Source organism: Peromyscus californicus, unplaced genomic scaffold, assembly GCF_007827085.1.
Source record: "Peromyscus californicus insignis strain IS unplaced genomic scaffold, ASM782708v3 Scaffold_14__1_contigs__length_90479793_seg_2, whole genome shotgun sequence".
NCBI lineage: Eukaryota > Metazoa > Chordata > Mammalia > Rodentia > Cricetidae > Peromyscus > Peromyscus californicus.
In genome coordinates this window covers 30,763,889-30,835,977 of record NW_026294436.1, presented here as the reverse complement: position 1 = coordinate 30,835,977, position 72,089 = coordinate 30,763,889, and the positions used below count along the sequence as shown (strand labels likewise).

The 72,089-nt window shown below is 35.5% G+C and overlaps 1 protein-coding gene across 2 annotated transcripts; it reads left to right on the top strand.

Moving 5' to 3' along the window:
- Nucleotides 1–32,637: 32,637 nt before the first annotated feature.
- On the top strand, nucleotides 32,638–57,075 carry Rgs18 (regulator of G protein signaling 18). Of its 2 annotated transcripts, none has more exons than XM_052737126.1 (5): nucleotides 32,638–32,938; nucleotides 33,398–33,499; nucleotides 34,638–34,699; nucleotides 53,527–53,693; nucleotides 55,589–57,075. In XM_052737126.1, exons 1-5 carry the CDS (start codon nucleotides 32,820–32,822, stop codon nucleotides 55,844–55,846), a joined length of 708 nt encoding a protein of 235 aa, XP_052593086.1. In that variant the 5' UTR covers nucleotides 32,638–32,819; the 3' UTR covers nucleotides 55,847–57,075. The 2 variants fall into 2 exon arrangements, with proteins under 2 accessions (XP_052593086.1, XP_052593084.1); XM_052737124.1 differs by having other exon boundaries at nucleotides 33,398–33,520.
- Nucleotides 57,076–72,089: the final 15,014 nt, after the last annotated feature.

Below are 72,089 nucleotides of genomic sequence, written 5' to 3'. Positions count from 1 at the left end.
TCTATGTCTTTGTAGCTAATGTCATCAGCAAAAGTTAACACAAGAAGTAAAAATTACCCACTATCACGTTTTAAAATCGTCAAGTTCTTGAAACGAGCTATTCAGGTGTTCTAGATGTATAATGGCTCACAATCCATATCATAAAATTATCCAAAAATATAGCATGTACATTAGAAATATTTGAGTCAAATAATTCCATTTTTATAAGCAAAAAGAAGATACTAAAAGAAGACAAGATATTTATGATGCACTATAGAGTTATAAATTTCAAAGGTCAAGTTAAGACAAAATTAATTGAGGGAAAATCTTAAGTGTTTTTGTTTTACTGTTTTTAACAGAAAATTTAGAAGGTAATATCAAGCCATATGATGAATGATAAATTCAGATTCAGATGCAGAATCAGACTGTGGAGATAACATCTTTGTTCCTAAGGTATTTATGACCCTACTTTATTCCCTGTGAGTGAAATGCTGCTGAGTTCAGATCTTCATTTCTGAATTATCAAGGGGTTTCTCAGAGCAATCATTCCCTGACAGCTCTGAAATGTCGAGGTTCTTCTGTTTTTGCATCTTCATCCACTGGCTTCATCCTCACTTCATTTATTTCAACAGAATGCTGACATTTGTCTAATATTACTTCTAGGTTATTCCTCCCAGGCTTTTGACCTTTATCCTCCAATCTCAAATGTCCTTTTCATAGGTCATCCCTTTTATAATAGAAAATGTCCATCCTGTAGAATCCTCCCTTCCCCACACTTTCTTCAGGAGGACAGTGGAACTTTAGTATTCTCTGTGAGTTTACCAACTCACTGGATAATGTGTCTGCATGTAAATAAAAATTCACCTTTATGGTTAGAGAGTTTTAGAGAATGTTGAAGAAAAATTATTCCTGTGCTTGTCAACAGTGTAAAGAATGTGGTATTAAAATGTCAAGCATAAGATAACCAAGACAACCAAGATTACAACAGGAGAGAGAGACAGAGCTGCATTATAACAGGAAGTGGAGATTTATAGCTAGTAAGCAGAATAAGTAAGTTAGTGGGAGGAAAGTTACTTAGAATGGAAGCCAATGACAGAAGGAGTTAAGTTAGTCAGGCCAGTGCTCAGGACACTTCCTACAGGGAACCAGATATGAAGGGTAAGTGAGCTCTCACTAACTCAAGAAAGCAAGTTTCATAAAACACAGCCAGTCTGGTGAAAGACAGGTCCAAAGATGAAGCCCAGCTAAAAGTGAGTTGAAAGACAACTGACAAAGTTAGGGGAAAGAAAAGTCTTTGTCAGTAATCTCTACTCTCCCTTTTCTCTGAACTCTTGATTTGTCAATTATATCATCAGTTCTTTTGTGGAAACCCTTTTTCACCTAATGCAAAGTGAAATTAGTAATATTAAATTGAAATCTTATCCAAGTAGCTGATGACAATTTCAGATTCAACCTTTACAAATTTGTTTGGAACTAGTTTTCCACTTCTATGTCCTCCTGCCTGCCAAAATAGGTGCAAATTGTTCATGGTCGCTTGTCCCTTTTTCTTGAATTTTAGTGGTTCACATCTGAACATTGTTTCATTTAACTCTCCATGCAGATTCTCTGGCATATACTTATATATCATAGTGCCTCACATACAGTGAAATTCATAGCTGATCCTTTTCATCGTCAGCTGATGCCTTATACACAGTGATATGACTTTGCTTATGGAGTGTGCCCTTAAATTCAATAGCTAGATATTGTGCTGGCAGCCCATCTTCAAACTTCTTGCTGTTTAAAATAGTTTCCTTGTTACTTTCTCTCTAAATATAGCAAATAGTCTTTATGCATAACCTAGTTGTTTTTTTCGAGCACTTTCCTCCCAGCAAATGATATTTTATATAATTAAAAGAAAAATGGTTTACTTGACCAAAAGCACATACTCTCTACAAAATCAGAAAAAAAATAAGCTTACTTTATGTCCTTATTATGCTCTTCAAATTAGCAAAAAAGAAATTTGTAATTTTCTATCTCTTTGTGCTATGCTACTGGGCTTAGTAAATCCTGACCTGTAATACTCCTGTTAAGGTATGTAGCAGAAATTTTATAAACATTTTCTAAATAAATGTTGAATAATGTCAGAGACTACAGTTTGATGGCCTTCCTTTCCTATTATAAAATGCCACTGTTAACACATTTTGCATCACTCTGTTGGTTTTTTGCTTCTTCTGCCTATAAATCACTAAAATCAGTAGGAAACATTTTTCAAAACCCCTAAAATATTTTGTTTATAAACAAGCCCATTAGATGAAGAAGCCTCCCCCATTTTTTTCTTTAAAATCTTGTAAGAGTGTGTACCTCCCCATCGGAAGCCTTACATTCTTTTAGGAAGGAATGGGGAGTGGGTTGGGAGGGGAAGGCTGGAGAGGCGAGAGGAGGAAAGAGGGGGATCTTTAATTGGTATGTAAAATGAATAAATTTTTTTTCTTAATAAAAAACAAACAGGCAAACAAACAAACAAAAAAGAGTGATTGCTCAATTCTCCTTAGTCTGCTAATACAAGTGTTTCTTCACCTACACATTTCCTTTAGCTATTGTGACCCAGTTTTCCACTAACATCCAGGAACCATGAAAAAGTTGTTTTTCATTTCCATTCGCATTAGAATAATTGTTAAATACTGGAGCCACTAAAACAACAAACAATTAAATATAAATGTTCAATCCTTATTAAATGCAAAAAAAATCTGAAATAATTTGATAAAAAATTATGTGGGACCAAGACTATGTTGTCAGAAATCTACAGCTCAGCAAAGTGTTTAAGTTAGCTTTCCCCTCAGATCTTTTTAGTGTTGGGGGATATGCTTTCTTAAAAACCTGTTGAGTACCTCTTCAGCAGCTCTTTGTGAGGGCTGGGTAATATGTTTTGATTCTGAAATCTGTACTCACAATCTCAGACCTTCCCACTGCCCCTAATCCTGGAATTGCACTTGCAACGCTTGTTTCAACTCCAGACTCTTGAATCATTTGCTTCAGTACTTCTTAGTGTCCTGTGAACACCAGAAACTCATCACTGTTTCTCCATACCACCCAATAGGATGTAAGAATCTGTGAAGCTGTCCTTGGCACAACTATTTTCTTCAGCAATTGCTACTCCATTACTTCCTTGAACACAGTGCCATAACAAATGTGAAAATCTTCTAAGAAGAGAGATTGTGAGAGTTTGTAAAAGAATATGAATGGAAAAGGGGAGGAAGGGGGGAAAGAGAGAGAGGTGGAAGGATGGATAAAGAAAAGACAGGAGTGAGGGGACTGAAGAAAAAGAAGGAAGGAGGAAGAAAGAAGGAAGGGAGAAAGAAAAGGTGAATTGGCCATAAACTACTATATATAGATTACAGTTAATCTAATAGGAGTCCTCTTTACACTTTCACCACAGAGTTTTTGCAAAAGAAAAACACATATGAGTATAAATCTTCCATTCATTACCTCCTTCTACACAATTAATGGAATATTCCCAATTATCTACCCTGAGAAAATCCCTCCCAAAATCCTGGGTAAGATGCTACATCTGGCATGGAGTTATCTGAGGGGAAAGAATCTACATACACCATGCTCTTTGTCCATTTACTTTATTCCTCTACGACAAAATTCTGTCAGTACAGCTTCAGCTCTGTCCTCACACTCAGATCCTTTCTGTGCTTACTTTTTCTGTCCTCATGGTTTTGGTAAGCTCCTATGCTTTTGATCTCATCTTTGTCCCCTGTTCCTTTGTCCTGCATCTTTCTTTCCTTGCTCCTTGCCCCTGGCTCTGAGAAAGCTCTACAAGAGATTGACCTTACCTTCTACAGAATCTCTGACATTCTCTCTTCTCTCTGGCCATGCAGCTCTGTCTACCATTTACAGAAAAACTGCCTTGTTTTTCTTCTCCTCACCATATGACTCTCTGCCTGCCTCTGGAATTCTATTCCAGTCCTTACTGCACCTAGTTATGCAAAAAGTCCTGTTGTCCTCAGTCAATTGTTCTGGAATGTCACTAGGCCTGAAGGCAAGCAGTGGTCTGAGTTTCATTTGTATAAGAAGCAAAGCTTTGCATCTACAGCCTGCTTGTCTCCTAGGCTCTGTGGGGGGAGTTAGTTACCTAGAAGATCAGTGTCTGAGAAGCTTACACTGTTTGACAATATGGTCGAGTAGTATATGGGACCACAAGAATTTCATAGCAGAAGACAGCTGAAATATTAAAAGCTAAATAATACCAAATATTCCATGATAAATGGCTTCCTCAAGAAAAATACCTTGAAATTTCTAGGTATAACTTTAATACACAGCTGAATCTCTATAATATACTCTTGTGGCCTGCAAGATCCAGTGTTCTCCATCTTACTCATTCTTTGCTTCATTCATTCCCTTATTCCTACCTCAGCCCATTTAGAGTTTTCTTCTGTAACCTATTCTGAAATGCTCTTTGTTCTGTGATTAAATGCATTTACAAGTAAGAGTCAAAGTATCATTCACTTGCTTATCAAAACTTGAGTCCTTATCAGATGGGTAACCAGTAGGTCTTATTGAATATATAAGTAGTAATATCATAGCAGGAATTTCTCCAAAATCTAGAGAAATAGGTGATTGTTTAGACATAGGGAACATCTAAAATACTAAATCTACAAGCCCAGAAAGAGCTTGCAATATTATGTTATAATTAAAGCATTGAGGATGCAGAAAAATAAAGAATATTGAAATCTATGCATTACTTATGAACACAAGTCTATTAAAATCAAATATTTGTCAACAGAAAAATGAACACCCCAAACTGGACAAGAAAAAACACACAAGACCTCAACCTGACACAAGAACTATAGACAACTGATTAAAACTTGGAGTGGGAGAAGTCAGAATCCCCAGGGAAGTGTATACCAATTTAGATGCCTCTATAAGAATAGGCTGTAGGATATTTTCTAAATTAGTGATTAATGGGGGAAGGCCCAGCACATTGTGATTGGTGCTGTCGCTGGGGCAGTGTTCCTAGGTTCTATAAGAAGGCAAGTTTAGCATGCCATGGTAAGCAAACCAGTAAACATCATTCTTTCACGTCCTTTCCATCAGCTCCTGCCTCTAGGTTCCTACCTTATTTGAGTTCCTTACCTGACTTCTTTCAATGATGAACTATGATATAGAAGTGTAAGCCAAGTAAACACTTTTCTCCCCAATTTATTTTTTAGTCATGGTATTTTATCATGGCATTACTAACCCTAATTAAGACAAAACTGAAATTATGGCAGCATTTTAAGGTCTACTTTTTTTGTTGTTCTTTGATTATATTGGAAAAGGGCACTGATAATGTGACTTCCTTAGAGGTTATTCAGTTTTTAATATCTTCATGAAATTAGGAACTTAGCAGTCAGAAAAAAACTCACAAATGCTGTTAATTAAGAATTGTTGCTCTTTTGCCAATGTAATTCTTTCAAAGTGATAGATTCAAATCTATTTAATTATAGCCAGCCCCATGGACCATTAGTTAAACTCAAATTTGATAGTGAAATCTACCTCTTTCTTAGTTCAACTACAATACTCCTGGATTAGGAAAGGGTTTACATTCCAGTAATCTCATAAGAACCTGAACATATTATGAATAGAAAGACATTTTAATTATTTTTCTTGTTTCATTTCTGTTGATGTGATAAAATATTCTCACAAAAGGCAACGTAAGAAGAAATTGGTTTATTTCCATGTAGAAATCCATATTACAGTCCATTACTGAGGGTAAGTTACAGTAGCAGGAGTTTGAGAAAGCTGGTCACATCATGTCCACAGTCAAGAGCAAAGAGAGAAAAATGTATGCAGGCTTTGTATTCAGGGAGCCTGTGCTCATCTCAATTTCTTCAGTTATACAGTTCACGACCCCCTGCTTATAGAATGGTGCCACTTACAGTTGTCTGGGTCTTCCCACATCAATTAACTTAATTTAAAATACATGCTGTAGTCACTGATTCTCCATTTAGACTGTCTTCCCAAGATTTTCTAAGTTATGTGTAGTTGAAAATTAAAGCTACAACCATTAATTCTACTAAACACAAAAGCTTGTGGATACGGTTCACCAATATTTGTTGTTTCTCTTTATAATTGTAGGGGTGACTGGCAACCACTTCTCTTTACTGCTGACCATGGCACATGAGTAAATATAAAACAGGTTATATAGCTTTTCTAAGGTTAAAAAAAATTAAATACAGCTCTCACTGAACAGTTTTTTTTTACACCATAGTAACATGAAAACATTTTTACATCAATCATCAGAAATCAGAAAATAGCAATTTAATTGTCTTGATATTTCAGGTTTAATGAAAGATCTGTATTCTTCAACTTCTAATCCCCCTTACCTCAACATCTTTGTTCATTCAAATGCATCTACCTCTTATCACTGGAACTAAAGGACAATTTTCATGACCATTGTATCTGTTATGTGATCAGTGATATTGATACTACAAACATAATTGTTTGGATTCAGCACAAGCAATATATATATATATATACACACACACACACACACATATATATATATATATATATATATATATATATATATATATATATATATATATAATACTAAACTTTACTGGAAAACGTATTAGACTGTTCATCCACTTAGGTGCTCTTTCATCCCTTTATTGCCCTTTGGGCCACCTTAGTTCTTGAGACGCAATAATGATATAGAAATAGAAAAGATAGCAACCATGAAATGGTCTCTAAGTATTCATATGGAAAGAAGAATCACACATATCTCATGTTAAATCAAAAGTTGTCAACAGTTAGGCATTATGTTGAAGGCATGTCAAAGCTAGGATAGTAAGAAGCAGAGATCTTGGATACCAAACAGCAAGTTATGAATGCAATAAGAAACCTCCTGGAAGAAATTAAGAGTCTTACTCCATTCAATGCACAAATTGTAAGAAAATTAAAACAGACTTGTTGATGATACAAAGAAACATTCAGTATTCTGGCTAGATGATCAAAGCAGTCTCAGAATTTTGATTGAATAAAAATATAATAAAAAGCAAATTGTTAACAATTTAAATTTCTGTAAAATTGGGAAATATGAAGACACCTAAGAAAAAAATTAAAACTAGACAGAGGTGAATTATACTGAAGGGGTTTCCTCCCCATGTTTAGAAATGAAAACAGATTTAACATAGTTTATGTACTTATTTTATAAAATATCAGTGGAAATTAAGAGTATAGACACCAAATTTAAAAGAAGCCCTGCTGTGAATGAAATGCTACTGTGTTACATGCTATCACGTGAAGAAAACATTCATAAAGGGTCCATGAACTGATGCAGAAACCTTCATTGTCATCTCATCCTAAAAGCTTGCTGTAGGTCCACCATCCAGTTTCATAAGTCACTACCTGATAGTCTATAGCAATAAATATGGACACTTGGAACTTTAACTGACAAAGATTAGGACTCACTAAAGTACCAGGTGACAGTTAGAAATACAGTGCAAAATTGACTCTAACTGTTGTACTTGGAAACTTTATTACACAGCAGCATAATGTATCCACCATCCCAATGTCTCAGTTTCTTAGCCTTCTCAGCCTCAACAATCACGCTTTCTGCTTGAGTTCTATGAGCTACCATATGTCTGTCTTAATTTGCTTCAAGGGTCTGTTTCTTAAGCTTATTGGCATAAATTTGCACATTAAATATCACCTTGCTTCCTCCTAGCAGTTTTCTCTCAAATTATAGCTTTAAATAGTGAGGTCTTTGTGCTTTTTACTATTCTCTCTATGTATGTACTTGGCCACTGATAAATCCACAGCTAATTTTCTCTTAGCTCAAATATCTCTTAAGAGAAGTATCTCCTGCCCATCTTTCAGATTAAGTTTCTAGCAGTTTTCAAACTCTAAATTATTTGTGTATTTCACATTTGTCTCCTATAAAGAATGGAATTTTTTACTGTCATCTATTTTCACTATCACCTATAAAAGCAGAGAACAATGTATCTTAAGCAAAAACTGATAAACACATCAAGTAAATATACTATTGCATGATTATTAATGTAATCACAGAAAAATGCTTGGTAGAGTTATTAAAATCAATTAATCATCCAAGTAAGCATGAAAGTATACAGAAGATGAAAACACTGTTTTCTGAAAAGTTATACAAAATTTCCATATGTATTTATTGATAAAACTCAATAAAACAAACTACTAAATGGAAGATATCTATTTAACAAATATTTTTATCAATATAGTTTTCTTTTTAATTCACCACCCAATGTCTTCTCTGAATTTTATATACCCAGGAGTATTTTTATTTTTAAAATAAAATCACATAACATTATCAAATTCCATATTGTACACATTTGAGGCATAATGGAGTATAATAGAAAATTGTTCAGAATTCACCTGTGACTTGAAGCAATACTAAGGATAGATTATCATCATACATAGAGAACATAATGAAGTACAGTGCCATGAAATTTATGCCAGATGACATACACACAAGTCATTTGATGGTGGTAGAGAGCTCTGCAGAGAATAAGGGGAGACATATTCAAAATGTTGCCAGTATAAGAGGTTCTTGTATTTGCTGAATGAGGGATTTAGAATAAGAAGACTCAGAAAGTTGAAACAAAGAAATAGAACAATGGTTTCAAGGATAAGTTTCAAATCCAAAAGCACAGGAGCAGACTCTATGAATCACATGTATTACTCTAATTTTATTCTTCTATAGTTGGCCTTCACAGGATGAACAGCATTATGGGGGTTCATAACAGCTGATGGTGGTCCAGAGCCTCAGAGAGTAGCTAAGATTAAAGTTTCAAAAAATCATCGTGTGATCATAAAAGTCCTCATTTTATGTGTACTAATGTGATCTTTTAAGGTCCTACCATTGAGTGAGCACACATCAGTCTGGGACATTGCAACAAGAGCAGGGACACGGGACAGAAGTGCAAACAGGACTGAGTCTCAGTTGAGGAAACTGCAGAACAGGCATGAGGAAAATATATCACCACAGCTAAAAAGAGAGTGAAACGCAGAATCCATGCAATGGCTTTCATACAAACTAAATGATGGAGAAGACGCAATGCTGGAGCTGGAGACTAGACTATAGAGTTCCTTAGTCAGAAAGATCAAAGGTTCATGATGTCATTGGTTTTTGCAGATGGGTAACACTTCTGTGTAAATGTATCATATTTCCTTTATCCATTCAGTTGAGGGGCATCTAGGTTGTTTCCAGGCTCTAGCTTTTATGAATAATGCTGCTATGAACATAGTTAAGCAAGTGTCCTTGTGCATCCTTCAAGTATATGCCCAAGAGTGGTGTTGCTGGGTCTAGAGTAAATTGATTCCCAGTTCTCTGAAGCATTAAAAAGATACAGCTATCTATGAAACTTTCTTACTATCAATATGTTATGAATGTTGTTCTTGGTCAATATAATAGTTTCTTATAACTTTAACACCTGAATGATGATTCATTATACATTTATATAATACAGAAAATAATGACCTTGATTTCCATCTATCCCTGTCCTTTTTTCTTTTCTTTCTTGCTTGCTTTTTTTTTTTGTAATCTTTCTGACCAAAGAACTCTTTAGTCTTGTATCTGCTTCTATTAGTTACTGGATGAAGGCTCTGTGATGGCAGTTAGGGTGGTTGAGCTGGAGCAGTGACAGAATGGGAGAGCATTGAAAAAGAAGCCATGATAGATGGAGACATCATGACGATAGGGAGAAACCTGGTGCTAGGGAAGTTCCCAGGCATCCACAAGGATGACCACAGCTTAGAAATTTGCAGTCATATGGATGAAACTAGAAAAAAAAACATCCTGAATGAGGTAACCCAGACCCAGAAAGACAAACACAGAACGTACTCGTTCAAAAGTGGGTATTAGATGTAAAGCAAAGGATAACCAGGCTACAATCCACAACCTCAGAGAAGCTAGTTAGCAAGGAAGCCACTAAGAGGAACATGCATGGACTGCCCTATGAAGGGGAAAGAGATAAGATCTCCTGGGTAAATTGGGAGGGAGGAAGAAAACTCAAGGAAATGGGATAACTTGGGGGAAGGACAGAGGGAGAACAAAGGAAGAGATATCTTGATAGAAGTAACCATTATAGAGTTAGGAAGAAACCTGGTGCTAGGCAAATTCCCAGAAATCCACAAGAAGGACCCTGCTAAGACTCCAAGCAATAGTGGAGAGGGTGCCTGAACTGGCCTTCTCCTGTAATCAGATTGGTGAATACCCTGTCGTCATAGAACTTTCATACGGTAACTGATGGAAGCAGATGCAGAGATCTACAGCTGAGCACTGGGCTTAACTCTTGGAGTCCAGTCGAAAAGAGGGAGGAGGGATTTTTAATGCCATAGGAAAACATGTAAGAAGATATCCCAATATTAAAACTTAGCATTTCAGAGTAGTAAATATGCTATTTTAATCTTTTTCATGCTTAATTTTTTATTTTACTTTTTACTAAGCATTCTAAACATAAAATTCTAATAATCATGCATAAGAACACCTAGTTTGGAATAAATCATATGCGTGTGTATATATATATGTGTGTGTGTGTGTGTGTGTGTGTGTGTGTGTGTGTGTGTGTGTGTGTGTGTGTATCCAGACAAATGAGTAATAGATATTGATGTACAAGAATGAGATAAGCAAAGATCATGAGTCATAATACTGCACTGAACGTGTTGGTACAAGTCTATAATCTCAGATGTGGGAGGAGAGGCAAGTATATTCCCAGTTTGTGGCAGTCATCCTGGCTACAGAAAGACGACTCAGTCTCACAAAGAAACAAGCAAATACAGTGAAACAGTATGCTCATTGTAATAAACTTACATGTCATAGAATTATACTTTATATCAACTTAATACTTGCTTATTAATAAATAGGACTGAGAGTGAAACTGTCTAGGGGTAGTGGCTTGTTTTGATTTCAGTTTTGTTTGTTGTGTTGTATTTTTGGGACAGAGCATCATGTTGCCTGGTTCTGCATGAACTGACAATGTAGATGAGGACAGCCTTGAAATCTTAATCCTTACACTCAACCTCCTATTTCAGGAACTATGAATATGTGCCACCATGCCTGGCTTGAACACTAGCTTCTGTGTGTCTGTTCACTTTTTACAAAACAAGTATATATATATATATATATATATATATATGTGTGTGTGTGTGTGTGTGTGTGTGTGTGTGTGTGTGTGTGTATCCAAATACGCATGACAGGGGCTAATGTAGATGTTATTTGGAAAGATACTGAAAATTTAAGTGAACATTATACTTTGTATACATTGGCATATCAAATTATATATATAAACTTCAAAGACATTCTAATGATTATTTCAATAATTTCCTCAAATAAAAGAACTGGGCAGGATAACGATATTGCTTTGTATCATGATTTGAGTCCATCAAAACCTGACCAATACAGGCATCTTCACAATCTTAGAATGATAGCAAGGAGTAATTTTACAATTTTATACATATTTGCTACAAATAAGGTCTCCACAGTACTGTGTGTATTTCTTCAGGGTTTTTTACAAAGCCTTTGGAAAAGCCTTGCTTTAAGTAAATTTGTTTTTCATCATCTTCTTTTTTTTTGGTTTTTTGAGACAGGGTTTCTCTGTGTAGCTTTGCGCCTTTCCTGGAACTCTCTTAGTAGACCAGGCTGGCCTCGAATTCACAGAGATCCGCCTGCCTCTGCCTCCCAAGTGCTGGGATTAAAGGCGTGTACCACCACCGCCTGACGTTTTTCTTCTTTTTATGTAAGGAGGTAAGGGAGAAAAGATTTTCCTTTTCTTATAAAAGCAGACCTTAGCATGCTAAATATGATACCTTCTCATAAGTCTATGAAGAACCATGAGTTTATGCAATTTAAAAATACTGCAGGAAATGTTCATGAATATCTTAACTCTGAACCACTTAACTTGTATTTAAACATGCTAGCTCTGCAAAATCATATTGGAAATTTCATTGGTACAGATGAAATAGAATTGAATAGTATGAGGTTTGGGAAAAAGAAGAAAAATTAAAATTATTGCTGTTAGGAAAAAAAGACACTTTTTTAATTTATATTTTTAATTTTATAATTTGATTTAATTTTATATATCAGCCACGGATTCCGCTGTCCTCCCTCTTCCCACACCCCATACCACCATCCCTCCCCCCAGCCCACCCTCCATCCCCATCTCCACCAGGGCAAGGACTCCCCTGGGGATTCACCTCAACCTGGTAGATTCAGTCCAGGCAGGTCCAGTCCCCTCCTCCCAGGCTGAACAAAGTGTCCCAGCTTAGGCCCCAGGTTCCAAACAGCCAGCTCATGCACTAAGGACAGGTCCTGGTCCCACTGCCTGGATGCCTCCCGACCAGTTCAAGCTAATCAACTGTCTCACTTATTCAGAAGGCCTGATCCAGTTAGGGGCTCCTCAGCTATTGGTTCATAGTTCATGTGTTTCAACTAGTTTGGCTATTTGTCCCTGTGCTTTTTCCAATCTTGGTCTCAACAATTCTCGCTCATACAATCCTTCCTCTTTCTTGCCGATTGGATTCCTGGAGCTCCACTGTGGGCTTGGCTGTGGATCTCTGAGTCAGCTTCCATCAGTCATTGGATGAGATTTCTAGCACGATAGTTAGGGTGTTTGGCCATCCTATCACCAGAGTAGGTCAGTTCGGGCTTTCTCTCAACCATTGCCTGTAGTCTATTGTGAAGGTATCTTTGTGGATTTCTGGGGACCTCTCTAGCACTTTGCTTCTTCCTATTCCCATGGGGTTTTCATTTATCATGGTATCTTTTTCCTTGTTCTCCCTCTCTGTTCTTGATTCAGCTAGCAGCATTGTTTGTAATAGCCAGAACCTGGAAACAACCTAGATACCCTTCAACTGAAGAATGGATAAATAAAATTTGGTACATATACACAATGGAGTACTACTCAGCAGAGAAAAACAATGACATCATGAGGTTTGCAGACAAATGGATGGATCAAAAAAAAAAATCATCCTGAGTGAGGTAACCCAGACTCAGAAAGACAAACATGGTATGTACTCACTCATAGGAGGATACTAGATGTAAAACAAAGGAAGACTAGACTGCTACTCACAACTCCAGGGAGGCTACATAGAAAACAGGACGCTAAGAAAGACACAGGAATCACCCAATGACAGAGAAATGGATGAGATCTACATGAGCAAACTGGATGTGAGTGGAGGTAATGAAGGGTAAAGGTCTAGGGAAAGAGAGCTTAGGGGAGTGGGAGATCCCAGCTGGATCAAAAGACACTTTTACAACATAAGAAATTTACGTGGGCTTAAGTTTACCAAGCGCCTCCCTTTTAAGAACCAAAATCAAAGAATTAGCAAAAAAAAAAAAAAAAAAAAAAAAAACTTAAGCTATGCTTAAGAGCAGTCTAAGGACTTCCCCATATCCTTTACTCAGTAGCTGAACTAATGTCAGTCGCATAGCCTGTCCTGGCAGCACCTTGCTCAACTGCATACCAAGATGCACATCCCGTTGTTCCTTACTGTTGTTTGTAGCTTAAACACAGAAACTTATTTGGAGTGATTGGCATCTTGTCTATGCACAACAGAAGCTACTCGCCCTCCTTGATATCTGTTGTCAATCTGAAACTACTGTGCACAATATTATGTATGCAAATAGCTATCAATTAGCTCATTCATTTTGTTTTGTTTTGTAATTTTGCAGCTAATGTGAGAGGTAGCCTGGATACCCATTTCTGTCTTTTCTGCTCTCCTGAACAAAGGATAAATACAACTTTGTGAAACTTTCCCCAGGATCTGGCTTCTTACTTTGTGGGCCTCTGGCTTAATTATGGAAAGCACAAAGCAGGAGTTTATTCCAGGTGGGTAAAAGAAAAAATAGTAACTTTTCTAAGTCCAGTCTTAAAGTGACATAATTATAAAGTAAGCATGTCTCACCTTGCATTACATGAGTACATAGCTCTTGCTTCCCATTTATCAAACTACCAAGAAGCTGTCTTCTATACCACTAGTTTGACTGGGTTGTGGCTATGAGAATATATGAGAATAGCATAATCCTGTGTTCACTAATTATAGAAATTAAATATAGTACTGAAGATAGATTTGTAACTGTAGAACATTTTCTATGTACAGGAGCTACTTAAAATGCAGGTCATGATGGTAGAGATGAAGTTTGTCACATACATACACACACACACACACACACACACACACACACACACACACACACACAAACACACACACGCACAATGAGCAGAATTCATCAGCCTGTATAAAATTAGCATATCTTTGCAATGCTACATTCAACGATTTGTTTGAAGATTGCTGTTTGAGTTATTGACTTAAATTTCTTTTAAAAATTGTTAAATGAATTTTGGCTTGGGATTAGGAAAGAAATTACAGTAATTTCTAAAATGGTCTTAAGCATACTTCTGGCACTTTGTAATATGCATTTATGTAAAGCAGTATTCTCAGCAAAGATGATTAAAAAATTAAAATATCAATCCACTCTGAAAAACATTGAATATACCCTACAGCATTATGAAGTAGCCAATAGTCAGCCAAGATATAATACTTCATGTAAAAATAAATAAACACATCATCTCATTGTTATGCAAATTTGTTTTTTTCTCTTTAATCAGGGTAAAATTATATGTAGTTCAAAGAATTGTTCTAAAACACATTTCTTTACAGTTTATCATTAATTTGACTACCCATTATATATAATATATTTTATATTACACAAACTATATTATATATATATATATATATATATATAGATAGATATAGATATATAAAATCTTGGGATCTTTAAAAACTTTCTCAAGTGAAACAGGATCATGAGTGAAAAATTTCAAAAGCCCTGAGCGCTGTCTTATATAATTAGTTACAATGCATAATATATCCTAAACATGTAGTGAATAAACGGTTTTTCTGAATGATTTGGATCCAAGTCACAGCAAAAGTATACTCCACACCGGTTGTTTTCAAACATTCTCAACCTGCCACCAAAAGTACAAATGACCTGTACTAGAATATTTTATTCACAAAAGCAATGTTTCTTGAAAAACTGAGTGGAAAACCTTTGTGCTTAAGAACCAACAGCAATGGAAAAGAATCATAGCTTATGTTGTAGTTTTCCTCTGTGCATCAAAGCAATTAACTTAACTAAATAATATAATGAAGAATAATCCTGTTCTGAATGAGGTTCTTGGTTACCTAATAATGACAGAGGAAGAATATTTAAAAACCACTGGCACAGTTTCAAGTAAGTCTTTCTCCTTTTGTTTATTCTCAGATCAATATAACTCAGATAATAAATTTTTATTTAAATTTATTTTTTTTATTGAAAATAGGCTTTTCTCTCATGCAGTTTATTCTGACTATGGTTCCTCCTCTTCCAACTCCTCCAAGATCATCCCCACTCATCCAAATCAACATCCTTTCTTGGTCTCTCACATTAAAAACAAAACCGGCATCTCAAAAAAAAAAAGGAAGAAAAGAAAGAAGGAAACAAAGGAAGGAAGAGAGGGAGGGGGAAGGGAGGAAGGGATGGAGAGAGGGAGGAAGGAAGGAAGGAAGGAAGGAAGGAAAGAAGGAAGGAAGGAAGGAGAAAAGAAAAAGTAATATTAAAATAAAAACAGAACAAACCTAAATATTTGCATCTGTGTGTCTTTATTTTGCTTTTCCTTTGGCCCTTTGCTTTTCTGTCAATTTGTTTGTTCTGTCATATTCAGATCATAAATCCTATGATTTGGAAAGGCTAGAACTCTTTTAAACAATCAAACTTTAAAGTCATGAAGATCCTATCATTGCAATCTTCAATGTCTCTGGATTGTTTCTATTGCAAAGACCTTGATGCTTATTTATACATCCATGATAAATAATATTATATTTTTATACAGAACAATATTTGAATATTATATGGAGAAGTATTCTTTAAACTTGGCTTATGTGGCCAACCCCAGTAATGAATACGAAAGAAGAATATTTATTAAGAACCTCCTTTTGGTTTTTGTGGGAGTCACACAGAAGTTACTACATGCCAAATTACCAAGTGGCAACAGCGTAGCAGCTCTTCTCCCTACATTTTGGTAACATACAGTGACACTCATGAGTTGACATTCCCAGGCAGCGGCTTCTTCATCCAGAATACAGGATTGTAGAAAATGTATAACACTACTTGCCCAAACCTAGTACATAAATGTCTCTAAATATTGTCCAGTGAAAATAATATGTTTAGAACTTAAAAGGAATTTATGACAAAAAGCCAAAAGTAGTTGTCTTCTAAATAATAATACTAGTAATGCCATCTAGTTAACACTAATGTATATCTTTGTACACATACATGTGCAAAAAAACTCCAAGATATATAAGCACATTGTACAACATGTACATGAGTATTTAAGAGAAATGAAAGCATTTCTAGTAATTTGACAATAACTGTAAATATTAAATATAATACAAACATTAACTGGTCTTATATAACTAAATGTATTTGAATGTTCAGTTTTATTTTTGTTGATTTATGTATGAATTCCTGGTTTAAATTGTTTCTACTCAAAGAAATTATTAAATATGCTTAATGTGCATATTACTAAATGTCAGGGAGAAATAAAGAAAGGGAGAGTGATCTCCTTTATTAAAGGATTTGCAAATAAGGTTAGAAACTGCACGCTGATTTTCTTTATAAATTACTCAGAAAATGGAAAGGACCATTAAAGAGATTTATCTCCAAAATATATAAAGAACTCAAAAAGCTAGACTTCAAAATACTGAACAATCCAATTAAAAAATGGGCTACAGAGCTTAACAGAGAATTCTCAACAGAAGAATCTCAAATGACTGAAAGGCATTTAAGGAATTGCTCAACATGCTTAGTCATCAGGGAAATGCAAATCAAAACAACTCTGAGATACCATCTTACACCTGTCAGAATGGCTAAGATCAAAAACACTGAAGATAGCTTTTGTTGGAGAGAATGTGGAGCAAGGGGAACTCTCCTCCACTGCTGGTGGGAATGCAAACTTGTACTGCCACTCTGGAAATCAGTATGGTGGCTTCTCATAAAATTGGGAATAAGTCTTCCTCAAGACACAGTTATACCACTCTTGGCCATATACCCAAGGAATGCTCAATCTTACCATAAGGACACATGCTCAACTATGTTCATATCAGCATTATTCGTAATAGCCAGAACCTGGAAACAACCTAGATGCCCCTCAACTGAAAAATGGATAAAGAAAATTTGGCACGTATACACAATGGAGTACTACTCAACAAGTAAAAAACAATGGTATCATGAAATTTGCAGGCAAATGGATGGAGATTGTCAGTAGAAGTTTAAAATACAGAGTTAAAGTGACTTGCTCATTCATATTGTTTGCAAATTCCTTTGTTTGAAAATAATTATCAGAGCAATTATTCCTTCACTTCATCTACAATTTGTCTACAAATTATCATGTAAATCCCTTATGATACTGAGTTGTGGGATATTTGTATACTGTGTGAAGTTGCATTTCTGAGATTGGTGTAATAAAAAGCTGAATGGCCAATAGCTAAGCAGGGAGCATAGGTGGGATTTCCAGGGAGAGAAAGAGAGAGGAGGAGATACATAGACACAAGGGAGATGCCAGGAGACATGGGCAGGAAACAGGGGTTGCAAGATTGAAAAGATGTAACGCCACTCAATAGCATGTAGATTAGTATAAATGGATTAATTTAAGTTATAAGAGCTAGCTAGGAACAAGCCTAAAGTATAGGCCGAGCTTTCATAATTAATAAGAAGTCCCTGTGTCATTATTTGGGAGCTGGCAGTTGGGACAGAATAAGACTCAATACACTGAGTAGAAATCAGTAATTTGTATTGTGTCTCTTTAATTCCTCTGGAATGTTTCAAGTGACTGAAGACTAATAGAAATACAGCTAAGTTAAATATTATGTAGCTGTCTTAGCCTAGTGATCATATCATCAATAACATACAGTTATAATAAAAATTTAAAAGTTTAGTTGTTTACTCAAGATACTATGTGAAACATAAAAGCCTAAATGCATCCACTCATTAATACAATTTTTATCCTGTATATAATTCATAATTCATACTGATAAAAAGTCCATAATGACTAAATTTTAATCTATGATTAGCTTACTCTTCTAACCTATTTAAAACATGTTAAAAATAATTCTAGGTCTACCAAAATTATTCAGAATCCATATTTCTAAATCTAGATCTCCATGTGTTGGCCAAGATCCATTTTTAAGTCAGTTTCAGTCAAATATCTAAGTAGAAATGTATATAATTTTCCAGTTAACAATATGTTTGCAATCTAAGAAAATGATCCAAAATGCAAATGCATACATTTTACATTCTCTTGAGACCAATTTAAAGGTTTCTCTTCGGAATATAAAATAAATTGCAGGCATTGCCTGGTTTGGGAGAGACACAAATGGTCTGCCTTCTCCCTGATTCTCTTTACTTACCTCAAATGCCCAGTCATCTCTTTTCTTTTTCCTCATACTGGAGTCAGGCATATCTAATGTCCTTGGACCACAAAGAACTAATATAAATGTGTGATCACAGGTGGCCCTTACCACTCTAGTTGCTAAGTCCAATTTTTACTTCACCCACTTCTTGGGAAAAAAAAAGTTTTCTGGAAACCTTACATCTCTCCATCCAATGGAAAAATGAACTCCAGCACAATGTGAGCATGCTGGTTACAGACAGTTGCCACCACAATGTGACCATGCTGGCTACTGACAGCTGCCACTACAGGTTTTGGTGATATATTATGTACCCTAATTAACTTGCTTGAGGATCAGAGGACAGAACCAGCCACTAGATTAGACATACAGGTCAGGCAGTAGTGGCACATACCCTTAATCCTATCACTTGGGCGGCAGAGATCTGTCTGGACCTCTGTGAGTTCAAGGCCACACTGGAAATAGCTAGGCAGTGGTGGTGCACACCTTTAATCCCAGTACTGGGAAGCACACAAGCCTTTAATCCCAGGAAATGATTTCTTGGCAGACAAAGGTACATAAGGAAACAGAAACTCAATCTCTTTAGGCTGAAGATTTCATAGAGTTAAGAACTAATGGCTGGCTGCTCTGCTTCTCTGATCTTTCAGCTTTCACCTCAATTATCTGACTATGTGTTTTTTATTAAAAGACCATTTAAGATTCAAACAACAGTTCTCACAAGAGAAAGCCTTGGAGTCCACTTCAGGCCACAGTGGTTGTGTCACAAGTACAAACTGATGATCTTACCTAGTCTCTCCAGTTTTCCATGGAACAATCCAGGTATTTATTCTACATGACTCTTCATAAGGTCTCCAGGAGAATGGAGGCCCCCTTGTCCAAAATAAAAATAAAATCCACTTACAAACATAGACTTTATTTCTATTTTTCTCCTTCCTAGTTTTTTGGTTTTTGGGGGTTTTTTTGAGATTTATTTTATTATGTCTAGGATGTTCTGCCTGCATGCCTGAAGAGGGCACCAGATCTCATAGACAGTTGTAAGCCACCATGTGGTTGCTAGGAATTGAACTCAGGACCTCTGGAAGAGCAGCCAGTGCTCTTAACCTCTGAGCCATCTCTCCAGCCCTGATCCTTCCTAGTTCTTTTCCAGTACTTTTTCATGTGTGTTCTCTCTGATCACCATAAAGATCCCCTCTCCAAGTCTCCACTCCCTACTTGCTTATCTTAGAAGATCAGGTATATGCTGAATGGCACTGGAGTAGGTAAAAGCTTTATTGACATTAGGCAAAACAATGGCTGGAGAAATGGAAGGCTGCCTCCCTGTTTATAGCTTTCTGAAATGGAAGTGCTAAAAGTTCCAGACACACATACATTCTTGCATGCCTCTTTCTTCATGAGTTATTTTCTAACTGAAACACTCTTCTCCAGATTCCTCACTTGGATGACATCTTATCTTCAAAAAACAGCTCACATACACTCCCACTGGATGCTTTCAACCTCAAAGCCAAGCTTCTCCCCTAACGCCCAGCACAGATGCCGTGTCCTGACCCTCAACACACAGCCATTTTGCCATATTATGAGTTATTTTAGGAGAAAACACATAACTTACTTGCCCTTGAGATTCTAGGAAAGTTTAATGTTTGGAATGGACCAGGCATTTAAAACAATAAATGAGTTAATACTTTCTTCTCCCCCCAAAAAGCACTTAGAAGATACCAGGCAAAGTTTTAATGGTTATAGCTATATTACCTCCTTCAATCCTCATGACAGCTCATGGAGCTGGCTATTATTATGATCATTTTAAAACTGGGGAAACTAAGGTGAAATGAGGCCAAGTGACCTCAGTCAGAGAGCTGTCAAATGAGGAGGCCAAGACCTATCAAGGCTAGGATGTGTGTCCTCATTACCATCTGTCATTGCGTTTCTTGAATTAAATATTAAACAACAGTATTGGCTGGCTTAAAACACAAACTATACTTTATACTTTACTTTGATATTCATCATATGGGCTAAATTCTAAATAGTTTCAAAGAAATAAAAATTCTCAAACATACAGCATCATTTTCCTGACACTGGCATTAATTATAAAACTAAATGACTCAGGGTTTGCAAGCAACCAATGCAGATTTGTTTTCTGATATATTAGAAAATCAGTCTAAAAGTCTAGCTAACCCACAAAAAAGGAAGCCCCAACTGATTGTTAATAGATTTCAGAAATTAATATTCTTTGATAAATACTAGTTATTATTTATGAAAGATATATGGTAAATGTTAAACTCTCAGTATATTGTTTGACTATATAAATAAAACCAGAATGTAAGGTTCCTAATGTATATCCAGTTAATGGCAGTGAAATTGGTAAATTAAATGGAACAAGCTTCCAGTGATGCTACAATCCATGTTCCACACTCTGTGTATCACACTGTCTCCTGTTGACACTGGCTATAATAAGCACGAACTAAAATTTACGCACTATTTAATCTGTAAATGTTCTGTATTCTTAGCCCTTAGCAATGGAAATATGTTGGCACATTTATCTTATATAATCCCTCTTCCCTCTCATAATAGTTAAATAGATAAATTTAACTATTATGAAAGTGTAAATTGTTCACATCATTGTTGGGGTTACAATAATTTCATATCTACCTAAAGGAATCAAATCTTATTATAATTATCTCATCAAAAAAGCCTCCAGAACACACCTAAGATATAGTTAAGCACAAGAAGACTTGATCTCATCTTCTACATAAACTTGGAGACTAACTTTAAATGTAGAAACATCAGGCCAAAACTTAGTTGCAAGACAAAGCACCTAGAGCAATTAGTGAAGAGGATGGTGAAAAGAGATTGGGTTTCTTAGTCAAACTGCTTCATGTGCTGTTTACTTTGGAAATTTAGATTGGTTACATGGTTTGCTTTCTATACTGTCATGTTCTAAGTGAAATTTTAACGTGCCAACAGATTATAATTTTTAATTATAGTTTCCCTTGATGTTTTTCCTAGATCCTAGTCCATAGATTTAGCAAAACATGAAAATCTGAAGAAAAACTCATACTCAAGAAATACTGGGATAAAAAGTAGACCATTTGGCCAAGTGAGTGTTGTGACCATGTGACTCCCTTCAAACGTGCTCTTTCTAAGGCTCTTTTCCTACTAAGTCTCCACAAGCTGCACCTTTCTCACTAGTGCAGAGAGCTTGGCGAGACAGTTCTTCAGGACTCAGGGGTCAGTATAGCGTCAGAGATGCTTAGCAATTGATTTTCCCTCCCCCAAGAAGTTGAGTTTACCAAAAGTGAGCAAATAACATCTTCAAGGCTTAAATCAGAACAATTTTGTTTATTAAAACATATTTACATTTATTTAGTTAGTTAGTAAGTGTATGTATGTATGCATGTGTGTGAGCTGCTGTTCATGTAAGTGCAGGTATGTGCATGCCATGGAATTCATATGGAGGTCACAGGACAAGTAGTGAGAGTCACATGTCTCCTTCCACTGTGTACTTTCTAGGGATCAAACTCAGGTTGTCATGGATGGCAGTACATACCTTCACCCACAAAGCCATCTCTCTGAAAAAAAAAATTAATGAGAATTTTACAAAATGAACACTTTGAAAAATTTTGTCAAGAGAACTGAAGCTACATTATTGAGTGATTTTAATGAGTATACTTTATTTCTATAATTTAAATTAATTTAATCTATATCTTTTTGCTGAAGATATAGATTATCTAAAGACATTTCTAACTGCTAGAGAATAATATAGAACCTAAATTTACTTTCATATTTCCTTAGACTTTTATATGTAGATTTTAAGAAATTTAGATTTTTTTTCCTCTTCAGCTTAAGTATCAAAAAATTAAGAAACAGCATTTAAAAACATTAGTTATTCCAAATAATTATTGATAGGAATTAGAAGACAGATTTGAAAGGGTTATAATTTTAAGAAGATAGCTTAAAATCTGATTTATTATAATTTTTTTCAATTCAGTATTATTACAAAGGTTTATGTATCTGAATTTCTTTGTCTACAAAGACATGAACATAAATAAATATATCCTATTGTATCATGCATTAATATACTCTTGTGTCTGAAACATATGTATGTGCCATGATGAATAATGTACATACTTACTTAAAACCATTATTGAAATCACTGCAGTTTTCTCCCAACGTATTTCTCACTCAGTGGATGATGCAACTACCACAGCTAAAATGGTATAAAAGCATATTTATTCTCAAGACAAATTGTGTTCAAAACATGAGCAATACATTGCTGTGGAGGGCCTGCTGCTGATGTGAAAATTATTCATATTCTCCAGTTCTGAGTATTTATCACCCATTTAGCTGTGACTGGTAAACTATCTTCAATGCATCACCATATTACAAAAATAATCATCTTTTGCATGAATTGGGAAGACAAAAGAAATAAATGGATTTGAAAACCCAAAATATCCCATTCAATACATAATCACATTTTCATTAGCAGTTCAAATTTAATGTGGAAGTATCTCTCAGAGACACCAGGCAGAAATGTATCTGAACAGTAAAATACATATGGACACAAATTCACCCTTAACACTGACAGGAAGGACTGTCATTGAGCCAAACTCCAAATGTCAGGATGATTTTATTTCTCACCAACTGGTTATCTATGTTTTTCCTGTTATGGTATATGTTTGGTAGAAAAATAACCTCCCAAGGAAATTCAGGTTCCAATCTCTAGAATATTTTGATGTTATACTTTGCATAGTAAAATAGAATTAAAGCAACAAATGGGAAAGAAATAGCTAGTCAGTTGACTGTAGAAAGAGGGTATCAACTTGTGTTAGCCAGGTGGGGCCAACATAATCACAAAGGTTACAAATATAAAGCAGAAAGGCCAAAAGAAAAATAAAAACAATGAAGAAAAAGAAAGGAAAACTCAGACACTGGTGGTCATAGAGTGAATCAAGGGATTCAGACAACCAGTACCAATGGGATGTGGAAAAAAAAAAAAAAAAAAAAAAAAAAAATATATATATATATATATATATATATATATCACTGTTGACAGTTTGATTTTTTTGATTTCCCATTGATGAGGCACATCTTCAGATTCCAGCTTCTAGAAACGTCACATAATTAATCTGTAAATTTACGTTGTGGTCATCGATTTTTAACATATAAGAGTGTTTTGCCTGCATGTGTGTATGTGCACTTCATGCATGCCTGGGTCCCATGGAGGTCATAAGAGAATCAGATATCCTGAAACTGGACTTAAAGATGGTTGTAACCTGACATGTTGATGGGGGAAGTTGAGCCTTGGTCCTCTGCAAGAGCAGTAAGTGGTCTTTTCTGCTTGTCTACATTTTCTGCCCAAAGTCATGGCCATTTTTAAAGCATACACAGGAAAATAATACAGTATGCAAAGGTACATGCACCCCATGAGTATCACAAACATGCATTTGCATGAAAACTGAATGAATTAAAGGGAGATAATGAATTATACTTGCCTCCTCTTTCTTAGTTGCTGAACATACAACTTGTATTGTGGAATCCAGTGTATTATAATGAATCTCATCCCTGCTTTCCCCTAAGAGAACACTGTATGCAGTAGAAATGAGCAGACATCTGAATCAGTCAGGTTGATGGTACAGAGCACTCTAACAAAAGGTCTCAATGACAGCCATTTCAGGACCACTTAGTGTTTGAATTACTCATCACAACAATGATTCCCTACAGGGATGGGAAGAATAACTTTGCAGAATTCATGATCCTTACACGTATGAGTAATTTGTGGAAGAACTTAGTCATCTTTGAGGAAAAAAATCCTGAAAGAAAACGATAAAGCTAGAAAATAAATTATGACTTTGAAATGCAGTAGACACCCAATAACTACAGTTTTATTAGCACTAAGTCTCCACCCTTAAGTGTAGAAAGGGTTAATGGTTCACTCTCATTTGGTGTTATCTCTCTGTGAACTGATGATAAATTGGAGAATGAGACCACAGGGGCCAAGCATCTGCATTCAACCATTTATACTGCTGTAACAAACTGCCACAATGCTGTAAAGAATCAGAACCTGCTCCTCACGGTCGGTCCCAGAGGCTGTACAGATACCTGCAGATCTGCTGTCTAGTGAGGGGCCCATTGCCCACAAACCCTGCAGCCCAGGAGTTCTCACAGAGCAGGAAGCAGTGGTAATTCTCCTTCTCCCCCTACCAACCCTTTAAGAAGGTATTGATGCACTCATGGGGAGGGGAGGGAGGCTTCATTATTTTATCACTTTCTACAAGGCTCTATCTTCCAATACCTCCACAGTAGGAATTAAGTTTAGACAGTAGCCTTAAAACTATTTTATCTTTATCTTGAAAACGGTTGATGAATTATCCTTACTCAAATTCTAAATCTAAGTCCAGTGAGCTGAAAACTAATGTCACTTGAAATACTATTTCTCTCAATTTGTTAAACTGAGCTGGAATGAAAATGTCAAATTTTAGTATTCAAATCATTTTTATGAACTTTATGTGGAACACTTAGATACAAAGTTACTAAAAATGCTTAAAGTACAAAATACTATTTATTTGTTACTTTCTATTTTTACTTTTATTTTCTCCCTAAAGGTAAAATTGGGAAACTTCCAATTTGAGGATTGCCTTTTTCCATTTTCAATGTGCTTCAAAGCAATATTTTAAGTTGAAGCATTTCCAAATAACCTCTGTCCCTGCCTCTCTAAATATCTCTATCACACACATACACATATGCATGCAGACATACATACATACACACACACACACACACACACACACACACACACACACACACACACACACACACACTTGTAGTACATTTTACTTGTTATTAGCTCTCTGTTCAATATTTATATCAACACCATTTTAGACATTATTATTCTTTTTTATCTATGTTATATTTTGAAAAAAATTGAAAACAGTCAGATAGTCTACTCATGAAAAAGCTTGCTGAACGTGCATAAGAACCTGAATTCAGATCTCCAACAAGCACATAAAAAAGCAAAGGATAGCAGCATCCATCTGTTAGCCCAGCATTAGTGAGCTATAGGAAGTGAATGACATGACCTGCTGGCAAGTCAGTCTAGCTGAAACTGTGAGCTCTGGGATATATGAGAGATTTTTACTGAAATAATTGTATCTACTTAGGGAAATGACAAAATGTCAGTCATGCAAATATAACGACCACAGGTCAGATACCTAGAGTTGATTCAAGTTAGCTAGTCCTGAAAATAAAAACAGTGGTATCATTTGAAAAATTAGTAAAGTTCAAATAATGTCATGTTTAATTATAGTAATATGCCAATGTTGCAAATGTACCATGACTACATAGGATGGTAATAATGTTGGTACTTGACTTAAAAGTATCTGCTCTTTTGTTATAGATGCTTGAATATATTGAGGGAAAAAGTAAATTGAAAAGTTTCTCATCAAAGTTAAAAAGAATGGCAAACTATTCATTTCCTAGAAGTAGTTTATGTGTTTAAAAAGAAGCTCTTTAGATGACTGAATAATGCAAGAATTCCATCAGTCTGTGGGTCCTGCAGGAATGAGAATATGAGACTTCTTAGAGGACGAGAGTCTAAGGAGTGAAAGAGGGGCAGCAGATAAATAAATAAAGAAATAAACTAACAAATAAGTAAATACATTGTTAAAGCAGAGGAGGGGGTTCTTATATTATTCCAGCAACATTTTAGGCAAAATAAAAGATCCTGCAGCTGAAACATGAGTATATTTTCTCAAACAAAGCCATAAACTTTGATAGATTTAAATTCTGCCATACCTACAGAGACCATTAGAAAACCATTAACTTTTCTCATTCTAGACTCTTTCAACTGTGAGTTTCAATTCACCCTCTCTTAATTTTATAGAGATTACAAAGGTAAACTTCTCATTGTCTTTGGATATGATAGAGTTTAAAACTTCATTGCAAAAATATATGTTATTATATTTAAAGGAAATAACATTTTGGAGGTGCATTAGACATGCTTTAATACTTACTCTGGCCAATTACTAGATTTCAAAAGAAGAGATTAGTCAAATGACTATAACTTGTATAGTTTTCAATTTTATGACTGTAGTTAATGATCTCTTTAGTACCTGAATAGTTTTTCTGTAAACACCAATCAGAAGCAATATGATACACTGAGCTGCTCTGCAAAAGCACAATCAGTTCAACAATTAAATTCTAACAAAAATAGGGGATTGATATGCAATTAAGAGAATTAAAAGTTATATTCAGTTGAAAAGATAAAATAAAAACTATATATATATATATATATAGTTTCAAAATTAAATAAATGTAGTTTCAAATTTATATGTATGTACATATAGTTTCAAATGTTATATATAGGTTATAAGGCTATAAAAAGAGTTGATTGTTATGGAACAAGAAAATACAACATTTGTCATTGTAGTGGCACCTTTGAGTGGCTGGCAAAATAATTATTACTGACTTGAATAACAGTTACAGAACTTTTAACCTCATAATAAATCTTCATCTAGATTTATTCATGCGGCTATTAATATTTCATTTGCATTATAATGTATAGTTCTGTCCTCATTTCATTTCTGTTGCTGTAATAAAATATCCTGACCCAAAAAAAGTGATGTAGAGTAGAAATCTTTTATTTTGATTCACATTCCAAGATAAGGTGTGTCACTGAAGGGAGGAGAAGATGGCCAAAGCTTCAAGAAGCTAGTCACATCGCATTCATAATCAATAACAGAAAAAATGAATTCATCCATGCTTTTGCTCAACTATCTTCCCTTATTCCCATAAAGCTTTGAACAAGAGAATTGTGCTTCCCGCTTTCAGGCTGAGTCTTCCCACACAATTTAAGGCAATCACGACAATCCCCTACATACAGAATTACAGGTCAACCTGACCTACAAATCGTTCTTTAAGACTCTTTCTCAGATCCTTCTAGGCTGTGTAAAGTTAACAATAAGTGTACATATATAGTTTAAATGAACTTTTATCATCTGAGCTTGACATCCAAATGCCAAACACCACCCGACAAAAAGCCTGATCCCAGGCACAAGAAGCACTCTTTTGAGATATTGGTCTTGGCTGTCCAAGGACTTTCAAAGCACTAAAGACTATTGTTACTGAACTTGGCTGCCTCCCAAAGATGGAAGAATGCTTCTGAAGACACCATACACTTCAAGACACAAGACCCAGAGGGCCCTGAGCTGGAACTTACCTGAATGCTTCCTCACTGATGACTAGCTTAAATGGTACCAAAAGGAGCCACAGAAGCTTCCAAACAATCCTACTCACATATGAAGCCTATGAACCACCACTATGGGCAGCATAACCCTAAGGGTACATACAGTACTGGCAATCATACCAGGGAAGTAACCAATATTTCTTTAATTGGCCATAAGACCAGATCAACAAGAGAGAAACTATGCCTAGTACTGGAAACCTAGTCATTAACTCAAAGCTAGTGAAATCATAGATGTTGAAGAACTTACAACTAGAACTTTACTACGTCACCATGATCCCTAATTATATTCTTAGCAGTTGTCATTGTACACACAGGTAAGTGTAGATTCACCCCTCATCAAGAGAATTTCTCTTTGCAACAGACCATTAAAGAAAAATACAATCAATCAAAATACACAGCTGTATACCCAACCCCAGTGGATGCATCAATGAAACATTCCTGCATCTAAGGCTTGGGGAAGCTTAGAGAAGAAAGGACAGAAACACTGTAAGAACAGAAGATCAGGGAGTTTTCTGTCAGAGTATGTCTCCTAGTACGGTCGGAAGATAAACTTAAAAAGTCTCACCAACATAACTTTCTAAACATGAGCTAAAAAGGACCAACCACATTAAACATGTCAAAGTGCATTGAGTAAAGCCCGAGAGGCCTCAACCCTACACACAAAAAATGTACAGGCCACCCAAGAATGCTGAAAGTAGGAGAAATCGTCTTCAAAGAAGAGCACACCAGCTGATTATCCAATGCCAAGTGTTCTGCCCTGAAAACATCCATATGAGTAACATTACTCAGACTGAGCAAGTTATGTTCAGGAATACAAATGTATATATACATACCCACGTAAAAAAATTTTAAAATAAAGGCCATGAAATTGAAAAATAGCAAGGAGGGGTATAGATGCTTTGGAGGAATGAAAGGGAGGGAAGAACGATTTAATTATAATATCAAAAATAATACAACCTACCATACTATCTATAAGGGAATATTATATCGAATATCCAATTTTATCATAATAATTGCCAAAATTCGTTATATTTTATTTTACTCTTCATCATATTTGGTTCTAGGCTCCCACTCAATGGAGTCTACTGGCCTCTGCAGCATGAGGATGTTATTGTGATGGTTAGTTTTAATTTTCAACATGGCACAAAGCAATCTGGGAAGAGATTCTCAATGACTGAGTGTCTAGTTTAAGTTGGCCTGTGGGCATGTCTGTGGGGGATTCTCTTTATTAAATTAGTTAATGTGAGAAGAATAAATAAAGACAACATCATCCTCTGGGTTTGAACCCTGAAATGCATAAAGAAAGGGGAAAGCAAGCTGTGTGTGCCGTGCCTTCTTCTACTCTCTCTGTACTGACTGCTTTCAAGTTCCCCTTCCACTCCCTGAAATGACTGATTGCAACGTGGGGTTGTGAACCAACAAATCTTTTCTTCCTTAAAATGCTTTTCTCGAGAAATTTGTATTAGAACAGCAGGGAATGAAACTAAGAGAGGCTGGACATTCAGTTTTGTATAGCTAAGCAAACAAGTGGCTTTGGAAAAGAGATGTGTCAGTAACTAAGCCACAGTTTAAAGATCCATCATTGTCTCCAAATGAACAAGAAAATGAACAATCTAGAATGATGATTTCAGTTACTATTACTTAGCACTTTAATAGGTAAAATCCTATCTCTTCTAAACATGTAAATAAAATATATAGCTGCAATTTTAAACAACAAATTGAGGGGATAGCAAGTAAGATGTTATGTAAGATTCCAAAGAAAATCTCAGTAGACCTACATGTTAGCCATTAGGATTTCTGAAATGGATCTGTAAATGTCACAAAATGCATCATTATCCCTAAGACAGAAACCAAATGCATTCTCATTAGATTAATTTGCATTTATATAAACAAACTTGTAAGTGTTTAACAATTTATAGAATTGTCCAATACCTAAAGATCTGTGAAAGAGCTAAATAGCTTCAAAGAATGCACTAGACTGGAACACTCAGAAACCATTTCACTCTTTCAAAGATTCCCAAAACCTTTTCTGACAGAATAAAGACCATGCATTATAAAATAGAATGACTCACTATACAAATGTAAAGAATAATGTGTTGTTGGAGCTCAGGGGATTGAAGAGACAGGGTGAGGTTGAATAGATGTGTAGGGGCGACCTCATGAAAATTCATTTAGCTTTGTTTGGCATTAGGGAATGGACAGCAACACATTTGAATGAAACAGTGGTAATTTCCACTTCTGCTTCTGCAGCGTAGGAAGACTGTTGCAAACATTTTTGAGTTAGCTCTGCAAAAGAATGTAATCAGCCCTGAAGGTTCTTCATTTCTAATAATGGAATTTCTTCAACCAATAAAATCTCATTGTTAAATGGATTCTACTGGTCTTTATATATATTTCAATATGTAGGCAGGAGAACTCTCTCTTGGAGTCCAACAATGAATGTATACATGTATATAATCCCATTTGGATTTCCACTTCTCTGTCTTTGAAGTTCCTTAATAAACCAAAACTTAACATGCTCACTATGTGATGTCAAATTTTATTTTATTTTTGTATTAGTGTCAAAAATTTTGTTTCTGTCTTAACTCTTATTTGTACCAATATACGTAGTAGTATATTTTGATTTTTAAAATTATAATTATAGTTCAGAAAATTCAAAATTCTATTTGTTAATTGGGGGTACTGTACATTATGGAAGATCAAGTGTAAGATCATTTAAACTGTTATTGGGGAGCTGAAAAGTAACCAAATTTTTATGAATGAGTATAGTATTAAAGTAATTGTTCAAAGTAAACTTAATCACTTTTTTAGTGGGTGATTTCCTTTCAAGTTCCTGTTCTTAATGCTCTTGACACCATTAACTTTCAAAACAGATAGCAAGATATTATGTTAAATTTGACAAATTTTCCAAAGCAGAAGATGTATTTCATAGAAAACTATAGACATTCTGACTTTCAGGTAAAATCTATTAGGCAAAATTTTGTCCTTAATTTGCAGAGACACATTTGAATTATTGACATATCTTTCATTAAATCCACAAAGGTAGCTGAGAGTTCTGTTTATTTCAATTACGTTCTCTTCCCACCTATTCATGTTGAAGAACTGGATGACTCAACTAAAGCTTTCCCATAGTCTGGCTCTTAGACCTTATTCATTCATCCTGCAGTTCAACATTCTCCTCTGTCCTACTTTCCTCCTGACAGTGGTTGAATAGGTCCAGAGAATTGATCTGAATTAAATTTTGTTTCTTTAACAACTCTAGGTAGTATATGGCAAGGTTACAGAAATATCATAATGCTTAAACACCTTCAAGTGACTATAACAACAGTTTAGAAGACAACTGACTGTGTATAACAGAGACAGGACAAGATGGGGTCATCTGTCAGCACCTACCTTTTCTTTCCTCGCCACCACTGGCTCCATTTGTCCACACACAGTCAACTCACATCTGTTTTTGAAGTAATGCACTTGCCCCTATAATTACACAATTTCCTTTCTCAAAGTTCTACCAAGTGGTGAAGAGCTAATCTTACACTCATTTCATATCTATCACATGTGCACACAGACACAGACACAGACACAGACACAGACACACACACACACACACACAGAGAGAGAGAGAGAGAGAGAGAGAGAGATATTTATCTTTAAATTCTCTGGATGTAGTAGATTAAATATGGGCTGATAGTGAAATGATATTCTTTCTCCTAATGATTTTTTTCTTATCTGAATCCATTTTCCTCAAAACGTAGCCTCATATAACTGTAGTGTATGCTCATAGATATCAGAAGAGATCAGAGTGGAAACTACAAGCATTCTGAACATTCAGTTGCCATAAAACTATGTTGTAAGCAATATTTGTAGCAAGAGTGTTTAAGCCAATGTGAAGAATTTTAAAAATGTATTTGAAACAAAGGTCATATATTTGGATGTTTTATTTTTAAATATGCACCAAATGTTCCTTAGTATCAAGTAATAAGTGTTTTGGACTCCAAGCTAGTGTTCTTATTGAATATTATCTTGTTAAATCAAAAATTCAAATTGAAATAAATTTTCATTTGCATTTGCATAGTTTAATTTAATGCATGCAATTTATGTGAAGTAAAGAATTCGGTACTTAATCAAAAGCTGTTATGAGTGTTATATACATACTGTTGATCAAACACTGATAATTCCCCATCATTCACTGACCTCTCCAGGTCTTTGAATCTCGGTTTCGTTTTCTGTAAAACTTGAGTTCTGGGATAGATAAATTTTCTCAGACTTATAGATTCATGAAAGAGTTAAAAAAAATGGTTAAATCAATTACGGTTGTCAGTTTTCCTTTGGAATAAGGATATAAAATAAACCAATATACGAATTGTCATTACTAGTTCGAATGTTTCATTAAGAAAAACATTTGAGCATTGAAAATCAAGGGTGCCAAATTCCCAGGAGATAAATACTTTTTATTGCAAAAATAAGAATGTGGTATTAAATTTTCCATGTTACTTTTCTCATTTCATTTCACATACTTATCCAAATAATTTCACTTTGTCTCAAATCATTTTATGGACCAATGCTTTAAATGTATTTTATTATGTGAGTTCTAGTCTCCCTTACATTCACAAATGGTGACCTATTGTCTTGTATTGATGCAATATATTAAGTAAATTTAATTAATCAACATTACCCTGCATTATGTGAACAAATGTAACTTAAGACAATTTACTAAACCTAAATAAAATTATAGCTTTAAAAGAGCAAAAATAAGCTGCTAATGTTTGATAACATGCCTTGCCACAAGACATTTTAGGTCCTAAGGGAAATGACAGCACCATTCGCATTAGCTGAAGTTTCTTTCTGCAAGCTCGAAAGGGAAGTTGAACTGTGGTAATACCGGTTTTTATCTTGAAGGCCAAAAGTGGTTTTGAGAATGTGTGCTATCATTTCCTTCAACAACTCAGTACAGAACCAATCTTGAGTTCCTCATTTCTACACTTGCAGAGGCAGAAACACAGCTCACTTTCTTTCCTGGTCTTTTCTCCTTCTGTGAGCCCCGTGGAACGCCTCAGAACAGTGTTTTATTCACCATGTGTAACTATGAAATAGCATTCATCGGTGGCAGAGAGACGGACTAAGTGCATCTGACATCTCTTGATCGTTGGGACAGAATATGGAAATGTCACTGGTTTTCTTTTCTCAATTAAACATGTGTGAATCAAAGGAGAAAACTTTTTTCAAACTAATGCATGGGTCAGGAAAAGAAGAAACAAGCATCGAAGCCAAAATCAGGTAAAATTAGAGATGTTTAGGTCAACCTAGTACTTTAAAAAGCATGGTTAAGGAATATTTGTTAGCTCTGACTTTGTAGATACTTTGTTCAAATATATTGATTGAATGCTGCAAATGAGGACAGGAGCATTTTTATATTTTTAAATTACTGGGAATAAACACATGTTTAGTCTAATTTAACTTCATTTTTTAAAAGGTTTACAATTTTAGCCACACCAAAGCATTAAAATAGCAATTAATAGAACAGACCCTCAAATACTTGTTTGTCGAAGTACAAAAGAATTGTATGTGGTGTGCTCTATGCTAATTCCTCTATTTGCTGTTTAAATAAAATGAATAAGTAAAAGAAGGTCTTTTTCTGAATGGAGGTGGGTGTTTATCAATTCCAAATTTTGGGGGGAGGTTGAATAAGACTTCTGTGACATCAGAATGATCCTGAATGTATTATTGTTTTTACAGAGCTAAAGAGAAAAGAAATAGGCTGAGTCTTCTCCTGCAGAGGCCTGACTTCCATGGGGAGACTCACACCAGCAGATCTGCCCTTCTGGCCAAAGAAGCAAGGTGGGGACCATCAATTCCCTTGTGAGCATAGTTTTCTGGTTCTATAATTCATGATTAAGGGAAAAGGAAATAGAGTAAATATGGTATTGGAAATGAAATAGTAACATGAACACAGTGCAGCATTTCGTTTCCCAAAACAAAGAATAGTTCTAAGATTCAACCACTTTCATAACCCAAATCAAATAATTAGAACTTTCAAATGTGTCCTCTCATAATTAATGGTCCTGACCATTTTAAATGATATCCTTTATAGCCCATTAATTGATGAAGTTTTATTTTGTTTAAATACTGTAAACTTGTCACCAGAAAAGTTGACTTATCTATTTCCTTAGATTAAGAACATATCTTATGGATGGCAGCAAGAAATACACAAATAAAGGAAGTGTTGTAATTTGGTTAAGCATTTTTCTTAACTCAAAAAATAAAAATAGCCATATATATTATCAAATAGTTATTTAAATTTTGAATGTGTCTAGTTAAAGATACAAAACCATTTCCCTTTCTGTTTTATTGGCCTCTCCAATCATATCAAAAACAGCTTTTACCTTATCCCTTGAGACTTCACCAATCTTCATGCATTTAAAGGAAGAAGGAAGAAAGAAAGAAACAGACGGACAAAACCCAGCACCTTGTAGTTACAGATTCAAGGAAATTGCATTTAAAAAAAAGAAAGAAAGAAAGAAAGCCCTTGGAAAGATACTGTTTATGCTGTCTTATTTGCTGAATTTTTTGAAATGAAGTTTACCTGATCTCTGTCTCTGTCTATCTCTGTTTCTCGCTTTCTCTCAAAATGTCTTCTCTCTCTCTCTCTCTCTCTCTCTCTCTCTCTCTCTCTCTCTCTCTCTCTCTCTCTCTCTCTCACTTTCAACTTAACATATGACTACCTTTACTTAAAAACTAAAACAACTTTGACACTTTGGGGAAACCTGCAATGTTTCCTTGTTCAATGGGAAAATCAAAAAGAAAACTGAGTGCTGTTGAAGAGTCCACTGTCAGTTTGACTTGGGCTTAGAAAAGCAGAAGGAAAGAGACTGCGGGGGCGTCAGAGGCGAGCACAGGCTTCAGAGTCTCTGTGCTGCAGATGGATTCAGAAGGGAACGTGCTGCTCACTCCATCAAACATTTTGTTTTCTGCACAGAGTCTCCCACGAAGAAGCAGTGAAATGGGCTGAATCATTTGACAAACTGCTTTCTCATAGAGGTCAGTGGTGTTTTCACCAAACCCTCATTCCTTAATAAGATATTAAGATTAGATATCTGCAATTATCAAAGGCAAATCATCATCAGAGGTTTATATACAGTAAGTAATTTGCAGTAATCTGAGTTCTAGTCAATGGGGGTAACTAAGGAAAAGAGTAGGCAGCTAAAGGAAAACATATTTTTAATTTTCTTACTTATTCAGTTACTTATTGTTGGTGAAATCTTAGTCATTTCTTTATTCTCTAGTTAGCAACTACAACATTTATATTTCAAATTACTATTATTTTAAATTTCCTAATATTTGATAGAGAACTAGTTTTATTAAAAGTATATTTAATACATTAACCACATTATTTTATTCTTAATAATCAAAACCTTGAAGTAGCTTCTTTGACAGATATTTAAGGAACCCTCATGAAGATAGCTTTTTAAAGAAAATTCCTATAAATACCTATAGGTAGCTCTATAATACATCCATTTTTAATTGTTTCTTTTTTATTTTTGATATTATAATTACATTATCCCCCCTTTCCTCCTTACAAACACTCACATGTAGCTTTCGTTGCTCCTTTTCAATTTTATGACCTTGTTATGCGCATATTTATAGATCTATTTTAAGGCAGAATCTTATAGAGAAGTTAAGAATCAGGTGTTTATTAATGCTTAGCATTGTGCCCTACTTGGGGGAAGAGGCAGAGTTAGAACAGGCTTGATTCTTCAACCTTAAGTTTGGGTCGGGGCAGGCAGCCAGGATTGTACTTCAAATACCAGAATGCAAACTTTTTCTGAACGCTGTTTATTTTTCTCAAGTTTCAAAATCAACAATCTGCACTTCATATTTAATGGGAAAACACAGTTTTTATTTTCCTTACTGACCTGTTCAACAGAGAAAGTGAAACTTCATCAAGACTAGACACACAGGCATCCTGAGCTACAGCTTTTCTTTGTCTGCTCAATACTGTATCTTACTTTACTCTTTGAAACACCATCCCTTCCATGCTCCTTCCCCAGACTATTCCAAGAACAGAACAGGAGTACACTTCACTCTTAAGCATGGCAGACCCAGTGGGCTTCCCATCCTCAAGTGTGTGCTGGAAAAAATGTTTATCATGACCAGGGGAACTTGGAGAGGAAAGCAGATATTGGGCCTCTTTCATTACTAGGAAGAAGCAATTTCTCTTGTATTTTCTCATTTTCTAGCATATGCATAGTGCTGAATATATTCATTGTTTATTGGGAACATTTAAAATGATTTCTTCAGTGCCATACATGGTGTCGCACCTAATAATCCCAGTACCATGGAGCTGGAAACAGGAGGATCAGATTTAAGACCAGCCTCATTTACATAGTAGGTTTGAAGTTAGTCTGGGCTATGATAACCTGATTCAAACTCTTAAAATGTTTTCTTCTAATACTTTGATAAATGCAATAAGTTATTGTTCATCACCACTCCACTATATGTATAGAACATACAAGTCATTCTCTTCCAACATAAATAAATTTACACTCAATCCCTAACTTCTCTGTATCCTCTGTTTCATTGAACCACTTTTAGTCTTGTTTATTCTCTATATTCTACTTTCAATTTCTATTAGTGTGTGGTGACCCCAACTCTAACTTTTACTTCTATGAAATAAACTTGTTTATATTCCACATGAAGCCTCTGCCTTTATACCTGAATTACTCAACATGACATCTTCCCATTTCACCCATATCACCACCCATATTAGAAGACTACATCCTATTTGTGGAGATACATAATTTTCCATTCTGAAGGCATATCATGCTTTCTTATGCATTCACCTGTCGATGCATACCTAAGCTAACTCTGTACCTTAAACACTGTATGTAAGGTCATCTTCACTTTTTTTGCTGTCAATATTTTACTTTAGGCATATACAGTTTCCTTCATAATTTCAACTTACCAAGTATTTCCTTTTAGAATTTTCTTTCAGTTAACATTTTGTACACTAGTCTTTAGTCTCTATTAATGAAAATTATCTTAAAGAAAGATTATTCTTTGTAACTGAGTGATGATTTGTTAGAAGTATCCATATATGGCTTCATCTGTGGAGCCTCACAGGAACATGAACCCTGAAAAATATTAAGTGCCTATATACTAAAACTAAATTTGTTTCTAGAGAAGTTCTGCAGGATCTCCTCTGAGATGTGAGATATTTTTGAAACATAAATGGCTGTATAGTCTTAGTTGTGCTCTATAATCTCTTTGGCTTTCAGCGCCCACATGTAAACTTAGAATTTTTTTTATTTCCCAAAGCAGCAGATTCAATGGCATGATGAATAAGAGACTAACAAAGAGTAGCAGCTATACAAATACAAATGACTGCTTCTGTAGTAAATTATAGTTACCACTTTAAAACAATCTTTTTTTTTTATTTCCAGTAGGTTATAAACTAGACAACCAAGAGAAAAGGGGTTGAAATTTCAATTGGAAGTGGTGTTTAAACTGGATTTATTACTCTAATTAACAACCTGCTATATAACAACTCCATCATGTCCTCATCATACAAAGTGAAGAAATACTAGGACATGGATTAGTCCTCATCTCACATTCTGTAATTCTCATTTACAAGCACTGAAAACCAAATAGACTAAATTTTTTCCCTAGTGATGGAAATATGAATAAGCTTTAAACTACCCACAAGTTAAGGTAAAAGAATGTGATGTGAATTTAAACAATTCATCACTTACCTACTTGTATATTAAAATCACATCTTACAACCAAAGTACTAAATAGTTATAATAAATTCACAAATTATGTTACTAGTTTTACTTTACTGATTCAATTATTTTTTGTTGCAATGATAATTGTAAAACTAAACTATGAAACTTGAAATAATTACCTAAAATACTCTTGATTACAATATTGAACTTAGTCCATTTCTAGTAATTTGGCACTGTGGAGGATAAAAGAATTTAGATGAATAGTTGAAAAGTGTTCCTATGGAAAAATGCATGCACACATACACAGACATTTCAACAAAGACCCAGATACTTTAAGTTTTATATAATTTCCCTGGGATTAAATGGGTTGGTTACTCAAGTTTAGTATACCATATCTGTATAAAAGTACAAAACATTAAATTTAGTCAAACAGGAAATTAAGTTACATATCAAATGAGATGCAATAGAAATCAGATTACATTATTTCATAAAATGAGCTCCAGCATAGACTTACTAGGAGTAGTGGTTTTATCAATACAATCACAGAATAAGCAGTGTTGACTCTATTTTCAGAGGGTTCATAGAAGTTCCAATCAAGCAGGCAGTCTAGGCTTGAGAGTTTACATTTCTGACTGATTCAGCAAATCAAAAAAGTATTTCTTTATTGCAGCATGTAACTCAAAATGGGGAGAGTTAAAAAAAAATGACAGACAAGATCCACCCATTAGAGTAAAACAGGAAAGTACCTGGATTTCCCTTATCCCAAAGAAAGCAGAGCATCGAAGAGGTGTTTGGATAATTATCATCTTAAAATTTGTTTATATTTATTTATTTTATTATTTATGTGTATGAGTGTTTTGCCTTTGTGCAAGTATGTATACCACATGTGTAAGAATAGGACTTCCATTCCCTGGATCTGGAGTTAAAGATGATTTGAGCCTCCATGTGGGTACTAGTAACCAAACCTGGGTCCTCTGCAAGAGCTGCCAGTTTTCTGAAATGCTGAGCCAACTCTACAGCCCAATTTTGATGCATTTCTTATTCACAGTTTAATTTTAAAATTAAATTGAAACACATAGAAAAGTTAAATCCAATGAAATGTGCATTTGGTAAGGACTTTAGTTATTATATAAAAATAGTTTCATTAATGTTATTATGCATCATGTTAATATAAGGTATTAGCGGCAGGAAAAATCAAATGCAGAGGATATGAAAACAATGTGTGAGCATCAAAACCTTCCATAAATACAAATACGTTCTAAAATAAACTTCTATTCAAATGAACGTAATGATATATTGCAATTTTTAACACAACAGAATCCAATTTTTGTTCCTTATTTGTTTCTATGACAATACTCAGAAATTTTTATTTTAAATCTTTATGTCTTGGAAATTTGTTTGAAGTTGAAAATGAATCATAAAAATGTAATTTAAATGCATGGATTTATTAATTTACAAATGCTGTTTAGCAAATCAAAATGTATTCATGTATCAAAAAATACTATCAGAGTGTAGTCATTAATTTCAAATTACATGGACCGCCTTTATAGAAGTGAGACTTATCACGATGAATTTGAATATTATATGTGAGATAATGCAAAGGAAACGTGTATATTATACACATACATACATATATATGTTGATATATACATATATTTAGAGAAACATATATATGTACATATATATGTTTAGAAAAAGCCAGAATTTTGACATGATACAAAAAAGCAAGCAGCTCAGGTAATAATGAACAAAACATTGAAAAATCAATTTGAGGACATGCTTTTGGAAACTCTTACATTGGAAAGCTACCTCTGATGGACAGAAAGGTGGAATCTCATCAGTTGGGTACCTATGAGTACTTCTCAAATAAAAACCTATATACTGAGGTAAGGACCATGTTGGAAGGAAATTCGATGATCTTGCTGAAGTACTGATTGTGTGCATATACTTTAGAATGGGAAGGTGAAAAATAAAAGGATGAGCCAACAATATCTAGGTTTTCTCTGTATTAAGTGGAAGATCCTGTTCCTGTTTTAGAAGAGAAGTGGAAGATAAGGCATGTAGAGAGTAACAGGTCACTGTTAGAGACTGTTTAGTTGACATAAAACCTTATCATCAGTTTTTCAGTTTTGTAGGCTCATATCTAGAATATGTAAGTGACTCTGGCATATAGATAGACAAGTTGCAAACTCTCACAGGGGGATTTGAAAGAGAATGGTACCTTCTGTGAAAGGCATCTCTACCAATTACTAATATTTAACAGCTTATTTTAACTGCCCTCTTTCCTAGTCACTACAAACATTCACAATGTATTTAACTCTTTTCATTATGATTAGTTTATTGCAGACCTTTATACCTTTAGTTGTGGCTCTAATAAGTATTTTGTTGAAGATCGCTTGTAATATTAAGGATAAGAACAGAATATGTCAGTCATTACTCTTTGGATTTAAAGATTTAAACTATGGAAAATGCTAGCTGCAGACTCTGAGTAGGGGCAGGAAAGAAACCATGCTTCACTTTAGGGGAAGGAAATGACTGTCTCTCCTTATACTTTACATTTTGTGGTTTTTCAAGTTATTCTTTAAATTTCAATTTCTACAAGTTTTCCGTACAATAAGGGGCTCAAAATTCCACAGAGTTCATTTCTGACTCAGGATAACCAACATCAACAGTTTTGTAATCTAGCTAAAGGTTAGAAATTTTAAAATTCCATCTTTAATTAAAAATTGACCACATGCTTTAATCATTATTGCAGAGGAATCCATGTACTTTATGGTAGCTCAGACCTCTGAAGTCAAATATTAAAGGAGAAACTATTCAATATGATACTTAGGATTTTATACTGTACCTAGGCTTCCAACTTTAGAGTTTCTTGACTTGTTTCATTTGGTTTCTTGGCATCTGAAAAATACTACAACAGATGCAGGAGGTTCAATTTAGAAACATTGAATTATAAGAATTTCATGTTTGTATGACACATGGAGTCAGCTTCTTTCAAGCACTTGTGGTAGCTGCACTCACCATGTCTGCCTTGTAGAGGGGGGCTTGGGATGTGGCCGCCTCTGAGGAAGAAGTGTTTCCATGGTGGTCTACTCATTGCCATCCAGACTAAGAGGAATGGAATGTTCAAAGTTACTGACTATGCTTGCATATAATTTTTAAACAAAATTTATTTAAATTTAAAACAAATGACTTTTTTCTTACATTGTTCACTCCTTTTCTAAGTTAGTATGTGTCATTGTTATATTATTATCTCACCAAAGCCATTCACTTAAGTGACCATGTCATGATCTCATAGCACACCCAGCCAGGACTTTCCTTGACATCATTGCCGCTTAGCTTTGAATGTTTATACCAGCTCAAGACCAATCAAGGAGACAAGGAACTTTTGCATATTGTAACAGAGAATAATGGCTGACAGAGACAAACTGCCTTCTTTGTGACCCAATGAAAGACTATTTGTAAAATAATAGTGATGATCTTTTTCTAGACTACTTCCACTTAAAGGTAATGCAGGTTGATTCCCTCTGCTACTCCAAACAGAACAAATGACTCTTAAATTTCCCTTTCTTATTCTTAGTACACATCTGTCTGTTCTGTCTGCTAATATCCATATGAATCAATTGGTATTCTTTCATTGTCTTCATGGACACTTATTGGCTAAAGTCATATAATATTACATAAAATAGCCCTGAGTTTAATCTCCCATGCCCTCTTCTTTCCAAGCAAATTAGGTGTCTGACATCCACTTCATCTATAAGCACATAGGGTTTAATCACGCAAGTTTTTTTTATGAAAATAAATAAATCCATAACAACAAAAGGAATATAACAGTGTTTCAAGTTCTCAGCAATTACTCAGAACTTTTGTTATAACTAATATTACTGCATTTGAATGCCTAACACAGACCTCAAGTTCATACTAGGTGTTTTTCAATTAAAATGGATCAAAGATTATTTTCCATTTAATAAAATGTTTAGATATATGATCCATGGCAATTCTTTTTAGGTATAATTATAAATATGTTGTTGTAATTGAAAACTATTAATATGGAAAGCAATGGCTGTGTTCTGAAATGAAGACAATTATTGATTAACTGATACCATCAGTGCTTCGTGTTCAGTCTGTTTCTCCATGACAAACAAACAAAGACAATTTGAAACAAAATGCATTAACCATTTACTGAGGTCAGAGTAACTGCTCAAAACTCAAATGAACAAACATTTCAATTCTTATTTCCAAAAGAGATATGACTAGAATAGAAAAGTGTATTGGTACAATATGACAGGCGCTTGATTTTTTTTTTTTACCAACTTTGCTTCCATTTATATTTAAATTATGACAAAAGAATAAGTGAGTACAAGAAACAAAAAACCTTTTTATTACACAAGAGAATAGATAGGAAATGTGACATAAACAGAACAATCCCCAGTGATAGATTTTTTTTAATAACTGCAGAAGGTACATTTTCATATGAATATTCTGTAGTTTTATCATTGAAATTATCTGGAAATGTTCTCAAAATCGTTTTTAGTTTTGACTCCAATTATTTTCTAACATATATTTGAAAAGCTTCTACAGAAATTGAGTTTGTCAAAACTATTCAGTTGAGTATATCACCACATTGAGCTTCAATAAGAAATAAGAATTTTGTCAGAAAACACAAAGACCCTGGGTGTTCTGACAGTACTCATTAGAGACAAATGAAGATGACAAACTACTTTAAGAATCAAGTTTAAGAAAAACGGAAATTGATTTGAAAGAAATGTCCAAATATTTTACAAATTCGAAAAAGGAAGGAAGTATGGGGGAAAAAGCAGTCACTTTCCTTAGTGCCAAATATTTGTTACTAGCTCCTGAAGATGTTTGCTCATTAATTGGCTGGTTTGTAGACTCATTGACTGGTTGGCTGGTTTTATTTTACCCCCGATCAGAGGCTGGGGGTAAAGGCCTTGACCTCAGTTCTAGCCATTTGCTTCTCAGGTTGTTCTTGTGCAGTGGCTTTCCTTTTACGGGATAGACATGCCCCACACTTCAAACTCAGCTTTAACTTAGCAGTTATAAAGTGTTCTTCACCTTTCACTTCTTTTCTTTCAAGTTCATTATAGCACAAGATGGAGACCAAGAAAGACAAAGAATTGCAGCAACAGATGAAACCATAAAGCTATGGTTTTAGTCATACAGATAAAAATGGAAGAACTTTCCCTCTGTTAACAACCAGTAGCTGAACAATGTTTATGTCACTTGCTTTTAAAGTTATCACCTTGCTTTCCTCTGTCATCTGAAGTGTTGAAAGAATGTTGCAGTTTGGTGCTTGCTAATTAGAGGAAGAACCCCTTGGACAACAGTAGTGACACAAACTTTTGCATAGAAGTTCAGGGACTAGGATTCAGGTAAGGGAAAGAATTCAAGTAAGAATGCATTCAAGAAATATCATGCAGCAGGTCCAACATGCTAGTGAACTGAAGTAAAAGCGAGACTTCTGGTTGCTGATTCTGTTAGTTCATTTTGATAGCAGTTAAGATTTAGAAATCTTTAGGCCAGAGATCAGTGAGTTTTGCTATGGAAACGTATATTTTTCCATATTTGGACATAATGTACTATTCATAAAAATTCTTCCAGGAATCTTGTCCATTTCTTTTTCCCTTGAATATTTTGGGAAAAGCACATTGCCCAGTATGAAAAATAAACCTGTAAAATAATATACTGACTGAGCTAACAAAACAAAAGGAACAACCAAATATCACTCCTTTGAGCCTGCTGGCTGCTTCTCTGTGGTCAGTTTGCTGACTCATTCAGAAAACGCTGGGCAGTCAGTCTGCAAATGGCAGTTGTTTTTGAGCTGACAAGTCCCACCGCACGAAAAGACTGCGTGTGCCTTCTACAAGTTGCTAGTGGTTTCAAGATGTCTCCTCAGGGTATTTTAGTCGGGCATTTCATTTCCTCCATACATTTTCATTAATATGGAATTCCCAATATTGGCCATTCAAGATCCTTTTGCTACAGAAAAGCAGAACCTTGCTTGCCCGTTGAAATCTCAGTTCAAGAAGTACAGAAAGTATGTCACATTTTTGTCATGAGTTTGGGCAGCCTTCCACTGTTCTAATGCTTAGCGATGTTGCAGTTTTCCTGGTCTTTCTCTGATTACTGATTTCTTACAACTCTAATATACTAGAAAGGTTAATTACAACAGAAAATGTGATCACACAATGTGTCATGACACTACAGATGGATTCTATGTGTTGGAAAAATAAACGTGGATACACAAAACATAATCTGGGGGTTTGTTTCCTGTTGTTGCTATATCAACTTTCCAAATTAATGGTAACTTAATCCCAAATCCATTCTGACAATTCTGTAGTTGAGAAGTTTAGTATAGGTGCCATAACGATAAAAATCAAAGTGTCATTAGGCCATCACTTTTCCTGGAGGATCTAAGGGAAAATCTCTTTATCACTCATTTGGGTCATTGACCAATTATTCACAGTTTCATACTAAGATATTTGCTCTTTTCCTGAAAACAAAGGGAAATCTCACCTTTGAGAATTCAACACATTACTTGGTTCTTATCTGCCATCTCCCAGCTTCAAAGGCAAAAGCAGAGATACAAATTTGTTCCTTATCCTGTCTCCTCCACGTTTAAAGACTCTTGACTAGCGTGCATCTACCTAGTTTCTCTTCCCACCTCACATCCTTAACAAAGTCAAACCTTCAGGGTTCCTTTGTTTATGTCAGGTTACATATCTCCAGATAATAGAATTTTTGAATCACTTAAGATCAAACCCAGGGACTTGTATGTGACAAGCAGAGCTCTATCACATACTAACCAGTCCTAAAATATAAACTGTATGAAAACTATTATACTCATCCTATAGTTCAGATCATAATGTGTCAGGATAACCTTCCTTGTGCACTTGGAATGCATTTGATAGGCTGTTCTATAACTGTCAGTTATATTGATTTAACGAACAATTTATATGTGTAAGTTTTGTGTATTGTAATTGTCTACTCAATTATAACTTGTTTTATAGTTCTTATATTTATGATGACTGAACATTTAATAATTATGAGATGGGAATATTCTTGATTTTGAAGTCATTTTAACTGACAAATATGGTATTTCATTCAGCTTTCCTGGGCTTAACTTCTGCCTTGCATACATCCTTTATCTTCATCATCTTGATTTGTATACAGTGGCTCTGTTTAGTCCATTTGAACATGACATCATTGATAGAGATGTAATTTTATCTCATGTCTTACTATTTATCTTTACTCTGCTATTATTAGTAAAACAAAGCCCTCCTGTTCCACGTAGTTTAATAGCCATTTTTATATTTCTTTCTATGTATGATAATAGTCTACATACTAAACTATTGAATTCAAATGCCTAGAATACTTTTAACATAGTATGCAATTAAGATGGAAGCAGATGCTGACCCACAGTGAATTATTAGGTGGAGCTTGAGGAATGCTGCAGAAGAGGGGGAGAAGGTTTGTAGGAGCCAGAGGGGTAAAGGACACCACAAGAAAACTCAGAGAATCAGAATCAACTGACCTGGACTCACAGGGGCTCTCAGAGACTGAATTGACAATCAGGGAGCCTTCATGGGACTTACCTAGGTACTCTGAATATATGTTGTGATTGTGTAGCTTGATCCTGTTGTGGGACTCTTTAACAGTGGGAACAGGGATTGTCTCCAACTTTTACTGGCATTCAAACTAAGATAAGACAAAATCTAAAAGCAGTTTTAATTTGCATTTTCCTGATGGCTAAGGATAGTGAATAATTTAAAAGTATTTCTTAGTTGTTTGTGTTTCTTCTTCTGAGAATTCTCTGTTCAGATGTGTAGCCTACTTTTTAACTCAGTTGTTTATTTTCTTGGGGTTATTTTTTTTTTTTTTTTGTGTGTGTGTGTGTGTGTGTGTGTGTGTGTGTGTGTGTGTGTGTTCTTTGTGTATGCTTAAAACTAACCTTCTGCCAGATGTGCTGATGACAAAGATTTTCCCCCATCCTGTAGGCCACCTCTTAATTCAATGAACAGTTTCTTCTGCAGTTTACTAGATTTTTAATATCATGTTCTCCCAAATGTTGATTACTGGTCCCATTCCCTTGGTGACTGAGTCTAGTTATAAAGTCCTTACCTGAACCTAAATCCTATACTATACATCCTACTCTTTCTTCTAGAGTTTTCTGGTCTAATAATGAGATATTTGAGCATTTGGAATTGATATTCGTTCAGCTTTTTTTATAAGGTCTACTTTCACTCTTCTACATGGAGATACCCAGTTTTCCCAACACCATTTCTTAAAGGTGCTGTCTTTTCTCCAGTACATATTTTTGGCGTCTTTGTCAAAACTCAAGTAGTGTGCATAGATTTATCCCTGGCTCATCAATTGCATTCAGTTGGTCCATGTGCTTTTTTCCCCATAGTATTATGCTATTTTTACAACTATGCCTCTCTGGTACAATTTAAATCATGCATGGCGATACCTTCATCAGCATTTCTTAGTGTTCAGGGTTGTTTCGAATATCCAGGGCCATTTTGTGGGTAAGATTGTTTTTATTTTTAACTCCTCTGAAGAATTGCATTGGGATTTTGATGCGAATTTCATTGAACCAAAGGTTTCTCAGAGAATGGTGGCCATTTTCTCAATATTCATCATACCATTCCATTAACACAGGAGATTTCTCCATCTCTTGGTGTCTTCTTCAATTTATTTCCTTCTATTTTTGAAGTCCTGATTGGATAGGTCTTTTATTTCCTTTCTTAGGTTTATTTCAACGTGTGTTAGGCTATTAGGATTGAAACTGATTCCCTGAGGTGTTTCTAATTGTGCTTGTCTTTGACATATAGGATGGATACTGATTTGGGTTGGTCAATTTTGTCATCTAGTCTCTTTGATAGAAAAGTTTATCACTTCCAAAAATAATTTGTTGACATTATTGGAATATTTTATTTGTAAGATTATGTCATCTCTAGGTAGAGATTCTTTGACATCTTTCTTTCATTTTTTATCCCTTTTATCTTCTTATCTTATTGCTTTGAGCATTATATTGAATAAAAATGTTATAAGTGAGCACCCTTAATTTATTCCTGATCTTAGAAGAAATGGTTCAAGTGTTTCTTTATTTAAAATGATGGTGTTTATTACTTTGTTATAGATAGACTTCATTATGTTAAGATATGTTCATATTTAGTATCTCCACGATTTTTACCATGGAGGTTGAGTTTTGGGAAATGCCTTTGTTGCATCAACTTGAGTATTGGTTTGCATATTTTAAACCAACTCTGCCTCATAGGGAAGAAGACAATTTGATCATGGTACATGTTTGTTTGGATGGTTCTTGAACTTGGTTTTCACTTATTTTTTTTTAACAATTTTTGAATCTACGTTCATTGGGGAGATTAGTCTATAAAACACTGCTTTATAGATTTTCATATGGCTCCATCTTTATCTTGGTTTGTAAGGTTCAGTCTTTATCTGGTTTATCACAGCTCTGTCTTTATCTGGTTTCTTCGTATCCAGGTAAAGTCTGATTTGTAAAAAGAATTTAGAAGTTGTCTTACATAAGGTTTCTATTGCTGTGACAAATGACCATGACAAGAAAGCAAGTTGTGGAAGAAAGGGTTTATTTGGCTTACACTTCTAGATCATAGTGCATCATTGAAGAAAGTTAGAATAGGACCTCAAGCAGGGCTACAACCTGGAGGTAGGCACGATGCAGAGGCCATGGAGGGAAGCTGCTTACTGATTTGCTTCACATGGCTTGCTCAGCCTGCCTTCTTACAGTACCAGGACTATCAGCCCAGGGATGGCACCAGCCACTAACGGCTGTGCCCCCTGCCCTCAATCTCTAATTGAGAAAAGGCCTTACAGATGGATCTCATGGAGGCATTTCCTCAACTTAGGCTCCTTTCTCTCTGATGACTCTAACTTGTGTCAAGTTGACATAGAATTAATACACAAATGCTCCTTCCTTCTCTATTTTATAGAATAATTTCAGTAAAATCAGTGTTAGTTCTTTGTGAAACTTTGGGCTGAATCCATCTGGCTCTAGAATTTCTTTAGTTGGGACATATTTAACTGCTGCTTCCATTGATGGTAATTGGTGTGTTTAAATAACTACATTATTTAATTTTGGTAGGTTGCATACCTCTAGAATGTCATCCATTTCTTTTATATTTTACAATTTATTGAAATAAAAAATTTTAAATATGTTTCAATGATTCATCAAATTTCCTTAGTGTCTGTTATAATGTCTCCCTATTTGTTGCCAATTAATTAATTTGAATCTTTTTTTATATTTCTTTTGGTAATTTGGGTAAGGATTTGTAAATTTTATTCACATTTAAAAGTCAACTCTTTGTTTTATTGATTCTTTTTATTAGTAGTTTTATTTCTATTTTATTATTTTTTGTCCTGACCTCTGTTACTTCTATGTGTGGTTTTCAGGATTGGCTTGTTATCATTTTTTGTTTGTGTTTGTTTCTTATTTTGATGCCTGAAGGTTTACCATCTGGTTGTTTATTTAATATCTCTCTGATTTTTCATTTTAATGTAGACACTTATTGTATTAACATCCCTTTTGAACTCTCTTTGCTGTACCCCATATATTTAAGTATGCTGTGGTTTTATTTTCATTTAATTGTAGAATGTATTTTATTCTCTTCTTGATTTCTGTAATTACCTATTCATCACTCAATAGTATATACTTTAATCTCTGTGGGTTTACATATTTTCTGTACCTTCCCTTGCTCTTGATTTCAAGTTCCATTCCACTTTGATCAGATAGAATGCAGGGTGTTGTTTCAATTTCTTATGTGTATTTTTGTGTTTTTAATCTCCTAGTATTTTAATATGTCATCTCTTTTAAAGAAGATTACATGGAGTTCTGAGGAGAATCTGTATTATTTTGTGTTTGGGTAGAATATTCTATAAATGTTTGTTAGGTGCATTTCACTTTTGATGTTTTGATATATTTTCCTAATAATTTTTATTTGAGGGGATTATAGTTTCCCTTCCCTTTCCTACTTCCTCAAAACCCTCCCATGTACTCCAAGTTATCTAATACTAAATGGTCAGTCCTGAAAATACAAATATAACTGTCATCATGAAGACTGAGCATGTAACATTTGTATATTTAGGAATATATGCATATATATGTACTGCATGTGACTATATGTATTGTTTGGTGTCTTAGTTAGGGTTTCTACTGTTATGAAGAACACCATGACCATGGCAAGTCTTATGAAGGAAAATATTTAATTGGGGCTGGCTTAAAGTTCAAAGGTTTACTCCATTATCATCATTGTAGGAAACATGGTGGTGTGCAGACAGATATACTGCTATAGAGGTAGCTTGGAGTTCTACATCTGTATCTGCAGGTGGCAGGAAGTGACAGTGCCACACTGGCCAGGCTTGAGCTACTGAGACCTCAAAGCACTAGAGGATGCAAAGACCTCTAGGGATGCACTTCCACCAACAAATTCACATCTCCTAATGGTGCCACTCCCTATGGACCTATGGTGGCCATTATGTTCAAACCACCACAGTCAGGGTTTCTATTGCTGTGAAGAGACACCATGACCATGGCCACTTTTATAAAGGAAAAAAAATTTAAATGTAACTGGCTTATAGTTTCTGAGGTTTGGTCCATTATTGTCATGACAGGAAGCATGGCAGCATACAGGCAGACATGGTGCTAGAGAAAGAACTGAGAGTTCTAAATCTGGATCGGTAGGCATCAGGATGAGAATGACATAATAGGGAGCCTTGAGCATCTGAGACCTCAAATCCTGCTCACTGTGACACCCTTCTCACAACAAGGCCACACCTATTCCAACAAGGCCACATCTCCTAATAGTGCCACTCCCTATAGGGTGCATTTTTATTCAAACCATCACATTTATATGTGTGTTTGAGCATGTGCATAAAAAAAGAAGAAAAAGAGGCTATGAATTTGAAAAGAAATATTTTAAAGGGAGAGTTAGTTCAGTATTATACACTTGTCTGTCCAAATGTCCAAATATGGCTTACAAGGCCTCTCCATGTAACAACCCACCTGTGACAAGAGAAATGAAAGAGTTTTTAACTGGGGTGTGAGACAAAATCCAAAGAAAATTTGTCAAAATACTTTCATTCCAACCCAAAAGTGATTTCCTCTAAGGAAGTTTATCTGAAAGTCCACATGAAGTATATTTCCTTTCTCTCAAGCTTCTACAATACAACTCCTATCCATGCAAGCAGTTTCAAATTTTTTTGCACTGATTACAAATGAAAACTTATGTTTAAAATACAATTGATCAACATATAGTGTATTTAATTTTTCATGTATTTTTGTGAAAATCTATAAACTCAGACTTATGATCCTCTTGTCTCTACCTCTTCAGCGTATCCCACTTACTAAAAGAAAACCAAGAAAAGATAGCATCAGGTGATAAGTAAGGACAGAATGAAGACACAAAGATATAAAGAGTCACAAATGATGACATAGACTGAACTGTATTGCTAATTTCAATTTTTTTCTTTTGTCATGAATAAATAAATAAAAATGCTGATTAATTGATTTTTCCCTTTTTCCAAATATATATTTTTTTCTCAAATAATATATCCTGATTATGGTTTCCCCTTCTACTCCTCCCACACACTCCCACATCCATGTTCTATCTCTCATTAGAAAACCAACAGGCTTCTATGTAGACAAATTTCTAAATGATCTTATTAAATAAAAAACATGGAGCCAGAAATTTGGGTGAAAGCCTTAAAGAGATCAAGGAAATATGGAAAGCTACCAGCCAACCTTACCTCACCAACTCTGCAGCTTCCAAATGTATGTGGCTTCCTGTCTACTAAGGCTTTATGACTTGCTTTTCTGCCCTCTCATTGACTCTCTTAACCCAGCTACCTCACTTCCTCTTCCTACACAGCTCTGTCACTTTCTGTCTGTTTGTACAGACCTCCAGGTCTCTATGGTTGGTACTGGGATTAAAGGTGTGGCTCTGTTCCCTAGTGTGGCCTTGAACACACAGAGGCCTGCTTGCTAAGTGATAGGATTAAGAGCATGTGCTACCACTGCCTGACTTCTTTGTTTACTTAAAATAGCTTGCTACCTCCTCTGATCTCCAGGCAAACTTTATTAAAGCACAAATAAAATATCACCATATTTCAGCACAAATAAAATATCACCACACTTCTAAATGATAATAATAAAATAATATATACTAAGATAAAACTAAAACAAACACATAGAAATTAGACAAAAGATAAAACTAAAACAAACACATAAAAATTAGATAAAAACAGAAAACAATATTAGCCCAAGAAAAAGCAAAAGAAACAGATAGAGATGGAGAGTCTTACTTGTTTTGTTACTCTGTGATCCCCATAAAAACACAAAACTGGAAGCCTTATATATACACAAAGTACCTGGAAGGCCAAAAAAAAAAAAAAAAAAAACAACCACAGGAAAAAAATTAAAACTATAAGATAAAATTTAAAAAGGAAACAAAGAACTTACAAAAATGCCATAGGGGTTATTTTGCTGTCTGTCTTCTGCTGAGTATGAAGCCTACCCTTAAGAGTGATTTGTTTCCTTAATAAGACATTCTTGGGGAAACTAAATATCCATCTGTAAGTGGTTATCAATTGGAGATGGCTTCTGGGTTAGGGATAGGGGCTTGTGTCCACGTCTTCTTTTAGTTCTGAAACCTCTGCAATGAGGGCCAATATAGTCCCTGTGCATGCTGCCTTGGTCTCTGTAAGTTCATAAGTGCATCAATCCTATTGATTTAGAGGATCTTGTTTCCTTGATGGCCTCCATTCCCTCCAGCTTCTGCACTTTTTCTACCTCCTCTTCCAACAGATTCCCTTATCCCTGAGGGGAGGCATTTGATAGAGCCATCCCCTTTAGCACAGAGTGTTCTAAGATCTCTCACTCTCTGCATAATGTCTGGCTGTGGGTCTCTGTATTTGTTCTCATCTGCTACAGGATGATGCTTCTCTGATGATGGCTGTGCAAGGTGCTGATCTAGGGGGTATAGCAGAATGTCATTATGTCTCGTTTTATTGCTACGTTCCTGTTGCAGACCATTAGTATTTCTTTTTACCCTAAATCCCTGGGCTATCTAGTCTCAACTTCTTGTTCACCCAAGCACTGTTGGATATTGGTTCCACATCACAGAGTGGAAAAGTAAGTTGATAAGTAAAATCAATTATTGGTTGGTTTCTTTTATAAGCTTTGTGCCACCATGGTACTAGCACATCTTGCAGGCAGAACACCATCGTAGATCAAAGGGTTTTGTGGGTGGTTTGGTGTTTACATTTCTCCTTTGGTAGCATGTGTTTTTTCTTCAGTGCAGCAGCTACCCCTAAATCTACTGCTGTTTCAGCTACTGACTGCCCTGCTGCTCAGGCAGAGGCAAGTCCACCGGAACTGCCTCTGCTGCTGCAGTCAAATGTAGTTTTTAACTAAGTCTTTAACCATTCTCTTTTACTAATAAAGACTCAGGAGCCAGATACTGGGGTGAAAGCCTGCTAGCTCAGAGAGGCTGAAAAGCAACCAGCTGAATTTCCTCTTTAGCCGACAACTCACATTCAAAATCCCTCCCTACTACTCCCTGTGTATTTCTCTATCCATTTTCTAGACTCCCTCTAACTTTCTATGACTACTTCTTGTCAACTAGTTGTTGGCTCTGCCTCTTGACCCAAAGTTTTACTTAATTAATACAAATTTAGGGTCACAGTGTGATCATGTATCCTACAACAGTAGCATGCAGAGCATACTCCTTCTGGTACCAAGAACACTAGCTAGTATGGGTAAAAGTTTTAGGTAGGCACTGACTCAACTTTTCCATATTCAATGTATTATGTAGGTGTTGTCTTCAACAATAGTGCCTTTCCATTTGACCCTCCCAATCCAGGCATTAACTTCAGTTAAAAAAAAAATCCCATAGACCAGAAAAAGAAAGAACAGCCAAAGTAGTTGAAAAAACAGAAGTTGAAAGTCAAAATGTCTTAGAGTTGAATCTAAAGTTTGTTACCTTTTACCTACAGAAGCTTTACATGGTTGAGCATAAATTACTGACAATGATCACAAATATTATCATCCTCATCATTGCTACCACTACCATCACCATCATAATGGAGTAGTTACCATGCACCAGCCACTTTTTTTTAGCACTTTGCATATGTCAACACATTTAATTCACTAGTTGGCCCTATTAGGTAGATATCATATTCTTAATTTTAAATGTTGAGAAACTTAATTGCATAAAGAAAAAATCCATTCAAGGACACATAGGAGGTAGGTGAACATAATATTGAGTCAAGGTAATTTTTTGCAACTTATTGACTATCCCAAACACTTATTAGAAACAGGGAAAAGGATAAAAATAGCCTCTTGTGTTTAAAAGTTTCCATGATATAGGTCAAGTTGCTACTTTACATATGTGTCTTATTATTTTAATTTTAAAATATATACTTCATACAATATTCAGAAGATAGTATTTGATTTTATATTCTTCAAAATTTTCACAACTACATAAAACTAAATGTACTTTATTTTATTCTCTTTCCATCACGGATTATTTCCTCCGAAGCATGTGAGAAGTCTCCTGGAATATGTGAGGCCTGAGCATTTAAGCCTGTTCATACTCAGGACTGGCAGGCAGTGTGCATTTGGTGGACAGACTTGGGAAAAAAAAGACCATGTAGAACTTGCAAATGTAGAGACAATGGAAAGAGAACTTGAGGGTCCCCAGTACAAGAAGCATGATCTGGTAGTGGGCAAAATAGAATCCACAAGAAAGACTTCAGAAGTTTACAGAATAATCCCTCTGAGACATGAATAGAAGAGATGTAAATTGTGCTGTGCAGGATGGTCCTTTTTACTCTTAGATTTAAGGATTTAGATCTAAGTATGAGTTAGCCTTATTTCATAAAAACGATGTCCTCCTTTCAATTTGCTTAAAGTTGTTTTATATGAAGCCCTCCACACATACTGGTTAAATATGTGGTGGGGCCATGTAGAATTAGAAGGAGAACAACTTTTACTATTAGTACTTGTGTATGCTTTAATATCAAGTAGGACTTTTTCCCACCATGACTGTTTCATAGTAACACAATATTATTTGTTTTTGGTAGATGGACTGGATGCTTTTACTAGATTTCTTAAAACTGAATTCAGTGAGGAAAACATTGAATTTTGGGTAGCCTGTGAAGATTTCAAGAAATGCAAGGAACCTCAACAAATCATCCTAAAAGCCAAAGCAATATATGAGAAGTTCATTAAGAATGATGCTCCCAAAGAGGTACAGTGATGATGAAAAACACATGTAACTCCTTAACATTTTCACAGGGTCTGTTTTCACCAAGGTGGCCACCTCATTCATTCCACCAGAGACCTCAAGATTTCATTAAAGTGAAACTGGTGAATTGCAGATGCCTACCAATTGACAGAATATAACATAATATTATCATAGGTGAATAGTATAAGGCCAATCTTCAGAGTTAGACCAGCAGTAAATAAAGTTGCAACATTCTGATCCTTTCTATAATCTGTATTAACTATATTAGCAGAAACACTACTTATTAGAAACTAAAGATTTCTGAATGTTAAATACCATGTAAAAATTATGTAGTACTTTACAAGGATATACTGAGCGAGCAGCATTAAAGGTGGTTAAAGGTGTTTATCTCCAAGCCAGAAGACCGGAGTTCAATGCCCAGCCCCCACCTGGTGGAAAAAGGGAACCAACTCTGCAAAGATGTTCTCTGATCTTCACACTATTCTGGGGCATGCATGTCCCCAAAATAATAAATATAATTGGAAAATAATTTTATCTTTTCTACCTACATGAAGTTTTGTTTGTCCAAAGGAATTACTTTATCAGTTTAGGGTAGGCTAAAACAAGATATTTAACAGACAAAGGATGTGACTCCACTTTGGCAGTATTTCAAGTGAAAAACAATTGTTCTTTATTTTGATTACAGCTAACTAAGTTGATCCTATGGTATAGTCGGTAAACTGACTATAGTTTAGCAGCTATTATTTGACTGCCCTAAAGAATTAAATGGTTTGATGTTTCTAGTCTGTATTCAATAGTAGTATTTCCACTTCCAGGGTAGAACAGATGCTCTGTCACTGTTCAACTACAAGTTATTACTATTGTTCTACATTTTGGTCATGAGACAGATACCTAAGATCATTCAAATTAAGGAAAGAAGAAAAGAAAACATTTTGTCTCATGTTTCAGAGGACATGTGGTCCTGTTGCTTTGGGCACTATAGCAAAATTCTATGTAATGGCAGAAATGGTATGGCAGATAAGCTTGCTTAATTTATAGTGGCTGGAAGTAAAGAGAGGAAGGCAGGACATGGGAGAAGACAGAAAGGGATCCAGGGAGAGAGATCAGAATTCCAGTATCCCCTCAAAGAAGGGCTTCAATAACCTAACTTCTTTCCACTACATCCTAAGGATTCCATCACTGTCCAATAGTGCCACAGGGTGGCAAACAAAACTTGATTATTATAATTATATTAACAACTCTCTGGGAAATTTTTAAAACCAAAGTTAGTACATAGTCTATAAAGTAATACACTCTACATGGATATGTTGCTCTAGGAAAGGGTGTTTGTTTAGTTATGTAAAAATATAGCAGATTATATGGTTACCCAAAAGTGGAACACAGGATAGCTTCCTGAAAATATAATATTAGTATCAGATACATCAACAAGAGTATGATTAAAAAAAGTTAAAGGATATTTTATGTTTAAGACACACTGATCTGTTGGCACATTTTTTTGCTTGTAGGGAAAAATAACATGACAGAAAAAGTAGCAACTTAAACAGAAAGGTCTTATTGATATCACAGCTGTGCCCCAAGCTTCTCATTCCCTATAACTTAAACACTTTCAACTTCTGAAACTTTAGCTCCCCACTGTGAAAACTGGTGAGTTAATGTGATGATCATAAGATAGCTACTATTGCATTTTTCAATTGTGCTATTAGAATAGGCATAACTATTAACAAAGAGATAGGAAGTGAGACACTAGCCTAGAATACACCACTGTATCCCTAGAACCTAGCAGAAAATACCCCAAGATTCAAACATGCCACAGCCCTTCAACATTGTAAGAGCATGAGATGTTCTCAAAGACATTGTATTGGTAGCATATAATTGTTCCTTTTTTCCTATTGATGCAGGTTAACCTTGATTTTCATACCAAGGAAGTAATTGCTAAGAGCATCACAGAGCCAACTCTCCAAAGTTTTGATCCAGCACAAAGCAGAGTCTATCAGCTCATGGAACAAGACAGCTATACACGCTTTCTAAAGTCTGAGATCTACTTACATTTGCTAGAAGGAAGACCTCAGAGACCAACCAATCTGAGGAGACGATCACGATCATTTACCTACAATGAGTTTCAAGATGTAAAGTCAGATGTTTCCATTTGGTTATGAGTAAAAGTAATGTTTCTTATTTTGATGGAAAATGTATACATCTACTTCTAAAATATAGCTTATGTATAGTAAGAAATGATCACACTTTTAAAATAAACCAAGTAAAACATTTTTAAAATGTAATAACTTTTATATTAAAATAATACTCAAGAGGCAGAGCCAGGAGGATCTCTGTGAGTTCGAGGCCAGCCTGGTCTACAAAGCGAGTTCCAGGAAAGGTGCAGCGCTACCCAGAGAAACCCTGTCTCGAAAAACCAAAAAAAATTAATAACAATTCATAGTCTATATTCATGAAAACCTATTTTGATATTCTACTCATAATAAAAAAACCTTTATTTCTTCAATAATCACCAGTAAAAAGATATCAGCAAAGCTTTGTAAAATGTTGAAGTATAATGTAAACTTTGCAGTTATGTCATAAATGTGTTTGGATTATTTTTCTAGGCATAAATAATGTACTTAAATAACTATATATCCATATGATATTGTACAGAATGATGGGTTGCAACATATAGAAATGATCCACTTCTTATAAAGTGGAAGTTTGGACATCTATTGTTGCATACTGATTCTGACTCCAGAATAGCTGTCTGTCACTTCCATATTTAAACCAGCAACAAGGGATCATATAAAGACACATTTCTCTCTACCGATTAAACAGGTTAATCATGACCCAGTTAGATATGTGAGACTAGACTTTGCAGTCATATCCACTGTAACTGGTGAACATCTTTCAATAGACAGAGCTACACCTCTGGACACTGGAGCAGGCTCATATTAATATATCTCTACACATCCACTAAATGGACAACATTGTCTCCTAGTAAATGAACATGCCACTGATGACACCAATCAGTGCCTGAATGATGATGACCACATGCTTTCACAGAAGTATGAATATCTCACATTTGGAATTTTAAAGTTAGGGTAGAAATTTAAAATGAGAAGCACTGAAAAAAGAAATCTAAAAACTTGACCACATTGGCATCTGCCAGTTCTGTTCTCTCATTATTATGTTCTTCTAATTCTTGTCTAATAATAAATTATTAAGTAAGATTATACTAATAAATATATGTCTCTATATTACAGAAATATTTAATTGCAATGTGTTACATGGTCTGTAAATGTCTGTATTAAAGATGGCATATTTTCAGATTATTAAAGGCTATCATTTTAGTTGAAGTGTAAAACAAATTCTACCATCTATAATAATAAACTGTTCAAACTTATCTATTAATGTCATTTATTTCACAAGATATTTTTCCCAACATCTCCATGTTCTTATCTTTGAATGACATTGAGATAGAAAAATCTTTTTAACTATTATGTCATTGATATTAAAGTTAATAATTTACACTTTAATTATGGAAACAAACTACTATATATTTCAAAGAGCCACTAGGAAGGTGATTCTTAATTTTTCTTAGGCTGATTTATACTTTTTATAGGAAACATATCTCTTCCATAGAATATAATTGTATTATATACTTAACTAAGATGACACATGCTTTCTATTCTGATTATGAAATTTATGGTTTGATTTTTACTAGCATTATTTTAGAAAATACATACACACAAGATAGATAGATAGATAGATGATAGATAGATAGATAGATAGATAGATAGATAGATAGATAGATAGAATTTATTTATTCAGAATTTACCAAGTAAGCTTTAAAATAGTCACAACAGCCAAATCGTACATGAGCCTGAGAAACTGGTACTCTGTCCTTGAGGCTGGGAGCCTCAGTGGGAGTAGTCTCAGAGCAGCTGTTATCACTAGGGTGCAACAGACTGCTACATATCCAGGCCACAAGGCAGGATGCTGCAGTCTTCCCAGTCTTGTGCCTTGAACAGGAGAAGTTCCTGAAAAACAGCTGGTCCCTTTTCCAGGATGAAAATTTGGAAACTCTGGTTCTACTGACTGTAGCTTAAGTTTTCCTGACTGTCCCACAGTCAGGACAAATCTCTGACACCTGCCAGTCCCACAGCCACTCAAACCCGACCAAATAAACACAGAGACTTATATTGGTTTCAAACTGTATGGCCGTGGCAGGCTTCTTGCTAACTGTTCTTACAGCTTAAATTAATCCATTTCTATTAATCTATACCTTGCCACGTGGCTTGTGGCTTACTGGTACTTTACATCTTCCTTATCCTGATGGCGGCTGGCAGTGTCTCCTCTCCCAGCTTCCTGTTCTCTCAATTTTCCTCTCTGTTAGTCCCGCCTATACTTCCTGCCTGGCCACTGCCAATCAGTGATTTATTCATTGACCAATCAGCAACACATTTGACATACAGACCATCCCACAGCACCTCCCCTTTTCTTTTCTTAAAAAGGAAGGTTTTAACCTTTACACATCTCCAAAGTCAGCTTGGTATATTTGGGAATTTGGGCGTAGCTTCTCTTACTACTTCCTGCTGGAGGTGGGCGCTGTATCTTCTGGGGACACAAAGAAAATTTTAGGATCATGGAGTAGTCCGTGAGGCTGTATCATCTGAGCCAGTTGCCTTGAAACCATTCTGGATGTTGGATCATCTGGGCCATGGTGTCATCGGAGACCTTTCAGGGGGTCTTGGCTGGTCAAACCTGATGTATCTTACTCTGGAACAAATCCATAGCCTCTTGCTTTCTGTGGAAACAAAAGAGACTCTTTTCCAAAGCAACATAGCCTTACATCCAAATTTTGAAGTCAAAGTATCTTTAAAATATACGTACTGGTTTAACTCAGCTTCCTTTACAATCAAACATCTCTCTGTAGTTTAGAATCCCAAAGACAACACAATCCAGACTCTCTGTGTAATAGTCATCTCTACGTGGCTTATTTTTTATATTAATTTTACTGTCTCTTTAAAGACTTTATTTTTTAAAACCATGTATTTGTTTCTATACTGTATATATCACCTTTTTTGTCTCTTTCAAGCCTACATATATTTTACACACATTGTAAACTATTACATCTGAATCTGTCTTATTGTGAATCTGTTGCTTTAAGCTGCAGCAGCTGTGGCTGCTGGCTCCGCCCACCGCAGCTTCCCAACATGGCTGTGGTTTACCACCAGCTCTGGGAGCTATCGTGGGTCTATGCTTTTATCCAAGCAGCGTGTAGTCCAGAAACCTCTTTTTTTTTTTTTGTTTTGTACTAGCAAAGGCTAAATCCACAATGTAGCTTAATGTGCCACTTGTAGAGGCCTCATTCCCGCCATACTGCAGGTCGAGTGCGCACGCCAGCAACCCGCCAGTAGCTCAAACCGGCAGCTGCCGCTCATTTGAGAGAGACAATTAGGAAGCTGTTTTTAGCTCCGTTTTAGAATCTTTTTTCTCAGTTTTTAGGTGGAAACTCTTGCCACCACGTTGGACGCCATTTGTATTTGACAAATTCAGAGAAAATAATTTCATTATCTATCCTATTTTGTTAAGTCCAAAATGTATCTAATTCACTTTCTATCCTAATTAATCTTCAACTATAACTAACTAACCTTCAACTATAGCTACCTAATCTTCAACTCCCTCAGAGACCCAAGAAGGAAATAATATTAGCTAACAAAAATAAAAACAGAAAGTGCATGCAAGCAACTTCCAAAAAATTTGTGAGTTGACAGAAACAGCCAGCTGCCTGGACAGTCACCTGAGGTTTCTCCACAGTGTTGGGGCATCATCTTCAGCCTATAGGCTTAGCATATCTGACAGACTCATTTGTGAAGTAGGATGTACACAAGGTCAACAGTTCAACCTCACATTGGGTGAGAGCAGTCCATGTACCAGAAACACCTGAATTCCACTAGTGTCATGTCATGATTCAGGATTTTAAATTCTGGAAATTGTTGTTGATTTTTTAATTCAGCTGTCCATTCTTCTTGGCTGTGTATATATGGCTTCATCTTAGCATCCCATTCTTCTCCACATCCCTCTGTCAAATGCCAGTTTACTATTGCGAGGCGTGAGCTTAGTTATTCTTCAAGAATAACTGTTTCAGCTGCTGTTCCATTGCACATCAGAAGCCATCGGCCCACTGCCTGTTCAGCTGCCTTCGAAGAAAAGGGCACTGTACCTTTTCCGAATTGCGAAGGCCACTTCAGGGATGGTGCCATATTGTCCTGGCCTCAGAAGATGCCTTTTGATAAAGCCATAACCACACTTGTTTTGGCAAGAATCAGTAGTCCTTTGTTTCATGTCCTGTCTGTCCATTTTGTCAGCAGTTGATTCAAGGATACTTTGTTGTCCAGTGGCTAACTTTTGCCACAATGAAAGTTAACTCCATATGCAGTTTCTTCAATGCCCATATTTTCCCTGAAGTAGATTGGTACTGCCAGGAGCCGACATGTCTCATAATCATAACAAAAAAGAAAAAATTTCTAAGTTATTAAAACATTTTAAATGCCATATTCTGTAGATCTCTGAAGGGTTTGAAGATGACCTGTCTAAAATATATCTGCTCAATTTTTAAAACATATCTAATATGACTACAAGTTCTATTGTAATGTCTAACTACTAACTTTCATTTCTTTATATCCTAATAGTTGGTAATAATAACATTCAAGGATCAGAAAATTGCATTGTTAAATGAACGGTATAAGTACAATTAGAAATATATATATATAGCATTTTCTAACAATATCAATTTCAATATATATAATTTGTATACAATATAAAACAATCCAATCCAATATAAAGTATTTAAAACTAGTAATTGTCTTTTTCTTCTTCTTTCTTTCTCTTTTTTTTTTTAAACAAGAACCTTAAATCTAATCTCCTTTTCTTAGCCTTTTTCCTAACCCTTGACAACAACTTGTAACCAACTCCCCTAAACAATGAAAATTATCCCAGACCCAAAACCCATTAAAAAGACCAAAAAACCACCCGCCCCACACCACCTCTTTGGGAATGTGGGCGTCGTATTCTTAAAATTGCTTCCATTCTGAGGTCAGCACATCCTTAAAGTATATAGGCTGATTTAATTCTGTAGTTTTTTCTATTATCCAATGTCTCTCTGCAGCTGTTGTTCCTTTCTCATTGGCATTAAGAAAATTCAAAGTTAATAGAGCATTATGCAGTCTGTTTCTGGGGGTTTTTGTTACCCCTTTCTGTTTATTTAGCATATCCTTTAGAGTTCTGTTTGATCTTTCCACAATTGCTTGACCTGTAGGATTATGTGGTATGCCTGTAATATGCTTTATATTGTAATAAGCAAAGTCAAAGTATCTTTAAAATATACGTACTGGTTTAACTCAGCTTCCTTTACAATCAAACATCTCTCTGTAGTTAAGAATCCCAAAGACAACACAATCCAGACTCTCTGTGTAATAGTCATCTCTACGTGGCTTATTTTTTATATTAATTTTACTGTCTCTTTAAAGACTTTATTTTTTAAAACCATGTATTTGTTTCTATACTGTATATATCACCTTTTTTGTCTCTTTCAAGCCTACATATATTTTACACACATTGTAAACTATTACATCTGAATCTGTCTTATTGTGAATCTGTTGCTTTAAGCTGCAGCAGCTGTGGCTGCTGGCTCCGCCCACCGCAGCTTCCCAACATGGCTGTGGTTTACCACCAGCTCTGGGAGCTATCGTGGGTCTATGCTTTTATCCAAGCAGCGTGTAGTCCAGAAACCTCTTTTTTTTTTTTTGTTTTGTACTAGCAAAGGCTAAATCCACAATGTAGCTTAATGTGCCACTTGTAGAGGCCTCATTCCCGCCATACTGCAGGTCGAGTGCGCACGCCAGCAACCCGCCAGTAGCTCAAACCGGCAGCTGCCGCTCATTTGAGAGAGACAATTAGGAAGCTGTTTTTAGCTCCGTTTTAGAATCTTTTTTCTCAGGTTTTAGGTGGAAACTCTTGCCCCACGTTGGGCACCATTTGTAGCTTAAGTTTTCCTGACTGTCCCACAGTCAGGACAAATCTCTGACACCTGCCAGTCCCACAGCCACTCAAACCCGACCAAATAAACACAGAGACTTATATTGGTTTCAAACTGTATGGCCGTGGCAGGCTTCTTGCTAACTGTTCTTACAGCTTAAATTAATCCATTTCTATTAATCTATACCTTGCCACGTGGCTTGTGGCTTACTGGTACTTTACATCTTCCTTATCCTGATGGCGGCTGGCAGTGTCTCCTCTCCCAGCTTCCTGTTCTCTCAATTTTCCTCTCTGTTAGTCCCGCCTATACTTCCTGCCTGGCCACTGCCAATCAGTGATTTATTCATTGACCAATCAGCAACACATTTGACATACAGACCATCCCACAGCAACTGACAGCTCAGGAATTAGCTGCAGAAGCAAAAATGGAGCAAAACAACTCACTGGCAAAAGGAGAGGCCACGTGAGTAAAAAAATGAGAAAGAGAACTTCCTTCAAAACTTACTTTTTTAAACCCCCAGATCTTAAGAAAAGGATCTACCTTCATTGAAGTGTCCTTCCCACATCAATCAGGACAATTCTTTAGGGGAGGCTCCCTACTCAGGCTATTCTAATCTGTGGCATGTTGACATGAAAACCAATTATAGTAACTTGTAATATTTTTCAAAATAATTCAATTGTCTGTGTTAGATATTTAGTTCACTGGGACAAAATACCTGGCAGGTACAGCTTGAATATAGAAATTATTTATTTTAGCTCACAGTTTCGGGCTATAGTTCTTTGCTCCATGGATCCTAGGACCCTAGGTAAAGCATCACAGTTGTAGCAGCATGTGGGAGAGTCGGTGCCCGCAATGGTGAACTGGACTCAGGGAACAAGAAAAGAGAAAATTCTGAAGGTGTGCTTCCAGTGTCCCACTTCTTCCAGCAAGACTCACTCTCCCCAAACAGCATCAGTAGCTGATGACTAAGCAGTCATGAGCCTATGAAGAATATTTCATATTCAAACTATAGCATTCTTTATCAGCTTATAAAATACTTAGTGAGTTGTGTTGAAAATATAGCAGTATGTCTCGACTTCAAATAGCTTACAATCACTGATGGATATAATGTAGAAAGAGAATGAAAGAATGATTAGACAAAGGAAGATGAAAGACATCTACGTCAACACAGAGCTCTGGCTGAGTGAACGGCAATGAGCATAAACTGACATGTGAACTTAGAGACCACAGTCAGAGCTCCTTCAAGGACTCACTGAATCCCCAGAAACTCAAACAACATCTACAAGCCTTCTGTGATTTTACAGACAAGGACTTGGGACTTCTAGCTACTTCCATTCTTTGGCTTTAACAAAACTATGATGCACATATGAACTCATAGAGACTATGACAGCATGCACAGGGCCTTCATAAGTCCAAACCAGACAGGGTCCTAGTGTGGAGAGAGAGAATTGGTCAGGAGATCCAATATCTAACTAACCAAGAAGTTATCTCTAACTGACCACCACTTGCAAAGGAAAAATTAGTCTTCTCCATTGGAGTCTTATGAGCACATAATCTCACTTAAGAGTAGGCCCCAGGCCTAGCAGTAGATGGCCAACACACACACACACAAAACACAATGGTATTTTTTTAGACTTTTTTTTTTTCAAATTGCTTTGGGGATTTTTTTAAATCTCATTGGCCCTTTGTTTGTATATTATAGATTCTTAATTTGTGATTTGAGAGAGAGTCTGTCTGTGTATGAATTTCTTGTGCTTTTTCTATGTGTTTTCTTTCATTTATTTTTGCTCCCCTTCTCCCCTTTTTGTCTAAAGAGAGAGAAAAAAAGGTTGAGGTTGGATGTGTGGGGAAGTGGGGAGGATATAGGAGGAGATGAAGGAGGTGAAACCGTGACTGGAAAATAGTGTATGGACAAAAAAAAAAAATCTTTTATTTTCAATATAAGTAAAAGAAATTAAAGCAAATCTTAAAAAGTTTCTGTGAAACACAAATAAACATGATGAATAAAAGAAGCCAGATTAATATTAGGAATGTACATTTGTCTAATAATAGAGAATATTTTACAGAAAACTCATTGGCTTGGCATATAGCTGAGTGCTGCAGTACTTACCTAGCATATATGAGGCCCTAAATTCAATAATGCTTAGAATCATAAAAACAGAGACAGAGAGAAATGTTTTCTATCAGCTTAGCAGTTGCATTTGACTCTACTAATATTTTAACTACCATCTGCAGCCACATGGACCGGCAGGGCAGTCAGTGCCCCACTGGCCACTCAACCAAGGTCTGGAGGGAATTCTGGTCCTGTAGCCCTGGCTCTGCTGTGGCCATGACATGTAGGTATTAACTAAGTCTCTTTTGTTCTATTTATCAACAAACATCAGGAGTCAGGTATTGGGGTGAAAACCTACTGGAGCAGAGAAGCAATCAATCAAATCAAATAGAAAAGCTGATCTTCTCTCTTGGTCAGAGACCCAGAAAGAGAGCATCTCTCTCAACACATCCCAGAGGAAAAAGACTAGGAAATCTCTAAGTCCCTCCTTACTATTTCCTGCGTGTCTCTCTATCTGTCTCCCTGGGTCCTCCATGCTCTCTGTGGCTAATGCTTGTCAAATAGTCTCTGGCTTTGCTCCCTGATCCAAGATTGATTTTCTTAACAGTCTCAGAGTTTCATAGTATGATCAAATATCCCACAACAGAGACCAAAGAGAGAGAAAGAAAATAAGGAAGGAAGGAAAGAAGGAAGGAAGGAAGGAAGGAAGGAAGGAAAGAAGGAGGGAGGGAGTGAGGGAGGGAGGAAAAATAGAAAGAGAGAGAAAGAGAAAGGAAGGAAGGAAGGAAGGAAGGAAGGAAGGAAGGAAGGAAGGAAGGAAGGAAGGAAGGCAAAAAATTAGGAATATTTGAAATGGAAGAAACCACAGAAAATATAGCATGAATTTTCTGACAAGTGAAATGAATAGAAGAATGTCTTTAACATGGTCAATAAGACAAAATGACAGCCTACAAAATGGGAAATATCTTCCCCAACCCCACATCTGAAAGACGGCTGATCTCCAAAATATATAAAGAATTCAAGAAACTAGACATCAAAATACTATACAATCCAATTAAAAAATGGGGTACAGATCTAAACAGAGAATTCTCAACAGAAGAATCTCAAATGGCTGAAAGACATTTAAGGAATTGCTCAACATCCTTAGTCATCAGAGAAATGCAAATCAAAACAACTCTGAGATACCATCTTATACCTGTCAAAATGGCTAAGATCAAAAACACTGAAGACAGCTTATGTTGGAGAGGATGCAGAGCAAGGGAAACACTCCTACACTGTTGGTGGGAGTGCAAACTTGTACTGCCACTCTGGAAATCAGTATGGCGGTATCTCAGAAAATTGGAAGTCAATCTACCTGAAGACCCAGCTGTACCACTCTTGGCCATATACCCAAGGAATGCTCAATCATACCACAAGGACACATGCTCAACTATGTTCATAGCAGCATTATTTGTAATAACCAGAAGCTGCAAACAACCTAGATGCCCCTCAACCAAAGAATGGATAAAGAAAATGTGGCACATATACACAGTGGAGTACTACTCAGCAGAGAAAAACAATGATATCATGAATTTGCAGGCAAATGGATGGAACTAGAAAATATCATCCTGAGTGAGGTAACCCAGACTCAGAAGCACAAATATGATATGTACTCACTCATAGGTGGATACTAGATGTAAAGCAAAGGAAAACCAGACTATAACCCACAGCTCTAAAGAAGCTAGCTAACAAGGAGGACCCTAAGAGGGACACATGGATCACCATGTGAAGGAGAAATAGACGAAATCTCCATGAACAAACTGGGAGTTGGGGGGCAATGGAGGGCAGGGGATAGGGAATGAGGACATAAGGGAAAAGGATGTTCGAGCTGGAACAGGGACAGGGTCGGAGAGCAAAGAAAGAGATACCATGATAGATGGAGACATCATGGGAATGGAGAAACAGGGTGCTAGGGAAGTTCCCAACAAGGATGACCCCCACTTAGACTATTAGCAATAGTGGAGAGGGTACCTGAATTGGCCTACCCCATTATCTGATTGGTAAATACCCTGTCATCATAGAGCTTTCATCCAGTAACTGATGGTAGCAGATGCAGAGATTCACAGCCTAGGACCAGGCAGAGCTCCAGGAGTCCAGTTCATGAGAGAAGAGGAATTCTATGAGCAAGAGACATCAAGATCATGGTGGGGAAACATACAGAGACAACCAAACGAAACTAGTGGGAGCTCATGAACTGTGGACCAATAGTTGTGGAGACCCATGAGACTGGACTAGATCCTCTGGATAGGCAAGAGAGATGTTTAGCTTGAACTGTTTAAGGGGGCCCTAGCAGTGGGATTAGAATCTGTCCCTGGTGCATGAGCGGGCTTTTAGGAGCCCAGTGCCTATGGTGGGAAACCTTCCACAGACTTGTTGCAAGGGGAGGGACTTGGACCTGCCTCAACTGAATGTACCAGGCTCTGCTGACTCCCTATAGGAGGCCTTACCTTTATGGAGGAGGGAATGGGGTTTGGGTTGCAGGGGAAGGCTGGGGCAGGAGGAGAGAGGAGAGGGATCTGTGGTTGCTATATAAAATGAATAGAAAATTTATTAATAATAAAAAAGAATGTCTTTAAACGTATCACATACAAATCATTTCTGAAACTACGTGCAGTTATTGATAATGAACTGCATGATTTGCTTGTCTCTTGATTTAAAAAGAAAAATGCCTTTAAATACTTATATAGATTTTGGGTTAATTATATAATTTTCTGTTATTGAAGTATAAACAAAAGTTAATACTGAGGCCATTAATTGTATGCATAATAGGTCAAATATTGTCTAGCCAAATGGAATCAAAGGAGCTTTATGTAGAAGGCAGGGCAGTGTTTCTGCAAAGAATAAAGATTTTCAAATGAGGCATATGTAAATTTAGACTCCGGGCTGTGTCACTTTTTAAAGGTACAATAATAAGCAAATTAATACAGAAAAAATCATTATTTTGATTTGTAAATAAGAACAAACCATTTTCGGTGTTCTTACTGTGATCAGGGTTTAAAATATTTGTAAAGTATCAAGTATAGAAAAATAGACTTTGATATGTAGAACAAATTATGGCCACTATTTCCTGATGTCTTGGTTACACATCAACAAATATTCTTTATACATAATGAGTTATTCATTAATAAAAATGTAGAAGTAGATGCTGCTTGCATTAAAATATTTATTATTTTTATATTAGCTAGAAATGTAAATAATGCTATCTTGTTTAAATGATAAGACATAGAAACATTTGAATCAATATTTTCTAAAAGCAAAGACAAAACAATTATTTAAATTTTGTTATATTATTATTTGAGAACTAAAGAATAAAATACATTGAAGATACATCCCACCAAAATGATCACACTTACATGTGGAAGTAATTAACATTAATTGTATTAATTTTATTTCTTTTATGCTATCTTATTTGCTCTTACATTCATCTTCCCAATTTCTTAATTATTACTTATTCAAAACATGTACTACTATATCACCTGAAGTAATTTCAACAATGGAAAGAAAAGGTAAAAAAATGAAACATGTCTTCTGTAATATGTTGAATGATTTAACAGATACTTAATGAACAATTTTGTTTGATGGATACCTTCAGCTACACCAGTATCAGTAGCACATGCGTAAGCTTAATATCATATCTTGGAACACACTTTTTTTTCTGATTTTTATTTAATCAGAGAGTGCAACAAAGTTCCACAATATTTGTCATACTTCATCATTGTTTCAGTCACTGTGACATATTGAAATTGCAAAAATGAATAAATAAAGGCCATCTATCATAGAGGATAGCATGTCTAATGATCTTCTATGAACAGACGTATGTAACTATTATTTCAATATCATATGCTGAACATTTGCAAATATCTTGCCTTACTTTTGTCTGAAATTATAGAAAGGCATCTTTTACAACATAGTAAAGCACCAACTTCATGCTTTTCTGCTTCACAATATGTCCTAGCACCTTTTTTAAGTACTGGGTTAAGTGCTGACTCCTTACAGGTCCACAGAAATATGCTTTTAAAACATCAAAAGACAGACAACTTTCACCCCAGTGCTCTGGTGTCTGTGTCAGGAGGATAGTAAATTTGTGGTTAGCCAGAACTGCATCGAGAGACTAACTCAAATAGAAAAGAATTTAAACAAAATCATTATCTGGAGATTTTTGCTGAGATTATGCAATCACTCACATGATGGGATTCATTATAAAATCCCTTTGAATAGGAAGGCATAAAATTCAAGTGTATTCAAAGAAATTCACTTTGCATACAGGCTTTAGCAGTAACATTGAGATACAGTGATAAGCAATTATTGTTCAAAACAATCAAATACATGATAGTGAAATTATAAAATAAACTCATTAGAAAAAATCATGATTCACTTCTTATAATTCTATGCACTAACCTCATTTATTAACCTTTACATTGTGATGCATGTAGTAGAAAAGTGTTATCATAAATAAATAAATAAATGTAAACATGACCCTGTAGAAAATAATGAGTTTGCATTTTGTCCCGAGAATATCTTTTTGATAATCAGCCCAGATTTGTTTTGTCATCTTCTATTTTCTGTAAGTTTCATATTTCCTTCTGGTAGATATCTTGCCAAGAATTCGCTAGTGAGAAAAGTTTCAAGTTTTTATACACCCACATAGACAGCTTATATATTTTAAAGCATAATAATAATTATAATTATTCTTTTATCTACAGGATAGTATTATTCTTTCTGATGTTACACTGGAACAAAATCCATTAGGCAAATAGTTAAATTGACATATTAATCAAAATCTATATTTTCCTGAGGATTTTATTAGAAAAATTGAGATTGAGATGAGAAGAGCCACATATGTCTCTAACAGTTATTAATGACCTGTGGAAACTATTGCTGAGCTTTAAACGTCATGTGAAATGATCAATTATCTTAATGTCCCATATTGCTAATATTATTGATTTTGTCTATTCCAACAAATATCAGTGTTTTACAGAGGAACCAAGTCATTAAATCTACATGACTTTGTTTTTTTTATACAGAACACTGAAGTCCTTAGATACTTAGGACTAACTGGTAGCTGAAAAAAAAATTAGTCAACAGTTAAGAACCCTGGTATCTCTTCCAGAAAGACTGGGTTCAATTTCCAGGACATACACAGTGGCTCACAACCATCTGTATCTTCAATTCCCGAGGTCCTGATGCCTTCTAGCCTCCATGGGCAATAAGCATGCATGTAGTGCTCAGATATGCATATAGGCAAAACAACCACACACACTAAATAAATTAATTAATTTAAATCACTTTAAAAAAGAAATTTAGGAGAAATTTAAATTTGGAGTTGCACTTTCTTGTATCATGGAATCAGAAAACACACCTCAAAAGACAACTTAGTAATACTGAAGCATACACAATATTTCAAAAATAATTTAGAAAGTGATTGACATAGTATTAATTATCCTTAACACAGCAGTAATGCTTATATGGAGATAAATTCATTAACCTCAATGTCATATACATTAACAATGAAAAGAATATATAGGCAAAATTATCTTTGCAATAAAAATTAAGAATGTAATGATACTAATCATAATCTCTAAACACACAACATACTAAGTGGTAAAGAATCAAGGAGAAAATAGGACTAACTCTACAATCATTCATACACTAGTAAACAAGTGTGAGAGATGTACATTTTTGAAAGAACAACTGTTCTCTCCAATCCAGAAACAAATCATCTTAACAGGAATATATTCCCTTGTGTTTTTTTAAATAAACTTTAAAATTTCACCATTTAAATAGTAGATTGAGTATGAGCACTAATTATGAGAGAATTCTATTGATCACAACTAATAATATTTTAAAATAAGATACTGTCTGAAAAATATTTTATCAGCTTTAAAATATAAACATAGGCTATCACTATGAATTGGAAAGTTTGGATTATGAGTAAAATATATGAGTCTTAACCATGACCAAAGATAGTGTATTTGAGGAAACCACAGGCAAAAAAAAATGCAAGAAATGTTTAATTACAAAGGACTGAAGATGAGTTTGAGGAAGAGTAAACAAATCCCAAAGCAGACACAGAAACAACTTCTTTTTTTTTTTTTTTTTTTTGGTTTTTCGAGACAGGGTTTCTCTGTGTAGCTTTGCGCCTTTCCTGGAACTCACTTGGTAGCCCAGGCTGGCCTCGAACTCACAGAGATCCGCCTGGCTCTGCCTCCCGAGTGCTGGGATTAAAGGCGTGCGCCACCACCGCCCGGCAACCAGAAACAACTTCTTAGCAGCTCTCTCCATCTCCCACACCCTCCTCCTCTCCCTCTCCCACACCTTCTCCCCCTCTCTCTCTCTCTGTCTCCCTCCATATAAGTCAAGATTGTCATGTATACTTAAATAAAAATAATGATTTTTCAGGTTTGAAATTTACTGTCCAAAACATGGCACTGCTCTGAGAAGAGAAATTGTTTTCATATCTCAAAGCCTGAATTATTGACAAGTGAAAGATTTCTTTTTTTCTTATTGTTAATTAAATATTTTCATTATTTTGCACTCCACCACCATTTCCCCTCTCTTCTCTCCTCCTGTTCCCTCCCCTTAGCCTCCCACTTATCCCCTTCTGTCCACTCCTCCACTGTCCCCACTCAGAAAGGGTAAGGCTTCCCATGGGAGTCAACAAAGCATTCCATATCAAGTTGAGGCAGGACCAAGCTCCCCACCCCTAACCCCCCATCAAGGCTGGGTGAGGCCACCAGGCATGGGGAATAGGTTCCAAAAAGCCAGCACAAGCACCAGGGATCAGTCCATATCCTACTGCTAGGAGCCCCACAAAGAGACCAAGCTACACACTATGACACACATGTGGAGGGACTTGTGAAGGCTCCCTAGCTGTTGGTCCAGTGTCCCTGAGCTCCCAAGAGTTAAATTCAGCTGCCTCTGTGGGGTCCTCCACCAAACTGTAGATTTCTTAAGTGTTGCTTGTCCCTTGACCACAGTTCAAGAAGCCAAGGAGAGATCAGTTCCTTGAGGATGTCACATCCTACAGGTCTGAGTGAGTACTTACTTAGTCTCTGGAGTAATTCAGCACAGCAGGATAGAAAGAAGTTCCATGAGAATGTGACTCAGATTATCACCCAGGACCCACTTCTGATGCCCTCAATGCTGGATCCCTGCTCCTACTCTCAAGATTGTCCTTAAACAATAAACTATAACTTACTAATAATACAAACTATACAAAACTTTCACACAACTTACATGATTTGCTCTAATAGAAAATAAATTTCAGCAGAACTCAACAAGAAACTTGATTTTTGCTTTGAAAAATATTATTCCAATGTATGTTAGTAAGCATAAACTCACATAATGGGCAAATGATGAACTATAATAAAATCAACTATGTGGAACTTATAAAAGTTAAAAATACTACTTGAGTAATGGTCTTTAAAGCAATGGAAACTCAGAATTTACTTTATAAAAGAAGTCAATTATATTTATTAGTATATCACTCAAATACTAGACATAATATATATACATAAGAGTATAAAAATTATATATATGTATAAATGTATGGATACATATATGATATACATAATTCTTGGCTTACAGATTTTTTCAAGGTTGATACTTCATACTATGATTAATACTAAAATTGTACATTTTATTAAACATTCATGCATTAAATTATTGACCTCTTGAACTCATTTTAAAGACAAATTTAGCTTAAATTTTAGCATTTAGCCAGTTAATGTTAATAAAAAATAATTGGAACAACTATTTTTTCCTTAATTTATAAAATGTCTCAATAATATAATTTAATGGGTTATATATACAGTACATACCAGTAATTTTATGTTTATTAGATTTGGGATCATCTATAAAATAAAATAGTAATCATTAATATTGGTTAAAATTAACATAATAAAATAAATATGTAAATTTTATTCTAATTCCAAAAGTTAATTTTGTCTTCGACAACGCAAAGTGGAATCTAGGGCAAGGTGTGAAGTGGGTTGTTTGCTTAAGTATCTTCAAAGGCAAACGCCAATTCATACCAAGTGTTATGAGCAACAAATCTATACAGATAAATAGAAAATAATATTCTTTCATTTTCATATTTTATGCGCTTATTTTTCAAATCTTTAGTTGCACTAAAGCAAAACAACAAAATATCATATTAAACAATTAGTAATCACAAGAAAATTTAAGCTGCAATAGAAATTCTAGAGTGGAAAGGTTTCTGACTAGCAAAACAAACCTCACGAAAAGGTTTTCAGCAGTCCAACCTGGAAAGCAGGTAGTCTAA

What these genes read in the sequence shown, in the direction of transcription:
- Rgs18 (XM_052737124.1), top strand. Translation starts at nt 32,820, where the DNA reads ATGGAAATGTCACTGGTTTTCTTTTCTCAATTAAACATGTGTGAATCA. An exon ending in CAAACTGCTTTCTCATAGAG is followed by an intron (nt 34,700 to 53,526) that starts GTCAGTGGTGTT and finishes TGTTTTTGGTAG; the next exon opens with ATGGACTGGATGCTTTTACT. An exon ending in AGAATGATGCTCCCAAAGAG is followed by an intron (nt 53,694 to 55,588) that starts GTACAGTGATGA and finishes CTATTGATGCAG; the next exon opens with GTTAACCTTGATTTTCATAC.